Source organism: Lynx rufus, unplaced genomic scaffold, assembly GCF_022079265.1.
Source record: "Lynx rufus isolate CCGP_SWC_20201006 ecotype Redwood Valley unplaced genomic scaffold, mLynRuf1.p SCAF_3, whole genome shotgun sequence".
Classification (NCBI taxonomy): domain Eukaryota; kingdom Metazoa; phylum Chordata; class Mammalia; order Carnivora; family Felidae; genus Lynx; species Lynx rufus.
Window position 1 is genome coordinate 59,857,617 of NW_025814845.1, and position 72,089 is coordinate 59,929,705.

The window sequence follows — 72,089 nt, forward strand, 5'->3', positions numbered from 1 at the left end:
GGAGTTCATGCTGAGTATATGATATCTATTATCACACTAATGCTATATTAAAAATCATCCCCAGGTCCACTGGGTGATTCTTCTGGTTTTAGCTGGGCGGTTCATCTGGTCTTGGCTGGGCTCACTCTGGTGGTTAGCTAGCTGTTAGCTAGTCTAGGATGATCTCAGCTGGGGTTATTGGCTCTTGTCTATGTATTTCATCTTCCAACCAAATTTCCTGGGCATGTTCTCATGGCAATTACATATGCCTAGTACCTAGTCGTGGAAATGACACACTGTCAGTTCTACCACATTTAATTGGCCGAAGTCCAGATTCAAGCAATGAGAAATTATGGTTTCTCCCATGAATAGGTGGAATCTAACACTGATTCCAAAAATAAACACATCTCTTGTATCAATACTCTTTTTACTTTTAGAATAAGGAACAAAGTCTCTTGTCTACCCTTATACCTAGCCATCTGGTTTCTTCTCGCTTAGATATTATCAGTAATTATAGGTAAATATGTATGCACATTTCCTTTTTTACACAAATGGTTGCATATTTCAAAATTCTGCACTTAATTATTTACACTTCATGTAACTTGACGATTATCCCATATTCATAGGTTTGTATATCTGTAGAGTCGATTCCTAAAAGTAGAATTACTTTTAAAATTTACATTTTAAAATTTAATAGTGACAAACCATCTTTCATAAGAAACCTTATTTATGCCTTCTCACAATGAAAGATTTGTAATCACATGTTTTTGCAACGCCTTGCCAAAAAGCCAATCATGAAACCATTTTATATTATAAATATAGGTTTTTACAAGGTATCTCAGTGGATTTTTAAAGTTTGAAATTTTTTAATAAAGTTGCAAGAACAGTAAAGTACTACCATGTCTCCTTCACCAAAATTCTTCAGTTATTAATAATTTAGCCTGTCTGCTCTGTAACCCTCCTCCTATGTAAATAGCCATTGTCACTGTTTGTCTTCTGAAACACTTGACAGCAAGTTGCTAACATGATGCCCCTTCACTCCTAAATACTCCAGTGTGTATTTCTGGAACACAAAGATCCTCTCTTACTTATAAAGCCACAATATAACCATCCTATTCAGGTTATCAATATCAAAGGAAATGGAACATTACTGTGTACAAATGATACTATGCTCTTCTCAGTACATCAGTACTCAGGCACAGGACAGTGACTCACGTTGACACAGTTTATGGTAACCTTGATTACCTGCTTTAGTTGGTGTCTGGTGGATGTACAGGTGGAGAAGCCTGCCATTTCTCCCTTTGTAATTGAGAAGTATTTTTTGAGAAGATCTCTGATGAGAAATGGAATATTGGACTATCTCAAATTTCCACTTACCAGACTTAGCATCCATTGATGGATCCCACTAGAACCAATCAGCATTGTAATGGTTGCCAAATAGTTGGGGTTTCCCCCATTTTTTCTTTTAAAAAAATTTTTTTAAATTTATTTTTGAGAGAGAGAGAGGCAGACTGCAAGCAGGGAAAGGTCAGAGATAGAGGGAGAGGTAGAATCTGTGTCAGTACAGAGTCCAATGCGGGGCTTGAACCCATGAACTGTGAGATCATGACCTGAGCTGAAGTCGGATGCTTAACTGACTGAGCCACCCCGGTGCCCCTCCCCCATTTTTTTCTACATCAGTTGACATTCTGTTGTAAGGAAAAAGAGTTAATTCTTTCTCATATGTTTATCAGTATGTACTTACACAATTTTATTCCATTATAATCCATCACTGTCCTTTATTTTGATGCTCAAATTGTCTCAGATTTGGTCAGTGGGAGCCCCTGAAAGCTGACTCCAAGTCCTTTGAGCATTTCCTTACTTTCTGGCACAAGATATCTCAAGCTCATCTTGAACTTTCCCTGACCTATCCTTGGAATCATCCGTTTCTCTAAGGGGGGTTGGTTTCTTTAAGTCAGAGTTAAATATTTTCTGGAGGGGGCTGAATAGTAAATATCTTAGGCTTTGTGAGGCATGGGGCTCTGTCACAATTAGTTAACTTTGCTGTTATAGTGCAAAAGCAGCCATAGATAATGAATGGGCATGGCTGTGTTCCAATAAAACTTTATTTATAAAACAAGACAGTAAACTAGATTTGGCCTAGAAGCCATAAGTTCCTGGTCGCTCTTTTTAGAGAAGGATGGTGTTTAATTTTTTTAAATTGGGATATAATTGACATTTGACATTGTGTTAGTTTTAGGTGTACAGCATAATTATTTATATATGTGTATATTGTAAAATAATCACCACGATAAGTCGAATTAACATTCATCACCTCACACAGTTATAAATTTTCTTGTGATGAGAACTTTTAAGATTTACTCTCTTAGCAACTTTCTGGTATACAATACAGTACTGTTAACTATAGTTACCATTCTGTACATTACATTTACAGGACTTATTTATCTTATAACTGGAAATTTGTACCTTTTGAAGTACTTAGAAACCAACATCTGGGCATTTAGAATGCTCATTGTTTTCTTTAAAATTATCTTTATTGAGATATAACTCACGTACTGTAAAATTCACACATTTAAAGCACACAATTCAATGATGTAAGTATATTCACAGATTTGTGCAGCCATCACCACCTTCTAAGTTTAGAACATTTTCATTACCTTCAAGAAGAAACCTAGTACCTATTAGCAGTCATGCCACCCCCCCCCCCCACCCCAGGCAATCACTAAACAACACTGTCTCTACAGATTCGCCTTTTCTGAATGTTTCATAGAATGGATTCTCACAAAATCTGGCCTTTTAGGTCTTTTTTCACGTAACATGTTTTCAAGGTTCATCCATATCTTAGCATATCAGTACCTCATTTTTCAAAATTTAAATCAAACTTGGTTAACATACAGTGTCAAAATGATTTCAGGAGAATTTAGTGATTCATGACTTACATACAACATCCCAAAGAGTGCCATACTTAATGCCCATCACCCATTTAGCCCATCCCCCCACCCATAACATCTGCCAGCAACCCCTCAGTTTGTTCTCTGTAGTTAAGAGTCTCTTATGGTTTGTTTCCCTCTCTGTTTTTATCTTATTTTTGCTTCCCTTCCCCTATGTTCATCTGTTTTGTTTCTTAAATTACGCATATGAGTGAAATCATATATTTGTCCTTCTCTGACTTATTTTGCCTAGCATAAATATACTCTAGTTTCATCTACATTGTTGCAAATGTCAAGATTTCATTCTTTTTGATCACAGAGTAATTAGAATGCTTATTGTTATTGGGATATCTCTTAGGTTTGTATAAGAAACAGAACTAGGAAATATATGTGTGCATACATGCACACACACACACCTGTATCTATTTCTTCATGCTAAAAGCACAAGTTCATACTGTTGTCTACAACCCCAACTTCTAAAGGTTCTTTCTAGCCTTCAATTTTTCCATATTTATAAATCCCTTCTCTGGCTGTCATTATTGCTCAGTCTCTCTATACACAACCCAACTCCTGACTAGGCTGGGCACCTTCTAAGGCTTCATGCCAGGTCCCCAGCCCAACTTTCTTGTTTTCATCACCTCTTCAGCCACCTATTTGCCACCTCTAGGGAAAGAAAGGAAAAGAGCTCAGTGTAGTTTTAATTTACATTTATCTTATAAGTGAGGTGATCTTCTCATATGATTAAGGGCCATTGTTTTTTGTGAATTGTCTGTTCATAATTCATATACTTTGCCCAGGTTCTCTACTAGATTACTCTCATTTTATATACTTTGCCAATTTTTCCAGTGGGTCATTGGTCTTTTTCTTATTACTTTATAGGAGTTTTGTCTTGTTTTGTTTTTCATTGAATGCTGGAAACACAATCAGCTCCTAGGAAACAAAGACTGGAAAAAAACACATAAATAAAAACAGAGGGGAGGTAGGATCAAGATGGTAGAGTAGGAAGATGCTGAGCTCACTTTTTCCCCACAGATAAACCAAAATCTAGTATACAATAATATGTCTATATTGTTAATAATGAATGAGTATTGAGAATGAACTGAAGACCAGTTCATACACAATTAAGGAAATAAAGAAAAAGCCACATCCAGACAGGTAGAAGGGTAAAGATGCAGTTTAGTTAGGACCCACATCCCCAGCCCTGGGACACACAAGTGGGAGGGATATCACAACCATAGAGGCCTTTCCTGAGGAATAAGGTATCCAAGCCCAACATCAGGCTCCACAGCCTGGAGGACTTGCACCAGAAAGACCAGCACCCATGCTGACTTTTAAAACTAATGGGGCTTGGGGCACCTGGATGGCTCAGTCAGTTAAGCATCCGACTTTGGCTCAGGTCATGATCTCATGGTTTGTGAGTTCGAACCCTGCATCAGGCTCTGTGCTGACAGCTCAGAGCCTATAGTCTGCCTCAGATTCTGTGCCTCCCTCTCTCTTTCTGTCCCTCCCCTACTTGCACTCTTTCTCAAAAATAAACATTAAAAAAAAAAAAACAGTGGGGCTTATTATGTCCAGGAGAGTTAAGGTCAGCACAAAACCAATACTCTGTTATTTTTTTAAAAATTTATTTATTTTTAGAGAGAGAGAGTGGGGGGGGGCAGAGAGAGAGGGAGAGAGAGAGAATCCCAAATGGGCTCTGTACCATCAGCAGTCGGGAACCAGACACAGGGCTCAAACTTGCAAACTACAAGATTATGACCTGAGTTGAAATCAAGAGCCAGATGCTTAACCAGCTGAACCATCCAGGTGTCCCACCAACACTCTGCTCTTAAAAGGCATGTGCACTTTCTCACTTGCTCCAAGTCCCAGGACAGGGACAGCAGTTTGAAAAATGCCTGAGACTGGGGCACCTGGGTGGCTCAGTCAGTTGATCATCTGACTTCAGCTCAGGTCATGATCTTGAGTTCGTGGGTTCGAGCCCTGTGTCCGTCTCTGTGCTGACAGCTTGGAGCCTGCTTCAGATTCTGTGTATCCCTCTCTTTCTGCCCCTAACCCACTTGCATTCTGTCTCAGTCTCTCTCAAAAATAAATAAACATTAAAAAAAAAGTGCCTGAGTTACACATGAAGGAGATATACTGACTAATTTTAGGGCATGTGCCCGATGGGCAGGTTTCTACTGGAACATTTTGTGGGGACAAAAGCACTTCTGGACAGCACTTAAAAAATTTTTTTTTAATGTTTATATATATATTTTTTGAGAAAGACAGAATGTGAGTGGGGGAGGGTCAGAGAAAGAGAGAGGGACACACAGAAGCCAAAGCAGGCTCCAGGCTCTGAGCTGTCAGCACAGAGCCCGACGTGGGGCTCTAACCCACAAGCTGTGAGATCATGACCTGAGCTGAAGTCTGACGCTTAACTGACTGAGCCACCTACGTGCCCCTGTTGGGTAGCATTTTAAAAACTTCTCTCCTACCTGGGTGGCCCAGAACTGGCAGGTACCATTTCTGACACTCTCCATCTATTGTGCCAGTACTGTTAGTCTGGCTCAAGCATTCCACTAAGACTCAACTCTCCCAACTCACCCACCCTGCCTCAGAACCCCTCCCAAGTAGCTCCCCACCCCACCACACCTGGATAGTACACTCAGCCAGTGCCAGACAGAGCCCCTTCCAAGTTCTTCCACTGGGGGTGGGGTGGGCAGCCACAGTATAATATCTATAATACTCGCAGCCAGACCTTCCAGTCAGTCAGTCAGAGGTCAACCCCACACACACCAGCATGCCTGCAGCACAGAGAAACTGATAGGACATTAAAGTCCTCCTACTATTTGCATAAATGGATAGATCATCCAGACAGAAAAATCAACAAAAAAATGACTTTGACACATTAGACCAAATGGACCTAACAGATATATTTAGAACATCCCACTCAAAAACAACAGAATACACATTGTTTTCAAATGCACATGGAATATTCTCCAGGATGGCTCATGTGTTAGAACACAAAACAAATGTCAATAAATTTAAGAAGACTGAAATCATAGCAAGCATCTTTTCTGACTGTAACAGTATGAAGTTAGAAATCAACAGCAAGAAGAAAAGTGGAAAATACACAAGCACATGGAAGCTAACATGCTATTCAACAACAGATGGATCAATAATGAAATCAAAGAGGAAATCAAAAAGTACCATGAGACAAATGAAAATGGAAACATAACATTCTAAATTCTATGGATGCAGCAAAAACAGTTCTAAAAGGGAAGTTCAAGTGATACAGGACCACTCAAGAAATAAGAAAAAATCTCAATCTAATTTTACACCTAAAGGAACTAGAAAAAGAAGAACAAACAAAGCCCTAAGTTAGTACAAGCAAGGAAATAATAAAGATTGGAGTGGAAATAAATGAAATAGAAACTAAAAAAGAAAAACAATAGAAAAGATCAATGTAATTAAGAGCTGGTTATTTGAAAAGACAAACAAACGTGATAAACTTTTTAGCCAGACTCTTGAAGAAGAAAAAAAGAAAGAGCCCAATAAATAAAATCAGAAATGTAAGAGGAAAAATTACAGCAGATACCACAGAAATACAATGGATTATAAAGGACCAAAAGCAAACCAAGTTCAACAATACATTATAAGGACTATACACCATGATCAAGTGGGATTAATTTCAGGGAAGCAAGGATGGTTCAAAATTCACAAATTAATCAATGTGATGTGCCACATTAACAAAAAGAAGAAGAAAAATCATACAATCATTTTTTTTAAATAGATGCAGAAAAACCATTTGACACAATACAATATTCATTCATGGTAAAAATTCTCAACAAAGTGGAAATACATGAAACATACCACAACATAATAAAGACCATATATGACAAATCCATAGCTAACATCATACTCAGTTAAAAGCTGAAAGCTACATCTCCAATATCAGGAACAAGACAAAGATTCCCATTATTTCCACTTTTATTCAACATAGTACTGGAAGTCCTAAGCACAGAAATCAGACAAGAAAAAGAAATAAAAGGTATCCAAATTTGTGAGGAAAAAGTAAAACTGTCACTATTTGCAGATGACATACTATATTTAGAAACCCTTAGAGACTCCACTCAAAAACTATTAGAACTGATAAATGAATTCAGTAAAGTTACAGGATACAAAATTAATATACAGAGTCTGTTGCATTTCTATACACTAAAATGAAGTAGCAGAAATAAAAATTAAGAAAATAATCTCATTTGCAATTGCATTGAAATGAATAAAGTATCTAGGAATAAATTTAACCAAGGAGTGAAAAACCTGTACGTTAAAACTGTAAGACACTGGTGAAAGAAATTGAAGACACAAATAAACGGAAAAATAGTCCATGCTCATGGATTGGAAGAACTCATATTGTTAAAATGTCCATACTACCCAAAGCAATCTACACATTCAATGTAACCCCTATCAAAATACCTGTGGTATTTGTCACATAACTAGAATAATTCTAAAATTTGTATGGAATCACAAAAGACCCCAAATAGCTAAGGCAGTCTTGATAAGGAAAAATAAACCTGAAGGTATCACAATCCCATATTGCAAGATATATACTATAAATATATATACATATTAATAGAAACAGTATGATACTGGCATACCAGAATAATAGACATACAGATGGATGGAACAGAATAGAAAGCCCAGCATTAAATCCATACTTATGTGGCCAGTTAATCTTTGACAAAGGAGGCGAGAGCATACAATGGGAGAAGATAGTCTCTTTAATAAATAGTGCTGGAATCCCAATCAAAATTGCACCAGCATTCTTCTCGAAACTAGAACAAGCAATCCTAAAATTCATATGGAACCACAAAAGGCCCCGAATAGCCAAAGTAATTTGGAAGAAGAAGACCAAAGCAGGAGGCATCACAATCCCAGACTTTAGCCTCTACTACAAAGCTGTAATCATCAAGACAGTATGGTACTGGCACAAAAACAGACACATAGACCAATGGAATAGAATAGAAACCCCAGAATTAGACCCACAAACATATGGCCGACTAATCTTTTACAAAGCAGGAAAGAACATCCAATGGAAAAAAGACAGTCTCTTTAACAAATGGTGCTGGGAGAACTGGACAGCAACATGCAGAAGGTTGAAACTAGACCACTTTCTCACACCATTCACAAAAATAAACTCAAAATGGATAAAGGACCTGAATGTGAGACAGGAAACCATCAAAACCTTAGAGGAGAAAGCAGGAAAAGACCTCTCTGACCTCAGTCGTAGCAATTTCTTACTTGACATATCCCCAAAGGCAAGGGAATTAAAAGCAAAAATGAACTACTGGGACATTATGAAGATGAAAAGCTTCTGCACAGCAAAGGAAACAACCAACAAAACTAAAAGGCAACCAACGGAATGGGAAAAGATATTTGCAAATGACATATCGGACAAAGGGCTAGTATCCAAAATCTATAAAGAGCTCACCAAACTCCACACCTGAAAAACAAATAACCCAGTGAAGAAATGGGCAGAAAACATGAATAGACACTTCTCTAAAGAAGACATCCGGATGGCCAACAGACACATGAAAAGATGCTCAACGTCACTCCTCATCAGGGAAATACAAATCAAAACCATACTCAGATATCACCTCACGCCAGTCAGAGTGGCCAAAATGAACAAATCAGGAGACACTAGATGCTGGAGAGGATGTGGAGAAACAGGAACCCTCTTGCACTGTTGGTGGGAATGCAAATTGGTGCAGCCAGTCTGGAAAACAGTGTGGAGGTTCCTCAAAAAATTAAAAATAGACCTACCCTATGACCCAGCAATAGCGCTGCTAGGAATTTACCCAAGGGATACAGGAGTACTGATGCATAGGGGCACTTGTACCCCAATGTTTATAGCAGCACTTTCAACAATAGCCAAATTATGGAAAGAGCCTAAATATCCATCAACTGATGAATGGATAAAGAAATTGTGGTTTATATACACAATGGAGTACTACGTGGCGATGAGAAAGAATGAAATATGGCCCTTTGTAGCAACATGGATGGAACTGGAGAGTGTTATGCTAAGTGAAATAAGCCATACAGAGAAAGACAGATACCATATGTTTTCACTCTTATGTGGATCCTGAGAAACTTAATAGAAACCCATGGGGGAGGGGAAGGAAAAAAAAAAGAGGTTAGAGTGGGAGAGAGCCAAAACATAAGAGACTCTTAAAAACTGAAACAAACTGAGGGTTGATGGGGGGTGGGAGGGAGGGGAGGTGGGTGATGGGTATTGAGGAGAGCACCTGTTGGGATGAGCACCGGGTGTTGTATGGAAACCAATTTGACAATAAATTTCATATATTGAAAAAATAAAAAAAAATAGTGCTGGGAAAATCGGATAGCTGTGTATAGTAGAATAAAACTGGAAATTTTTCTTACACCATATACAAAAATACATTCAAAGTAGATTAAAGACTCAAATGTAAGACCAGAAACCATAAACCCCCCGGAATAAAACATAGGAAGTATGGACATCAGTCTGAGCAATATTTTTTGAATCTCTATTCAGGCAAGGGCAACCAAAGCAAAAATTGACAAAATAGACAACATCAAACTAGAAGGCTTTTGCACAGCAAAGGAAACACCAACAAAATGGAAATGGAGCCTACTGAATGGGAGAAGATATTGGCAAACAATATAATTTATTAAGGGTTCATATCCAAAATATATAAAAATCTCATACAACTCAGTATCAAAACACCAAACAATCCAATTAAAAAATGGGCAGAAGATCTGAAAGCCTTTACTCTAAAGGAGATATTCAAATGTCTAACAGATACATGAAAAGATGTTCATCATCACTAATCATCAAGACCCTGAAAAGTTTATGCCATGGCAGAATGGAACAGATAAGAAGATGTCTTCTCCTTATAGATGGGAAGATCAGAGAGAGAGAAAGAGAGAGAGAGGAGCTGAAGTGTCTGCCACATCCTTCCCCAAAACTCATCAATCACAGGGTGGAATCCCCACCCCTCCAGCCAGGTGGAGGAGCTTCCACTTTTGGGGTAAGTGTTCCCTCTACTTTCCAAACTGTACATCTCATAACTTACCTTAGTCATCTCAACCAACTAAACTGCTTTTCAAGGCTTCTTACACTTTTTTTTTGTCCTCTGAATTATTTTTCTGGGAACAAAAACAGTGACTTGTCTAAATTATTTCAGTTTTATAAAAATAAATTGATTTTCAGCCCTGATCAATGATAGGCATAGTGGATGGTGTCCTGTACCATCCAGATATTTCTTCAGGAGTGAAATGTTGTTTCTCCATTGCTGAGTGCTTATCTATAAGTCTTCACATCTTGCCTAAGAGACGCACCTCGCTTGAGAGGACAGCCCCTTCCGAAGACAGTCTACATTCAATGGTTGAGGGCTGATTATCCTCACTGAAGCCTCTGCTTTCTTGACCCAACTCAGAACAATGGTAAGGGATCCTCTCAGCTTCAGAGATTCCTGTAGGATCTGGCAAGGTCTGTTTAAAGTTTATGATATAGTCCAACTTCCCCTTATGCCGCATCCTGCTTTCTATCCATCCTTTCCATATGTGTTCAATTTAAGAGCAGGGGTACCTTGCTGGCTCAGTCAGTAGAACATGTGACTCCTTTGACAGCATTGGCCTTCTTGGATCATTCCTGGCACTAAGATGGGACTCTGAAACTGGATTGTCACCAATCAGCTGGTAATGAGGACCCTGTAGTGAATCAACAATACCCCCTAAAATTCATGCCTACCCAAAACCTCAAGATGTGATCCTATTTGGAAATAGTGTTTTTGTATATGTAATTAGTTCAGCATCAAAATGAGATTATACTTGAGTAGGGTGAGCCCTAAATTCAATAACTGGTGTCTTTATTTTTTTTTTTAATTTTTTTTTCCCACGTTTATTTATTTTTGGGACAGAGAGAGACAGAGCATGAACGGGGGAGGGGCAGAGAGAGAGGGAGACATAGAATCGGAAACAGGCTCCAGGCTCTGAGCCATCAGCCCAGAGCCCGACGCGGGGCTCGAGCTCACGGACCGTGAGATCGTGACCTGGCTGAAGTCGGACGCTTAACCGACTGCGCCACCCAGGCGCCCCAATAACTGGTGTCTTTAAAAGAAGAGGAGACAGATGCACAGAGGAAAAGGCCGTGTGAAGGTGGAGGCAGAGATTGGAGTGATGCTGCCACAATCCAAGGAACTTCAGGAGCTACCAGAAGTTGGAAGAGGCAAGGAAGGATTCTTTTATAGAACCTTCAGAAGGAGTACAGACCTGCTGACACACTTGATTTTCAACTTTTGGCTTCCATAATTGTGAAAGAATAAATTTCTGTAATTTTAGGCCCCTCAGTCTGTGGTAATTTGTTGTGACACCCTAGGAAACTAGTACAGACCCCATCAATGATGGTAGGCAGTGTACTGATAACTCCTGGCACAAGGCTAAATTATTAACGGACTAAAATTGTTAAAATGTTCACTGGTGGTGAACTAGAAGGAAATGAACCAGCAGGTACATTATACCAAGCATTTCTGAAACATGAGAAATACCACATAACTACAGTGGAATGAGATTACTCTTGCTAAGGACAATCGGCACCTTGGAAAAATAAAAGTTAAGAGTGTTTAATCAGTAATTAAAAGCTAAGTGTGAAAGCCAAAGACCTTCTTGATAGCATTTAAAGAGGCTCTTATCTCCTACAGCCAGAGGGCAGAGGACCAGACCCTGGATTCAATCATAAGAATAGCAGAGCTATTGTGACACCTAGGTGTCTCAGTCGGTTAATCTGACTTTGGCTCAGGTCATGATACTACGGTTAATGGGTTTGAGCCCCATGTCAGGCTCTGTGCTGACAGCTCAGAGCCTGGAGCCTGCTTTGGATTCTGTGTCTTCCTCTCTTTCTGCCCCTTCCCTGCTTGTGCTCTGTTTCTCTCTGTCTCCCATAAATAAATAAATGTTAAAAAAAAAAAGAAAAGGAGTAGCAAAGCTGCAAAGAAGGTTTAATTCTCAATGAGGTTTAATTCTCAATAAGGCAAATGTTGCATGTCAACATCTGTTTGGGACAGAATGGGGTCACTTTCAAATCCCAAGATCCCCCAGAACCCAGGCACCAACAGAACTGATCCAGTCTTCCCTATTAAAGATTAGTGGTCTCCTTGTTCATGACAATGTAGACCCCCCACCCCTGCCACCATATGTACACTCAGTCAATAACTAGATTTTAGTCACAACATAACCCAGCTAGGGATGTGCTAGGCTGATTAGGGAGGAAAGGGACTCTACCCCAAGGGAGCTGAGGAGGTTTTGGGGTGGGAAAGATGACATGTGGATTTCATGCAAGCCTCAATGGGAGAATCACAATGCAGACTGCCAGGGTTCTAAAGCAAGGTCATTTGCAGCAGAGAATTATACACTGTTTGCAAAACGGCTTCTGACCTGCTGTTTGGGCCTTGCTGCAGATGAAACATCTGAACATGGTATGCCAAGTGACTTCGAAGCCTTCATAAATTGGGTTAAATCAGAACCCACAAATCTTTAGATTGGGTAGTCTCAGTAATAATTCTTCATTAGATGTAATGTTACAACCAGAGTCAAGCATGAGCAAGGCTGGAGGACAAAACAGCAAAGCATATAGCCCAGACCTCCAGGTCATTTATCACTGTTGCACTTGTGTCTTTCCTCAGGCCGCAGTGGGGTACCTCCTAACTGGATAATGAAATGGAACTTCTGAAGGGTTCCAGCTGACCTAAACTGCTCCATAGAAGGCATGGAGGAGACATTGTCTAGCAAAGAGTGAGTAATGTGCTAATGAGAGAAGCATTATCATCATGAAGCAGTTTAGTGCTGTCTGTCTTCTCTGTGCCAGAGCTGACGGTAGGAACTGACACTGCAGAACTGGAGCCACTGAGAGCAAAGGGAATGATCAGATTCTGAAACTGTAGAGGCAAGTGACAGTGGATAACCATTAGAAGCCAAGTGGACACAACCATTATAATCAGCAGTGAGATCAGAATGGCAGCCAGAGGGTGGCAATCTTGTTGAAAGAGATCTGAACCATGAGGTGACAAGGGTCCATTATATCAATGACATCATGGTAATCTGACTAGATGAGCAAAAAGTGGCTAATATTTTGGAGGCCTGCATAAGGCACATGCATATGGATGAGGGTAAGAGGTAAATTCTGAAAAGTCAAAGGTTTACTGCATCAATAAAAATTTTAGGGTTTTAGTGCTATTGGATATTCCAGCATGTCCACTTCCCTTAGCTTCTATATTCCTTCCTCTACCTAAAAGCAACTTGGGCTTTCCTCACTTCATTGGGAAAGCCAACCACCTTTTCTAGGCTTCTAATTACTATCTCAGCAAAGTGTGCGCTCCATCCCCTGGGGTCCTTGCCAGTGTCTTGAGAGCGTACCCTGAAATCAATGAATTCTTGGTTTCCCAGGCTTATATTATAGCCCCACTCTTGATTAGGCACCCTTGAAATCCAAACCTAAGTGTATTCTCCTGACCCCGGATGGTATGTGCTAGCTACGTCTTGCAACGGATGAATAGTTTTCTCCTCTCTTATCAGGCCTAACACACCCCCAGTTGGGTTATGCTGAGATTTAACTCTAATTACCACCCTACAAGGCAGGAAAGGAAATGGGTTTAGCTCCAGGGGAGAAGCTGTTGTCTTGCGGAGGAGAGACTCCTGCAGCATCTTCCAGCCCAGGGAAAGTTCTAGCTCTTCCTAGGGAAGTTGGGCTACCTCTGCAAACTCAGAGGGTTTTATAGAGCCAAGATCTTCAGGGGTATCCATCCATATATCCAGTTACCATGTTTTCAAGTTCCAGGTTTTACCAGGGCCTTGATCTTTGCTTAACAAAAATACCTTGGCTAAGCATTCCAGTGTCTCTAGAGCTCTGTGATAGTAATAACTTAGGTTTGAGATTGTTGTTTAGTTATGCTTGCCCTTCCACTGCAGAAGCTCAGGCCTCTTTGTAAGTGACCACAGAGGCCCTGTGAATCACATTTACCCAGAAACTGCTTGTTAACAACCCAGTCCCTCCTTTATCTACTGCAGGGCATCAGTGCAACTCTGAAATCATCAACTCTGCTGTCTTTGTAGGTTTTCTCCCTCTGTATTTTCAAAGCCTGCATCATTGCACTTGTAGCATTCCCTTTCAGCAGGGCATTTTTCAAGTTTCCTTTGGTGAAATCTTTATCAATTAATCCAGTATCTTGTGACAGATTCTATTCATGCTCAGTCTACCAAGTATGGGATCCTCTTTACCTATTAGGCAATGGATGAGCACATTCCAAATCCCCCCATTATCATATTTTTCCTCAGATGACTCATGGTATCACATGAGAAGCAGATGCCAAGATAGGATTAAAAATGTAGAAAATATATTAGAGAAAATACCTATGACATGGAGAGGAAGCCAGGTGATGCATGTCTACTGTAGTGCATGTCTAACCTCTGATGGAAAAAAGTAAGGTTGTAGGAAACTTCTTAGACTAAGTGCAATTCTGATAAAAGTCTGGCAAAATCACTAGAGTCCTTGAGCTACTTCACTTCCTTGCTTGTCCTGCTAGAGTGCCCACTGTGAGGAAGACCAAGGGTTATGTGTCCCAGATAGTAAGAACAAGATGATAGTTCCACTATGGATTTGGCTTTGGAGGAATTCCAGTTCCATACCTATGTATATTTTGAGAGCACATTAACTTGGTTGCCAATTCATTAGATGGTGGGGGATTGCTTTTAATCATCATCTGGCATACCTTTAAATCTAGCGGCTTGTTTAGGATTTAATCAGGCGATAAAAAATTTTTGATAAAAATTATGTCCCAAGTTGTTGTTTTATGTTACAAACTTGAGATATTAGAGTGATTTGAGATAAACTAAAGTTGAGCAGTGTTCTTTTGAATGAGCTCTATGAATCAGATGTATTTTATAATTATTGTTTATTTGATTATTAAGCCCTAAGGGTACGTTTAAGATTTTAATTTTCTGGGAAATGTATGCCAAAGCTTGACATTGGGAAGATTGCTATAAAACACAAAGGATATCTAAATGATGGTGCTAACACAACTGACCAGTTCATAAATAATATTTGTATGATTTTATAGGCTGGCCGCCAATAATTATGTTAGTTACCCTTGCTAAGGAAATATCTCATTCCAAGATACTAAAGTTAGGCTTTACTGTAGAAAATTCATAAATATCATCATAAATGTATAGGATTTTAATAAAAACTCAATCAAATTGTATAGACACGTGGAATGATGATACCCTCTGGTGAGGGGCAGGTCATGGTGGTCAAGACTATGAAGGAGACTGATAATGTTCATTCTTGTGTTAGAATTTATTTACTATGTCAATGTAACAAATTTAATAATTATGAATTAAATTGAAGTTACAAATCATAGTATAGTCATCATTCTGAAATCACACAGTATTTGGATACTATGATATATTGACTTTAAGAAGTATTAACATAGATTTACATATGAACATGCTTACATACTATGGGTTCCATTCTGTTAGGACCCTGACCCTTTATAGGATGACAATCTGACCTTAGCCAACATGGAATGACCTAGATTTGGAGAGATATACCAAAGTACCACTAATATCACAAGACCACACTATAGTAATCTACACCACGAATCCTGGAAACTGGGAAAAGACACCTCCACATTAATTCTAGAGTAAGAAATAATAGGCATTTTGGGACTAGGGAGAGTGAGGAGGCTCAGCATAGTTTTGTTCATGGGGTTGATTCCATGTGGAGACAGACAGGAGTGAAAGGGAGCACCCAATCTCCTCTTTGTTCAACCATGTCACTGTAGAACCACCCCTTTCTGAGAAGTTGGGATTCAGGATGGCAGCTTCTAGGGCAAGCCTCCAAACTCAAGGGGGCAGGTCTACATTCCAGTCCTGCTATTTAGTGGCAAGGCTGACATTTTGGAGGTGTAGTTATAAGTCTTGTCTTCCTGAATTTGAGAGGGGGACATCAATGAGGGTCACTACTAGAAAGAGCTGTGTGAGCTTATCAGGATGAGTAACAGAGAGAAGCAGCTTATAATGGCCAGGAAAGAAAGTTGTAGTAGGAAAATCTGAGACAGTCATTCCAGGGTACATGTAAAATTGTACCTTTGCAGATATCTAGAAATCAATGTCCCCTTCCTACCTGATTTGAACAAAACAACCCTGTGAGGTTTAATTTGGCCTTTAAAGGAAGTGTAACAATAGCTACAAGTTAGGGACCTCAGTGGATTACCCTGTAGAAGCTCTAAGTTTAGCAAAGTCAGAAGCTGGCAGATAAAGCTTCATCCAAAAAAATCAATGCTGGCCACTTAGTTCAGAAGCTCCCTACCTGGGTGGCTCAGTCTGTTAAGTGCCCGACTCGGCTTTGGCTCAGGTTATGATCTCATGGTTTGTGAGTTTGAGCCCTGCATCAGGCTTCACACTGACAGTACGGAGCCTGCTTGGGATTCTTTCTCTTTCTCTCTGCCCCTCTTTCACGCATTCTCTCTCTCTCTCTCTCTCTCAAAATAAGTAATAAACTTAAAAAATTTAGAAACACATCGAAGCCACATGGACTGAGATTTCATTCTGGGTAGCCTGGGACTGCCTCTTCTGGGTCTGGGATCTCCACCCCCATCTAGGAAACAATTCCATCAACTCTAGATGAGCTATGTCCTCCCAGTGGAGCCTGAATCTCTGACCTTTGAATATGGTTCTAAGTACCTGATAGGCAAAGTACCAGAAAAGACAGTTACTATACTCTTATCAACTGAGAAAAAATTAGGCTGTTGCTCAAGGGATATAAAGCCTTTCTTTCCTAGCAGCCAACTTTGTCAGAAAATTTTCATGAGGGGCTTTCTAGAACAAAAGCTGAAGGATGTAGTGGCCAATGTCTTCCATGTTCCTAGAACAAAGTGAATAGTGGATTTCATTAACCTGTTTGTTTTTTTTTTTATAGCATCCCTGATGAAAGCTGAAAGCATAACACCAAAACAGAGCACAGCAAATGTGATTGTGTGTGAGTCCAAGAAAATATTGTCCAGAGTGTGAAATGTGGAATAACAAGAATTGTATGTGTTGTATGAACTGAAATCAGTTCTTCTCAAACATGAATTAGTCTTTGGAAAGAGGCAGCAGATGATTTGAAATTAATCTCTATTAAGGGTTTAGAAAATTGTTTTGCTTGTCCAAACTTAACACAATACTTTAAAAAAATTAAATGACTATGTGGACTAAAGTTAATATACAACATTACAGTAATGAAGCAGCTTAACCAAGGCTTTTGATCCAGATGAATTTCCATCTCTCTTTTGTTTGGGGGTAACCTTGAAAGTCCACAAAGGCAAAGCTAGATGTTTTTAATGTCCCAAGTCTACTGAATACCCAGTTATAAGCTGAAGCCTAGTTCCTACACACTTAGATGTTAGGCTACAGGCTCTTTTTACCCATTTTTAAAAACCTACCTCTGGCAATTTCTTTCAACCCCTGGAGGCCTGGTTGGTTTCAGGGCCTATACTTGCACTCTGGTATCTGATATCTGGCCAGAGGAGAATTGTTCTCTTTTGTGATCCTGAAGGAATTCCTAAAGCAAAGCTGGTTATTTCATAGGCCCCAGCAAATTTTGCAGGTAAGAGCTAGCTCCACCCAAGAGGATCTTGTGTGCCATGAGGAATGGAAGGGGATACTATCTACAAGGTCAGCTGGTTTAGAAATTAGACTAGAATGGATAACTCCTTAGCTTTGATAGAAATGTTGAATACATCATTTGGGAAAGTAGGCTCTTTATGCCTGCTGGAGTTCATCTACCAAACAGATGAGTAACTCAACAGGACATTTTTATATTTATAGGGAGCAATCCATCGGAATATAACTCCAGGGGTGCCAGGGTGGCTCAGTCAGTTAAGTGTCCGACTTCAGCTTAGGTCATAATCTCATGGCATGTGAGTTTGAGCCCTTCATTGGGCTCTGTGCTGATAGCTGAGAGCCTGTAGCCTACTTCGGATTCTGTGTGTGTCTCTCTCTCTGACCCTCCCCTACTCATACTCTCTCTCCATCTCTCAAAAATGAACATTTAAAAAATTAAAAAAAAAAACAGAAATCTGTAGGGATAGGAGGATCATACCTCAAGATCACAAAAGCCATATATGAAAGACCCACCACTAATATCATCTTCAATGGGGAAAAACTAAGACCTTTCCCCCTAAGGTCAGGAACAAGACACGGATCTCCACTCTCACCACTGTTATTGAATATAGTGTTGGAAGTCTTAGCCTCAGCAATCAGGCAACACAAAGAGATAAAATGCATCCAAATCGGCCAGGAGGAGGTCAAACTTCACTCTTAGCAGATGACATGATACTCTATATGGAAAACACAAAAGTTTCCACCAAAAAACTGCTAGAACTGATTCATTAATTCAGCAAAATCGGATGTAAAATCAATGCACAAAAATTGGTTGCATTCCTATACACCAATAATGAAGCAACAGAAAGAGAAATCAAGGAATCAATCCCATTTATAGTTGCACCAAAACCCATAAAATACCTAGGAATAAATCTAACCAAGTAGGCAACCTATACACTGAAACTATAGAAAGCTTATGAAAGAAATTGAAGAAGACACACGCAAAAAAGGGAAAGATATTCAATGCTCCTTGATAGGAAGAAAAATATTGTTAAAATGTCAGTACTACCCAAAACAACCTACATATTCAATGTAATCCCTACCAAAATAACACCAGCATTCTTCACAGAGCTAGAACAAACAATCCTAAAATTTGTATGGACCCAGAAAAGACTCCAAATAGCCAAAGCAATCTTGAAAAAGAAACCAAAACAGGCATCACAGTTCGGGACTTCAAGCTGTATTACAAAGCTGTAATCATGAAGACAGTATGGTACTGGCACAAAAACAGACACTCAGATCAATGGAACAGAATAGAGAACCCAGAAATGGACTCATAAATGTATAGCCAACTAATCTTTGACAAAGCAGGAAAGAATATCCAATGGAATAAAGACAGTCTCTTCAGCAAATGGTGATGGGAAAACTGGACAGCGACATGCAGAAAAGTGAACCTGGACTACTCTCTTACACCATACACAAAAATAAACTCAAAATGGATGAAAGAGTTCAATGTAAGACAGGAAGCCATCAAAATCCTTGAGGAGAAAGCAGGCAAAAACCTCTTTGATCTTGGCTGCAGCAACTTCTTAACATGGCTCTGGAGGCAAGGGAAACAAAAGCAAAAATGAACTATTGGGGCCTCATCAAAATAAAAGCTTCTGCCCAGTGAAGGAAACAATAGGCAAAATTAAAAGGCAACCGATGGAATGGGAGAAGATATTTGCAAACGACATATCAGATAAAGGGTTAGTATCAAAAATCCATAAAGAACTTTTTGAACTCAACACCCAAAAAACAAATAATCCAGTGAAAAAATGGGCAAAAGACATGAATAGACACTTCTCCAAAGAAGACATCCAGATGGCCAACAGACACATGAAAAAATGCTCAATATCACTCATCAAGGAAATACAAATCAAAACCACAATGAGATACCACCTTACCCCTGTCAGAATGGCTAACATTAACAACTCAGGCAACAACAGATGCTGGCAAGGATGCAGAGAAAGAGAATGTCTTTTGCATTGCCAGTGGGAATGCAAACTGGTGCAGCCACTCTGGAAAACAGTATGGAGTTTCCTCAAAAAATTAAAAATAGAACTACCCTACAACCCAGCAATTGCACTACTAGGTGTTTACGCAAGGGATACAGGTGTGCTGTTTTGAAGGGACACATGTACCCCTATGTTTATAGCAGCACTATCAACAATAGCCAAATTGTGGAAAAAGCCTAAATGTCCATCAACTGATGAATGGATAAAGAAATTGTGGTTTATATACACAATGGAGTACTACGTGGCAATGAGAAAGAATGAAATATGGCCCTTTGTAGCAACGTGGTTGGAACTGGAGAGTGTTATACTAAGTAAAATAAGCCATACAGAGAAAGACAGATACCATATATTTTCACTCTTATGTGGATCCTGAGAAACTTAACAGAAACCCATGGGGGAGGGGAAGGAAAAAATGAAAAAAAAGAGGTTAGAGTGGGAGAGAGAGCCAAAGCATAAGAGACTCTTAAAAACTTAGAACAAACTGAAGGTTGTTGGGGGGTGGGAGGGAGGGTAGGGTAGGTGATGGGCATTAAAGAGGGCATCTTTTGGGATGAGCACTGGGTGTTGTATGGAAACTAATTTGACAATAAATTTCATATAAAAAAAACAATAGCCAAAGTATGTAAAGAGCCCAAATGTCCATCGATAGAGGAATGGATAAAGAAGATGTGTGTATGTATGTATATATATATATATATATATATATATATATATATATATATATATACACACACACCCACACACAATGGAGTATTACTCGGCAATCAAAAAGAATGAAATCTTTCCATTTACAACTACGTGGATGGAAGTAGAGGGTATTATGCTAAGTGAAATTAGTCAGAGAAAGACAAAAATCATATGACTTCACTCATATGGGGACTTTAAGATACAAAACAGATGAACATAAGGCAAGGGAAGCAAAAATAATATAAAAACAGGGAAGGGGACACAACGTAAGAGACTCTTAAATATGGAGAACAAATAGAGGGTTACTAGAGAGGTTGTGGGAGGGGGATGGGCTAAATGGGTAAGGGGCATTACGGAATCTACTCCTGAAACCATTGTTGCACTATATGCTAACTAACTTGGATGTAAATTTTAAAAATTATATTAAAATTTAAAAAAATAAAAGATATTCCATTTGTTAGGACTATGACATTATCGAGGCTGAGTGGTCTCTGGAGGATTTATTTTTTTCATCTTGAACTGACTCCAACTGACTTGTAAGAACCAATTTTGTGAACCTCTTCTAAACTCTGAATTCAGTGACATTTTGGAAACTGGAATCAGCCATGATGGGAATATTTCACCATAAAAATGGACAATTATCCTAAAAAAAGCAATAGCCAAAGTCTGGAAAGAGCCCAGATGTCCATCGATGGTTGAATGGATAAAGAAGATGTGGTATATACATACAATGGAGTATTACTCAGCAATCAAAAAGAATGAAATTTTGCCATTTGCAACTACATGGATGGAACTAGAGGCTATTATTCTAAGTGAAATTAGAGAAAGACAAATATCCTATGACTTCACTCATATGAGGATTTTAAGATACAAAACAGATGAACATAAGGGAAGGGAAGCAAAGATAATATAAAAACAGGGAGGGGAAGAAACATAAGAGACTCTTAAATATGGAGGACAAACAGGGTTGCTAGAAGGGTTGTGAGAAGGGAGATGGGCTAAATGGGTAAGGGGCATTAAGGAATCTACTCCTGAAATCATTTTTGCACCATATGCTAACTAACTCGGATGTAAATTAAAAAATAAATTATTAATAAAAAATTAGAAATTAGCATTAAAATATGCAGGAAATAAAAAAGAAACCTGCTAAGGGAGTATATCTTGAAATTTCTCATACACAAGAAAAAAACTTTTTGCAACTTTGTGTGAGGACTAATGGTAGCTAGACTTATTATGATAATCACTTCACAATGTATACAATATCAAATCATTATGTTGTACACCTGAAACTAATATATGTCAATTATATTTCAATAAAAGAATCTTTAAGAATGAAAGAAAAAATCTAACTCCAAAAGCTACTGTATAGAAACCCCGCTTAACTTGGTTACTAGGTAACTGCTTAGAAGTCCATGTGAAGACAAGTATGCACCCCAAATTAAGACATAAGTTTTTAAGATCTCTTTTAGATGACTCACTTGACCAGCTAGGTTGAAGACAAAATAATGAAGTCCAGGATCTAGAGTTGATTTCCTTCTGTAGAGAAGATGCATTTATACTGAGGGAGGTGTAGTCTTTAGATGAGTTCACAGGGAAGTGCTAGCAATTAATTCTCTAAGTTCTATGCTGTATAAGATGTGGGGGAAGGACAGGGGGGCAGTCAGGAGTACCTCTCCAATACTGACTAGCAGTGTAGATGGGTATCATACACAATTAAGCCCAAGGGTGAACTGCTGGGGCAGATCAGCTGGGACCAAGTTCAGTGCTTTGACCAGGAGATGGCAGTGTCTAATCACACAGCAGAGCTCACTGAACCCTGAGGCATCTTGGCTAGATGGAGTTATTACTGAATAGCTTCTGAGAGGCCTTTCTAGGAAGAAATTATCAGCAGTGACTGACTCAAGCAGTATTAGAAGGACATCTGGGTCCACAACTGTGGGTAAAGATAGTTCTTGGGAGGAGAATGGCTAAGCTAACTGACCTAGTCAGAGGCTGATTAGCAGAAAGAGAACCCCAAGAAGGGGATGAGATGCTGAAAGTCTAAAGCAGAGCAAAGACAAAACTAGTGAAGAGCAAGAGTTGGACCAACAGGTGTAGATCTCAGAAGAGAGCCAATCCCAGAGGGGCCAGAGGAAAAAGACTAGTTCTATCAGCAGAAGAATTGTGGAGACTGCATTTCAAAGCACTATTGTTCTAGTGCTCATGGCTCTCTTGACCCATTCTCCTTCACTATACAAATAATACTTCCAACATGTACTGAGCTAGCAAAGCAGGCAGCAGGTGAGCAAGACAGATGGTACATGCTCTCTTTGATCTCTGTTTTCTGGTTAAGGCACCTGACATCTTCCACCTATCTTGGGAGCAGTGTTCCTCACAGTGGTTCATGATCCCACTTATGTTGGTCCCTCCTCTTTGGAGGCTGCTCTCTTGCCAAAAGAATGATGGTTCTTGGTTTATATGCACTGCTTTGGAGTCTACTAGAATGCAAGTGATGGTGATAGGGATAAGGCTTTTAGGAGATGAGATACTATGTGCCACAGAAAGAAAATAAACTGTCAGTATTACCATAGCAACTTTGGCTCTAAAATATAAAGCCAGTGAACTTCAGTGATGCCTAGGAGCTAAAATATCTAAGAAAATAACTTAATAGAATTGTGGTTTATACTTATAAAACAGTGGTCTTAAATACTTATTAAATATACTTTTACTTATTAAAAACTAATACTTTATGGCCTTGTGTTTCAATTATTTTGTCCTATGGTCATATTAATATGCTGCTGATGCTAATACTTATTTGATGTAGTTGTTCATACTTATTAAAAAGTTTTTATATAATTTCATAAGGCAATCAGTGTCTTACTTGGGCCTATTCTATTATTGATGACTTCATAGGGAGCATATGAGTAAATAAATTGCCTAAAATAATCTGGTCCTGAATCCCAGGGCTCCTACTTTAGTCCAGTGAACTTTGTTCGTGATAAAATCTAGTTTATGTAAGCAGAAATTGCACCTATATACTCTTTTAGGTCCCATAGTTTCACATATTAAGGTGTACAAGTTTTGAACATTAGTAAATCCTCTGGAGCACTCATGATAAGATACCTGATGGTGATCAGGGAACCAAGGTAAAGAGACCTGCTCTGTCACTTCCATATACAACCTTGATCAGGGGGTGGGGACAGAGAAACTGGTGCTCCCTGTCCCCCATCATCTTGGTTCTGAAACAAGAATCCTTCCAGACATCCAACTGCAGAATATGAATCATATTTTTTAAAGTTTATTTATTCTGAGAAAGACAGTGACAGCATGAGCATGGGAGGGCTAGAGAGAGGAGACAGAGAATCCCAAGAAGGCTCTGCACTGATGGTGCAGAGCCTGACTGACACAGGGCTCAAACCCACAAAACCATGAGATCATGACCTGAGCAGAAATCAAGAGTCTGACACTCAACCAACTGAGCCACCCAGGTGCCCCTGAATATGAATCATTTTAAAAGTCTGTCCAAAATATTGTGATGCCCTTTGTGGGCACTGTTTTCTCCTAAGAAGCAAGGCCAATGTTAGCTTTCTTAGATATTTGTGTTTTAGAGCCAGATGGATAACAGAGAAACAGAAAAACCCCTCGTGGAGAAGCCAGCACCAGGCAGGGAGCCAGACTATGGGACAAAATAATCAGCCCCCAAGGCCATAAGACACTTCAGTTGTCACGGAATAAATGATGAAGAGGGGTCTTTGGTGGTAACCCCAGAAAGCCCTATGGTGGGGCCAAATCTGGGTAAAACATGCTATCAAGAGTCTTAAATTTAGTGGCAACCCTTGTGTGCATGCACCATTGTGCTTTGTTTAAATAGAATGGCTATAATCCAAAGGAATGACTTATTTTGTCTTTGGGTCAAATGGGCCATAACATTCTCCAAATACCTATGGTGTATCCTTTCAGCTACCTATGGTTTCATTCATATCTGTAGGGAATATTTATATCTCATTCCTATTAGCATGTTCTCCAGGTTCTCATTGGACCTCTACTGCTGAGCTTGGCATTTGCTAATCCAAGGCTTTTTGTTTGTGCAGCCTGGAAGAGCTGAGGTGTTAGTCCTGGAGGCAAGTCTAAGAGGTATACAGATCCTTCCACAAAAGTGGAAAGCTGAAGTGCAGACTTAAATACTGCATCTCACCCTAGCTTTTTCACCTACCTCTTATCCTCCCCTATCTCAAGTTTCCCCTTTCCCTCTCCCTGTTTCCTGGGTATGGGCAGTTTATTTAGGAGATGATTCTACGAACTTATCTCAGGCTCTGCTTTTAGGAAAACCCAAACTAAGATACAGGCCCTAGGTTTGGAAGATTTGGGTCACTCAGAATAAAAAAAACCTATAATTCAAACAACTGAGTGAGGGAAAAATACATCATAAGCTATAAAACCACAATAAGGTACCAGTCAATGGTGAAAGAAGAGACCAGAAGTGAAGATAATTCTTGACAGAACATACAGTTCATGTTTTAAGTTTCCTCCATTAGAGAAGAAATAGAAAAATTCAGCTCTAACATGATTTCCACACTTTATGCTATTTGAGCCTTGCTGGGATCCCTCAGTTGGTAGTCTTTTTCTAATCTTTCTTTTTAATCTTGTAGGAGCCAATGAATCTTGTTGCCTATTCTGTCTTTGGTGCTCTCTAGAAGTAGTCTTTCTCATTCTTTAAAAAGGCAACTTTTGCCTCAATTGTAAGGGAGATTTAAGATTATCTGTTGATTCTGATTAAGAGACTGAGAGGGAGACTACTTAAGGAACTGGCACCCTGCGCAGAAGGTTCCAGTTCAAGATGGTGACATAGGAAGCTCCTGAACTCACCTCTTCCCATGGACACACTGAATCTATAGCTGCACAGAGAAGAATTCCCCTTAAAAGAAATCCAGATGTGGGGCGCCTGGGTGGCGCAGTCTGTTAAGCGTCCGACTTCAGCCAGGTCACGATCTCGCGGTCCGTGAGTTCGAGCCCCGCGTCGGGCTCTGGGCTGATGGCTCAGAGCCTGGAGCCTGTTTCCAATTCTGTGTCTCCCTCTCTCTCTGCCCCTCCCCCGTTCATGCTCTGTCTCTCTCTGTCCCAAAAATAAATAAACGTTGAAAAAAAAAAATTTTTTTTAAAAAATAAAAAAAAAAAAAAAAAAAAAAAAGAAATCCAGATGAGGAAAAAAAAAACAAACCAAATGGGTAGGACAGGCTGAGACATACTTTCACCATATACCCTATCCTGGCATGGTGCCATAAAATGGGACAGTAACTCCCAACTCCCAGCTTCTCCCTGAGGAGTGAAGAATTTGGGCCCATCACCTAGTGCCCAAACTTTTAAAATTTCCACCTGAGGGATGGGCCCCCCAAACACCTAGTTCTGAAGGCCAATGGGACTTGTATCCACAAGACCCACCAAACTATAAAAAACAAAGAAATGGTTCTTTAACAGGCTCCTGAGGACTCTTCATGGCTATCCCTCCAGCGTTCAGCACAGAGGCAGAAGTCAAATGCCCATCTCACTGCATAGGGGCACTTGTACCCCAATGTTTATAGCAGCACTCTCAACAATAGCCAAATTATGGAAAGAGCCTAAATGTCCATCAACTGATGAATGGATAAAGAAATTGTGGTTTATATACACAATGGAATACTACGTGGCAATGAGAAAAAATGAAATATGGCCTTTTGTAGCAACGTGGATGGAACTGGAGAGTGTGATGCTAAGTGAAATAAGCCATACAGAGAAAGACAGATACCATATGGTTTCACTCTTATGTGGATCCTGAGAAACTTAACAGAAACCCATGGGGGAGGGGAAGGGAAAAAAAAAAAAAAGAGGTTAGAGTGGGAGAGAGCCAAAGCATAAGAGACTGTTAAAAACTGAGAACAAACTGAGGGTTGATGGGGGGTGGGAGGGAGGGGAGGGTGGGGGATGGGTATTGAGGAGGGCACCTTTTGGGATGAGCACTGGGTGTTGTATGGAAACCAATTTGACAATAAATTTCATATTAAAAAAACCTGAGAACAAACTGAGGGTTGATGGGGGTGGGAAGGAGGGGAGGGTGGGTGATGGGTATTGAGGAGGGCACCTTTTGGAATGAGCACTGGGTGTTGTATGGAAACCAATTTGACAATAAATTTCATATATTGAAAAAAAAACAAACAAACAAATGCCCATCTCACAATCCTTTCACTGAAAAGAGTCCTATTTGCATACCTTAAAAGCTGAAGCCTGAGAATCAGGCTCTTAATTTAGCATGCAACTAGAAGAGACTACTATTCCTCCAAGAGACCAGGGAGGCTCTCTCAGGAGCCAACTCCACATTCTCCCTATCTTGCTACCGGTCACTTGTATCTCCCTGAAAGGAGCTTGTGCACATGTCTGGAAACTGGCTTTTGTGGCTGCTGCACAAAGAATGCACCCCTTGATCCACATAGCTCTGGTAGCCAGCAGGGCTTATATCTACAGGTCTCATAGGACTGGAGCCAATAAAGAATCAGTTTTTTGCTTTTTGTTTTGTTTTGTTTTTTGAGAGAGAGAGAGAGAGAGAGAGAGAGAGAGAGAGAGGAGGGAGGGGCAGAAGGAGAGAGATAATCTTAAGCAGGCTCCACGCCCAGCATGGAACCTGATGTGGGGCTCAATCTTATGACCATGAGATCATGACCTGAGCTGAAATGAAGAGTCAGACACTTAATTGAATGAGCCACCCAGGAGCCTCAAGAATAAGTTACCTCTGAGAAACTTAACAGAAGACCATGGGGGAGGGGAAGGGGAAAAAAAAAAAAGGTTAGAGAGGGAGGGAGCCAAAACATAAGAGACTCTTAAAAACTGAGAACAAACTGACGGTTGATGGCAGGTGGGAGGGAGGGAGGGTGGGTGATGGGTATTGAGGAGGGCACTTGTTGGGAGGAGCACTGGGTGTTGTATGGAAACCAATTTGACAATAAATTTCATATTAAAAAAAAAAAGTGCTGAAAGGAAAAAAAAGCTGCCCACACTTTATCTGATGAAACTGGCCTTCAGAATTGAAGGAGAGACAGTTTTAAAGACAAACAAAAGCTGAAAAATTTTATCACCACTAAACCAGACTTATGAGAAATATTAAAGGACTTCTTTGAATTGAAATGAAAGGGCACTATTAGTAACAGGAAAACATATGAAAGTATAAATCTCACTGGTAAGGTAAATATATAGTTAAATTCAGAATACTCTAATGTTGTAATGGTGGGAGATCTAGCATAGATCTAGCATAAAGATTAAAACACAATAGTAAAAATAACTATAACCACAATAATTTGTTAGTAGATACTCAAGGAAAAAATATGTAAATTATGTCATCAAAAACATAAAATGTGACAGGAAGGAAAGTAAAAATAGAGAGTATGTATTTTACTTTAGTATGCATTTGAACTTAAGTTGTTGTCAGCTTAAAATTGACTGTTATAGATGTAAGATCCTTTATATAAACCTTTGGTAACCATAAGCAAAAACCGATAGTAAATACACAAATGATAAAGAGAAAGGAATCTAAGCATACCACAACGGAAAATCATCAAATTACATAGCAAGAGACAAAAAGAAGACACAAAAGCATTATAAATAACGAGAAACAATAAAATGACAATAATAAGTCCATATCTATCCGTATTTTATTTTATTTTTTTAAATATGAAACTTATTGTCAAATTGGTTTCCATACAACACCCAGTGCTCATCCCAACAAGTGCCCTCCTCAATACCCCTCCCACCCGCCATCAACCCTCAGTTTGTTCTCAGTTTTTAAGAGTCTCTTATGTTTTGGCTCCCTCCCTCTCTAACCTTTTTTTTTTTCCTCCCCCCCCCCCCCATGTTCTTCAGTTAAATTTCTCAGGATCCATATAGGAGTGAAAACATATGGTATCTGTCTTTCTCTGTATGACTTATTTCACTTAGCATAACACTATCCAGTTCCATCCACGTTGCTACAAAAGGCCATATTTCATTCTTTCTTACTGCCACATAGTATCCATAAGTATTTTAAATGTAAATCGAATGAACTTTCCAATCAAAAGACACAAAGTAGCTGAAGGGACAAGAAAGATACAACTATGCTGCCTAACAAAACACTCGCTTCAAATTTAAGAACACACAAAGACTGAAAGTTAAGTAACAGAAAAAGGTATTACATGCTAATGGAAACCCAAAGAAAGCAGGGGTAGCTATATTTATTATGTCAGACAAAATAGATGTTATAAAAAAAGAAGGTCATTATATAATGATAAAGGAGTCAATCTAACAAGAGGATATAAAATTTATAATATTTATGCATACAACATAGGAATACTTACATATATACATACATACATAGAGAGACATTAATGAGCCTAGAGGGAAAAATAGACAGCAATAGTATAATAGCAGGAGACTTCAATGTCCCACTCACAACAATGCATAAGTTACCCAGACGAAAAATCAAGAAGGAAACATTGGATTTAAACATGTTACCTAGATGTCCTTAACAGACCTTTATGGAATATTATATCCAAAGTAGAATATACATTCTTCTGAAGCACACATGGAATATTCTTCAGGATAGATGATATGTTACTCCACAAAACAAGTCTTAATAAATTTAAGAAGACTGAAATCATATCAAGCATATTTTCTGACCATAGTGAGATGAACTAGAAATCAATTACAAAAAGAAAACTGAACAATTCATAAAAATGTGGAAATTAAACTACATGCTACTTAACAACCAATGGTCAAAGAAGAGATAAAAAAATATCTTCAGACAAATGAAAATGGAAATACAACATTTCAAAACTTAAGGTATGCAGTAAAAGCTATTGTAACAGGAACGTTCATAGTGATAAATGACTTGGTTAAGAAACAAGAGAGATCTCTAATGCCCAACCTAACTTTACACCTCAATGACTAGAAAAAGTACAAACTAAGCCTGAAGTTAATAAAAGGAAGGCAATAACAAAGATGAGAGAAGAAATAAATAAAATAGAGATTGAAAAGACAATAGAAAAGATCAATGAAACTAAAGCCATTTGTTTTGAAAAGGTAAGCAGATAGACAAATTTTTACCAAGAAAAAAAAGAGTACTCAAATAAAATTATAAATGAAAGAGGAGATGTTACAACTAATACCACAGAAATACAAAAGATCATAAGAGAATACTACAAACAATTACATGCCAACAAATTGGACAACTTAGAAAAATGGATACATTCCTTGAAACATAAACCTACCAAGGCCAAATCATTAATAAAAAATCTGAACAGACCAATAACTAGTAAAGAGATCAGATCCAACAACAGAAAAGCCCAGGAACAGATGGCTTCACTATAAATTCTATAAAATATTCAAAGAAAACTTAATATCAATTCTTCTCAAACTATTCAAAACATAGATCAAGCTATTCTAAACTATTCCAAAACATAGACCAAACATTTCCAAGCTCATTTTATAAGGTCAGTACTACCCTGATATCAAAACCAGACAAGGGCACTGCTCAAAAAGAAAATTATAAGCCAACATAGATAATAGAAATGCAATAAATGCATAAATGTAGACTCAAACATTTTCACAAAATGTTAGCAAGCCAACTGCAATAGCACATTAAAAGGATCATGCTCCATAATCAAGTGGGATTTATTTCAGGGATGCAAGGATGGTTAAACATCCTCAAATCAATCAACGTGACACACCACATTACAAAGTAAAGGTTAAAAATTATATGGTCATTTCAATCGATGCAGAAAAAGAATTTTTAAAATTCAACCTCCATTCATGTTAAAAATTCTCAAAAAACTGGGGCACCTGAGTGGCTCAGTCGGTTAAGTGTCTGACTTCGGCTCAGGTCATGATCTCAGGGTCCATGAGTTCGAGCCCCACATTGGGCTTTGTGCTGTCAGTTCAGAGCCTGGAGCTTGCTTCGGATTCTGTGTCTCCCTCTGTCTCTGCCCCTCCCCCGCTCATACTCTGTCTCTCAAAAAATGAATAAACATTAAAAAAATTTTAAAAAAATTCTCAAAAAACTGGGTACAAAGGGAATGTGCCTCAAGATAAAACAAATCATCTATGATAAGCCCACAGTTAACATCATACGCAGTAGTAAAAATTTGAGTTTCCTCTAAGATCAAGAACAATGCAAGGATGCCCACTTTTGCCACTTTTATTCAACATAGCATTGGAAATCCTAGGTATAACAATTAGGTAAGAAAAAGATAATAAAAATATAAAATAAAAGACATCCAAAATTGGAAAGAAAGAGGTAAAACTGTCTCTATTTGCAGAAGACATATTTTGTAAGACTCCACCAAGAAAACTGTTGAAATTAATAAAATTTTAGAATAAAAAATTAATATATAAAAATAAGTTGCATTTCTATACACTGACAACAAACTATCAGAGAGAGAAATTAAGAAAACAGTCCCATTTACAATTTCATCAAAAAGAATAAAATACTTAGAATAAATTTCATCAAGGAGGTGAAAGATCTGTTTACTGAATACTTATAAGACAGTGATGAAAGAAACTAAAGACGACACAAATAAATGAAAATATATTCCATACTCGTAGATTAGAAGAATACTGTTAAAATGCCCATACTATCCAAAGCCATTTATAGATTCATTACAACTTTTATCAAAATTCCATTGGCATTTTTCACAGAAATAGAAAAAACAATCCTAAAATTTGTATACAACCATAAAAGACCTTGAATAGCCAAAGCAGTCTTGAGAAGAAGGACAGAACTAGTAGAATCACACTTCCTAACTTAAAATTATATCACAAAATTATAATAATTCAAACAGTGTGGTGTTAGGATAAAAGTAGATATGTAAATCAAAGGAACAAAATAGAGAGCCCTAAAATCCATTTAAAATGGTCAATTAATTTATGACAAAGAAATCAAGAATATAATAGTGCTGGCAAAACTGGACAACCACATGAAAAAGAATGACATTAGACCTCTATCTTACATCATACAGGAAAATCAACTCAAACAGATCAAAGACTTGAACATAAGACCTAAAACTATAAAACTCATAGAAGAAAACATAGGAGGTAAGCTCCTTAACATTGATCTAGGCAATGATTCTTCTTACATATGACACCAAAAGTACAGGCAACAAAAGAAAAAATAAACAAGTAGGACATGAAATGGAAAACGCTCCTGCAGAGCAAAGGGAACCATTGACAAAATGGAAATACAATCTGCAGAATGGGAGAGAATATTTGCAAGTCATATAGCTATTAAGGGATAATATCCAAAATATATAAAGAGCCATAAGATTGAATGGAAAAAACAATATGATTTAAAAATGGACAGAGGAACTGGATAGACATTGTCCAAAGAAGACTTCAAAATAACCAATGGATATGTGAAAAAGTGGTCAACGTTACTATCAGGGAAAAATGCAGGTATCACCTTACATCTATTAGAATGCCTATCATCAAAAAGACAAGAGAAATAAGTGTTGGCAAATATGTAAAGAAAAGGGAACTCTTGTGCAGTTTAGGTGAGAATGTAAATTGATGGAGTCAGGAAAACTGAATGGAGACTGCTAAAAATTATAAATAGAATTACAATATGATTCATCAATTCCACTTCTAGGTATATATGTAAAGAAAATGATATCACTGTATCAAAGAGACATCTTCACTCTCATATTCATTGCAGCATTATTCACAATAACCAAGACATGGAAACAATCTAAGTGTCCATGAAAGGATGAATGGATAAAGGTGATGTGGAACACACACACACGCGCACACACACACACACACACACACACACACACACCGAGGAATATTATTAAGCCATACAAGAGGGAAATTCTGCCTTTTGTAAAAACATAGATGGACCTGAAGGCATTATTCTAGGTGAAATAAGTCAGATAAAGACAAATACTATATGATCTCATATATACATGGAATCCCAAAACACATATAGAAACAGAGAACAGATTGGTGGTTACCAGAGCTGGGGGGGTGGGCACGGATAGGGTAAAAAAATGGGTGAAAGTTGGTCCAAAGTACAAACTTTCAGTTATAAGACAAATTTGCCCTAGGGATGTAACATATAATATGGTGACTACAATTAATAGTACTATACTGCATATTTGAAACTTGCCAAGAAAGTAGATCTTAAAAGTTCTCATCACAAGAAAAAACTTGTAACTATGAGATGGTGGGTGTTAAACTTATCGTGGTAGTCATTTTGCACTACATATATATACACCAAATTATTGTTGTACACCTTAAACAAATATAAGGCTATAAGTCAACTATATCTCTCAACAGAACTGGAAAAAAAAGAAAAGAAAAAAAAAAGAAACTGGCACCCTGGGCTGCCATGGAGATACTCCATTCAGATCTGCTTTTGAGAAAGAATTTACTATGGACCTCTGAGGAGAGCAGTTGCTGACACCTTCTCTCTGCAGTGCCTTTGGGATCCAATCCAGTATCAGAGTAGCTCCCAGCCAATGAGTTAACACAGTGACGGTACTAGGGCCTGTCTGGCCATTGCTGACCAACCAGAAACCTCTCTGGTGGGTAATCTTTGCTCCAGAGCCTCTTTGAGTTATTCAAGATATTGTCAGTTATGTAACTGGGGCCAAAACCTTTTCCTGCCCAATCCTGCATCTTTCCCTTTTATTTTTTATAGGTGCTTCTCTCCCCTTAAGTCTCTTACATTCCTAATTTGATGTCAGCATCTGTTTCCTGGAGGACTCAAACTAATACAATTGGTTGCAAGAGTGGTCTGAGACAGCAAGATAGGGTTCGGGGACTGGGCCATTCATTTACAGGTGGCAAAGAAGACCCTGTCCAGGATATTATATGAGGCATGAATAACCTGTGGATTTGTGTGTGTGTGTATGTGGGGAGAGTGGAGGGACCAACAAAGCCCAAGGTCCAAGTACTACCTGCCACCTGATTTTGTTGCTGTTGTTTTAATTTGTATGGAAAAGTGTTTATTTTACCTTCAGTTTTTAAGAATATTAAAAAATATTAGACTTTTTAAAGAAGTCATTGATTTACAGAAAAAATAAGCAGAAAAACTCTTGTCCACCTTCCTCCAAGGTTCCCTATTATTAACACCTTGCATTAGTGTAGTACATTTGTTACAATTGATGAGTACAATATTTTTAACTAAAGGCAGTAGTTTACATTATGGATCACCTTTTGTGTTGTACACAAATGGCTTTTATACACAATGGCTTCTGTACACAAATGGCTTTTGACAAATGTACAATGACATGTATCTATATTATAGTGTCATACAAAATCAATTCACTGCCCTAAAAATTCAAGCTCCACCTATTCATTCCTGAGTCCCTTGAAACCACTGATACTTTTACTGTCTCCATAGTTTTGCATTTCCAGAGTCATATAGTTGGAATCATACAAGCACCTGCTTTTTAAAAAGTTTTATTGGATCACAGCCATATGCATTCATTTATATATTGTGTATTTTTGGAGTATGGGAGTTGAGTAGTTGCTACAACTACCTAATAATAGACAAAATATTGTCTATTTCTCCTAATTTGCACTACAACAAAGGGGTTGAGTAGTTGCTACAAAGACTGTTTGGTCCACAAAACCAAAAAAATATTTATTATCTGGCCATTTATAGGAAATTTGTTGAGCCCTGGTCTATGGAACAAGGTGGCAGCCCAATCACCAAAATTTTCTACAATTGAGAGAATATTCCAGTGAAGGAGAACTCCTTGGCCAAAGCAATCATTCAATCTCTTCAGAAGTATGAGTGAATGTGGAAGAACATGTAGACAAGGACAATAGAATTGGCTAGCTGGTACTAAATTGCATTGATCCATTACAGAGAGATAATGAAAAGCTGAGGCAGTTAACAAACCTTTGAAGAGTAACTGTGAATTCCAGAGAGCTTCTTTAAGAAGCTTCCAAAAAGCTCTTGTTCCCTGAAGAGCAAAAGAAATAGAAGACCAAACTCCAGATTAATAGTTGCTGTGATGCAAAATTGATTGAATGCACAACCGAGACAAGTCTCTTATACCAAGGTCAGGGCCTGGTTGGACAAACCTGGGATTCTTAGTATGGTATGGAATTATGTTACTTCCCATACTCTGAATTGTTAGACTGCAGACAGGGCAAGCACACCCTTCTTTTCCTATGAAGAGATGGTCACCTCTTGTCCCACCTCCAACACCTCACTATAGTAGCCCCTTCCCTACAAGGCAACAGGGGTTCCACATAACATCTGACCCTGATTTTCTCTGGCATCTAGTCTGCTAGCTGGGGGTAAGCATAACCACTCATGGAGATTACTGGGCCTGATCAGAGAAAGGAACCTTACCTCCAAGGACCTGTAAAGATTAGCCATCATGAGTTGGCAGGGGCCAGGATAGCACCTCTGGATTTGGATTTTGAGTGTACTTGATCAAGGGGACCAGACCATTAGACTAGATAATGGACAGATTATTGACTTGAGTCATTACCTTTGGATATTAGATTTAACATCCTGGCAAAGGCTTCAGGGGTTGGGGCAAATTTACTGCTAGGGAGACTCCCAGAAATCCAGAAATTGCAAGGGCGCATGCTGAGCCAAGTTGAAATAATTTCATTTCAATGACAAAAGAGGAAGGAAGTAAAAGTCTAAGGATATAGACATGCTGGATTAAATGTATCTTATGAATTATGTTCCATAGGGCAGCCCAAAACGCACCCATTCACCAAATCCATTAGGAATGCACTGGCAAGAGGGCACCAGCATTAGTAAGAAGTAGTCATCATAAGAAGTAGACAGTAGGAGGTGCAGTTAAGGGTGTTAGCTTTTTTCTAACGATGGGATGATAGGGTTCCTGAAGCAAAAGAGTCCAGGTGGTAGACTTCAACTACTAAAAGCCAGCATGTTATGATTATTATAATGCCAGGCCAGGCTAGAATGGCAGCCAGCAGGGAATGACCTCCAGAGGTTATAAAGATGTGTAATAGAACACACATCTGAAGAAGTAAACTACATGAGGAAATCAGTTAAGGGTACTGATTAATACTTATGATGAGAAGAATGAACAAATGGCTGAGAAGCCTAGGAGTAGTTATTTTAATAAAAAGTCATCATTTCTTGCTCTGTCACCAGACTGAGCCAAAATTACTCTGCCAGTTGTTATTTGTCAGCCTTTATCATCTTGCCGAGGAATGGCATGATGGACACACAGGCAGAGTGTCCACAGTGGCAGAGATGGAGGCTAGGTTTGGGCCCAACAACGTGGATTCGCATTCAACAAGGCCAATCTAGCTATTGCTGCTTCTGAATGTCCAACATGCGCATAACAGAGACCAACACTGAGCCCTTGACTGTGTGCCCTTTTCAAGGAGACCAACCAGCTATGTGGAGATTAATTACATTGAGACCCTTCCATCCCAGAAAGACTAGTGAATCAAACTCACAGGATTAGAAACTTCTGGTATGGATTTACCTTCTTTGTAAGATGCCCTCAGAACCTTATTCAGTATCACTATCTAGAGGATTACAAAGCTTCTAATCCACACAACACAGCATCTGACCAAAGCCTCTCATTGTGGTCAAGGAGTTATGAGAGTAAGCCATGACCATAGGATTTCCTGGTGATATCACATACTGCACTACCCAGAATCATCTGGTCTCAGATGGTTTTGGAAAGGCTTGCTGAAGGCAAAGCTGAAGCTTGCATTCATATAGGGTACAAACTTACAGAATGCATTGTGTGTACTATTGAGAAATTTCTAGATGGCAGAGTGACTCCAGTAGGGAGCACCTTTGGACCAGGAACCAGGTTGAGAAGCTGGAATGGCTTTACTCACCATCATTCCCAATATCTCACTAGGGGAACATTGTATTTCTCATTCCCACAAAGATGGGCTCTATAGTATTAGAAGTCCTGGTCTTCAAAGAAGAAACATTCTTGCCTGGTGACACAAAGGATCCCAATGAACTATAAACTATTAACTATGGTCGCCACCAGGGGATGAAATTTCTCCTTGGAATTACTCTCCAGTTACCCACGGCAGTAGCTGGCTTGATAACATGCACATTAGCGGCTACTTTGTTTCCCCACTCTTCTATCAGGGTTCCTTCTAACTCTCAAATCAACTATTTGCATTCATACCTCTTGGTCTGCTTTTGAGGGAACCCAAACTAAGGCACAGGTCTAGGGAACATAAGAGATACTAATTCTTGCTCCTAATATTCTGTTTGACTAAAATCATTTTAAACCTAAACAAATCTAATAAATCTATACTATATGAACCCTGAAACAAGAATCCCCTAGTCACTGTTATTTACAAATGTTCTTCTTTGGAATACTAATGTGCAATAGTCAAAATAAGATGTCATTCAGGTGGTGCTTGATGATCTTACCTGCCCATAGATCATTCCACTGATGGTACAGAGGAACATAGGAGATTCAAACTCAAGGCAATTGAAGTTTACAGAGGCCATTAACAAGATGGGATCCATAGCCAAGAATCTTTCTGCCCATAAGATGGGGAAAGTAGTAGCTAGCTTGGAGCAAGGTTTATTCTTTACCACTTTTTGTGCATTGCATGGCCAAGGTGGGGAGAGACAAGCTCCTCTGCAACCCTCTGAAGCAGGGACTGAGTGGTGATAAAATTTTAATGAAGCCAGATAAATTAAGGGAAATACTGTGAAAATATTGAGGCTCTGGGACACCATTCAGACAGGAATAAGGTTGACAGTGTTAGAATGGAAGACAGCAAGGAAGCAGTCATACTCACAGGATGCTGCTGTAACCAAGTTTGTTACGGGAGTGGGTTAGTTATTCATTTTATGGACCACTACTCTCCAGTTTCCCATTTCAGTAAATGAGCTTATACTCTGCCGAACCAGCATCTCTTAAATCTATCTTTGTATTACAGAAGGGATAAGTCTCCCCTGAGGAAGTTGAAAAACAGAAAAAGCAGGATTTGAACCATGTCTTCAGGGATGATTACCTTTGCCTGGAATGATATTCTGTCATTCTCCTATAGGACAGAGGTCGTGGAGATCACTGTCTAAGACCATTCTTGCCCAGAGCTGCAGGCCTGTGTCTGGGGGACATTTGGAGGAATAGGGAAGCTAGTGCTCAATTCTCCTCTGCTGTGTAATGGTGCCTCCCTTTACTAAATCCAAAAAATGAATTCTGAGCTCTCTGGTACCTTGCACAAAGGAGGAATTGAGAGAACTCCATGGTAGACCAAGTTGCTCTCTTTCCAGGCAGGATATGGGTGTATATAAGGAGAACCTCAAGCCACCTAGTTACTTTCTGGTGCCCTGCATCTAACTGGTTCAGGATACTTAAATTTTCAGGAATAGGAGATGCAGGATCATATTAATGCAGCTGGTAAAGAATGTTGTTGGAGGATTTTATGGTTTGCATATCACTCTCAAAACTGACTGCCCACCGTAATTTATTCTTGTGGATGGAGGCAAATTAACATTCTCCGCATCCAGTGTGCTTTAAACTATGCAGAATAAGTTTTGCCTGTGGCTAGATCTAAGCAACTTCCTTTATCTTTAAATACATGCTCAAATCTCTTGAAAGACAGTATTGTATAGAGGCGGGTAAAAGCAAGAGCTCTGCATTTAGACTGCACGAATTCAAATCCTAGCATCAACCTTTCCTATTGTGTGACCTTATGCAAATGACTTAAATTCTCAGTAATTTATTTGCCTGTAAGTAGAAATAATAATAACTTTCTATTTCTGTGTGACATTGTAAAGATTCAATGAGCTAATGCCTGTGCTTGGCCCTCTCTATATAAAAGGCACTATTCTAAGATTATAAAAATGACTCATGATTTTACTGTCTTACTGTCAAAGAAAAGCCCATTTAAAGAAAAACTGCCCCTCCACTGAGAAGAAGACACATATGTCCAAGGCTTAGGGCCCAGCTGGAGTCTAGGCCAACGATCCCAGATCTCAGGTTGGGGCAGGATCACCTGCTTACAAGTCATGGGGAGTGAGAATCCACAGAGACTGTACCTACATGGTGCAGGCCTTCAACTCCTTTGTCCCATGAAACAACACAAATGCCTTTGGCTTTGACCCTGAAATTTTCTTCCCTGATGAATGAAGAAGGAGGCAGTTGGAACTCACTGCCTGGAGCAGGCCCTGGTGTTAGCATGGAAGTTCCAACCAGAACTCTGTAGGCTGTGTGAGGGAAAAGAGAGGAGCAGAAGGAACTAGTTGTTTCCACTAGCAGAGCTTTATGGACACAAAAATCTGTGAGTATAATACTCTGTGAGTATAATAGCACCAAGTGGGAAGTCATAGGATGTCTGGGAAGTTGTCCATTGAAATGATTTTGGGTATGGTGGGAAGCCAATCTTCCAGGCCACATCCTGAGTGTTGACAAACTCTCTTCTCTCATGGACCTTCCCTATTAGTGCTTGACAACCCCCTCATATATGATGAACACCTTTTTCATGTTCTACTTTAGGGGTCCCAAACTCAGACCTCCCTGGGGGCCTAGGAGTTAACATAAATGAGTGATGTCTCAGTAAGACTGAGGAGTTTGGGGGGCAGGAATGACATGGTGAAAACATATCCTGTGTAAGGAAGCAACTGCTATTCCCTTTTATTGCATTGTTGCCAGGTGGGACTTCTCAAAAGAAGTCAGAGTTTCTGTAAAAACTTCAGATAAAAAATAATAATCCTGCATGGGACAAACCAGCACATCTGTAGACCAGACCTGTCCCACTGACCATTATTGTGGACCTCTGTTCTGTTGTCTATAAAGTACATTCACATTCTTCTCCAATTTTCCCCAAAAGCCCTGGAGGTCTTTTCATTTTCCAGAGGAGGAAATGACTCTGAAGCGTGGTCTCATCATCATCACTCAGTTGTGGATGATACAGCTAGATCTCAGACCTGCTTTCCTCTGTAAATGAGTCCTTGTACTTTCAATCACACAATGTTCTTCTTCCTCCCCATTTTTTAAAGTTTATTTATTTATTTTAAGAGAGAGAGAGAGACAAGGGCAGAGGGAGAGGAAGGGAGATAGATGCCCAAGGAGGCTTTGCACCGTCAGTGCGGGGCCCAATGTGGGGCTCCAACTCATGAACTGTGAGATCATGACCTGAGCTGACATTAAGAGTTGATGTTCAACTGACTGAGTCACTCAGGCACCCACCCTTCTTCCCTTCTAATGGGAGTATGAAGTACTTGAGCTAAAAATAATATACTGAAAATTTGACAATGATTTTACAAAAGACCTGTTTTTTTAGGAGCAGTCAGTGCTACTCCAGTTAGAAATGGCTGAAAGAAATACTAGTGAAGAGAAGCTTTAAGGGCTTCCATGTGGAGGGAGTGGAGAATTTCTAGGAAAAGGAGGTTCTTAGGGATGTGGTGGGGGATTTAAAACATTTTAAACATTAAACATTTTTAAAAATTGTTTTCACTAAATGTGCAATAATTGAATAAATCCTGCAATTAAGACAAAGGTGGCCAGATTCTGGTATTGGTTTACAAATGGGCCACCCAAAGCAGGATTCGAACATGAGAGTAAGAACCATCCTTCATTTTTCTGCTTTGGGCAGTTACTCCCTGTGTCAGTTCAGGTCCTCCAAGAATCAGATACCAGGATGGATTAGATATTCAAGATGTGGGGAGATGCCTATGTAAGGGAGAAAGGAGCAGGAGAAGGCAGAGGGAGACTTCTGACCACAGTGCAGATCTGACATTTGTGAAAGGAGAATGGGAAGGAAGGGCTGATTAGGAAGAGACTCACCCTTCATGCAGTGCAATTCTGAGAAAGATGTGACTAGGCATCTGGGAATCCGTGAGACAAAGTTGCCTGTTAGATGAAACCTGCATCTGGCAGGACTGCTTTAGCTAGAACTAATGTGGTCAATCATCAGCTGGGAGAGCCCCAGTCCCACCAGCCTCTGACTAAATGCCACAGTGGGGCCAGAAGGCAGAAGCTGGGGTTGCCAGTCAACTATGCTCCCTGCAGCTGGTTTCTTAGTGGAACATCTGAGTGGGACATCTCCATATCCACCACCCTCTCCTTGCTTAGATACAACACAGAAGACCTCACAACAGAGCTAGAGCTTACTCTAGGTGAGTGAAGGGTTTTGGTAGAAACTAACGGATTCTTTTCTTTCCTGCCTGAGTTCTTAAACAATATAGACACAAGATGAAAATCAGTAAATGGTAGATAAAATACTGTCTTTCCTACTGATAAATATCTGCAGGCCAGTGGCCTTCTCAAAACCAAGCCCCAGGATTAAACACTTAGCCAGTCCCTCCACACTGACCTCTAGAGGACTCTACATCATTATCTGTCTCTGGAAAACTTACAGCATGTAGGAATGGGGAGAAAGCATGTTTCCTTTGTGCAGCCTCACTCCCAAAAGGAAAGAGGAACGAGCTGCACTACACATACCCAGTTTACCCTTTCAGGGAGGAGGAAAGGATTGATGAGAGGAAAGCCAAGAGTTATCTAAAAGGAAACACTAGAAATGAGGAAGAATCATTTTTCTTTTTTTTAACTAAATTTTTTAAATATAATTTATTGTCAAGTTGGCTAACATACAGTGTATACAGTGTGCTCTTAGTTTTGGGTGTAGATCCCCATGATTCATTGCTTACATACAACACCCTTTTCCTCTTTCCTTCTGGTTCTAGCTTGAGTCCTCTCCATACAGTTGAAGACTTGAGTGCAAGAGGTTCATTTGTGGTCTCAGTAGGAAAAACTGAAGGAGCTGGGAGAGCAACATGGGAAAGAAGTTTACTCTTTCTAGAAACAGATTCTAGGCAGAGTTTGGGGTACAGATGTTTTTTAGGAATCAACACCTGTGAAAGGAGGGAGGAGGAATCGGGATTGGGTATCCTGTACTATGATGCAGACTGGAAAATCCTCAACCAGGCTGGCAGGGGGCTCTGGAGCAAATATTGCTCATCAGCATCATCCTACAAGGGACACAGATAGCCAAACCGTTGAATCTTAATCTTACATAGTCACCAGATGTGGGCTGTCCAAAAACCTGACCTCAGGTGAGATCACTGTAAAATTAAGGTAGACCCTGAAGGAGCTGACATCTGGAGCTTCTGGGCACATTCTCTGAGTGGGGATAGTACATCTTCTGTCTACTATAGGAAGAAAGCCAATACAGAATGTTGAGCAGGATACTTCTGTGGGAAAGTAAGTCTCAGTTTTCTTGGGGAATCTCTGAGAATCCACTGAGAATATGCCTCAAGACTGTCCCATTAAGGGATGGGGAGGCTGAAGTATTTATCCAGTAATCTCTACCTGCCATTGGTTGGGGGGTACTCCTAGCAGCATTTGATGCCAAGCACCACCAGGCAAATGCCTTTAGCGCCAAAGAAAATCCTTAGGCAGAGAAGCTCAGATAGATGCTTGAGGTGGAAGGTTGTCCATTGCAGCTGCAGACCAGTTCAGAAATGACCAGGGATGTGTAGAGTGGGATCAATAGCATCTGCCACACCTCTGAATTTGCCTAGGAATGTCATCTGTTTAAAGGTAAAGTAAGTAGCAATTCTGAGTTTCTGCTGCACTTTTAGATTGTGACCAGCAGGTAAATAATTCTGTGATTGGTCTAGTTCTAGCAAATGTGAGCTTCAGTCTTCTCTCTGGGAGCAGAGAATGAATAGAGTATGGATGATGACTGTAGGGCTATAAGCAATGTGAGACATTAACCCATAGAGGCAGGAACTGGTGTAATTCAGGTTGCATTTAGAATAATCTTTGACTCTCAGTAGGGATATAGAGCCTACTTTGTAAATAGCTGGCAATGTTTGGCAGTGGGAGGTGTTTGAGCCTCTTTCTAGTCATCCAGTATTTCAATATTAACCATTCTGCACCACACACAGTGGGGAAATCTTGAAAAGTACAAGGGCACTTGCAGTGCCCTAGTTTACTGGGGGTTGTCCTGCTGAAGCCCAACTCCAACCTCCCCACGTCTGGTATGATCTACAGAAATCTACACAAATGAATCCCTAAAAACAGATTTCTAGAAGCGGAGCTACTTGTATGGTCTGCCACTCCTAAGTCTAAGACTCTAGAATTTCTACCCTCGTTTAATATGAATCTAGTAACTGCTGTCCTAAAGCTGATGCCAGAAAGACTGTTGTTTTCCCTAGTGTTTACAAGGGAGCTAGTCCCCTCTTGGGTGCAATCAGGATGCCATGGGTCCAGTGAAGAGGGAGACTTAAAGAGTTGGCTGGGAGAAAGCAGATTGCTAGAAGTACTTCTGTGTTTTGTCCAGAAAGCAATGGCGTCTGGACTATTCTCCAGTGTTCCTCTGTCCTGAAGGGTTAATGTACAAACCATCTGTTCTCTCCCTCAGATAGCCTGTGCTGTGTAGGAAGCTGACTCTTCCTCCTCCTTCATGAAAAGAACATGGCTCAATTTGTAATTACTTCTTCCTTTTTGGACTATATACTTCCAGTAGTCTGTGTGATATAATTTGGCTAGGAGTCAAGATAATTACAATTTGCCACTATTTTTGTCCTTAAGAGATTGTAATTACATAACAAAATGAATCTAGTGAAGACAGTAGTGTCTTGTCACTATGCCTAGGAGTATGACAAATAAAAACATCAGTACATGACTCCCCAGCTTATTTACCTCCCCAACTTGTGAACAGAATTCTGCTGATGTCCAGTGAGCTCTAACATCCCACCTACCTCAACCTGTCCAAAAGTACCTGGATCCATCAGAAAGCCCTGTGGAATTTAACTCTAAACTCTGGAATCAATCCATTCCTACCTCTTCATTACCACCTTTTTTATTTTCATCTCTTTGTAAATGGGCTCTGTGCATCCATTATTGTTCCTTTCATATAATTTTATTCAAAGCAGCCAGCATAATTTTTTTAGACATTTAGATTTATTCATGCTATCCCTCTATTTAAAACATATCTTGACTTCCCATTGCCCTTAGAATTAAATGCAAGCTTTTTAGGTATTACGAAACCCCACGCCATCCAGCTCCTACCTACTTCTCCACTTTGTCTCATTTTATTTCCCCTCCTTCACTGAATTGTAGCCACAATGAACTTAGACTTAAATGGGATTCTCCTGAAAGCAGACTCTAAGACAAGGATTTCTATGTTTTAGTTTATAGACTAATATGAATGTTCTGCCAACTGCTAAATATATCCATTTCAATTATGCACTCAGGGGCCAGGGAGCTGACAAGATAGTTTTATGGACTAACTGGACCAACCATGAAATAGATGTGACATTTTGAGTCCCCTGATGTCACTGTACTAAAACCCTGCATTCAGTGACTTTCAAAGTATCTGGGTATTCCTTTTTGACCAGTGTATAGTTACTTTGATAAATAGCCATAGGAAACTTTGGGGAAGAATTGGAAGAATCATTACTATATCTACTTGCTGTGGTGTTTCAAGTTCTTTGCTCCAGGATACTTGGCCTTTTCTTCAGTGATTCAACTTGTGTCTGAGAAATGACTGGGGTCTGGAACACTGATAAGGAATTGTGATTTTTCATTGTGACAACTGACACCAGATTTCTTTTTGTCTGCTTTTGGTATTTTCTTTGAGGCAGGTAGTGTTTATATATGTCAAGTAATATTCATGTTGGCTGCCTATCCATTTTTCCAAAAGAACATTATTGCCATTTGTCCTTGCAGGTAAGAGCTTCAAGTTGCCATTTTTGAGCCATTCTGTTCTTTATAGCAATTATTTCCACATTGCATCTCATGACTAAATAATATCATTTGGCCTCTGATATTTCCAGAAGCCATTTATCTCTATTGACCCTATGGAGCCCAATTCTAGAGTAACTTTCCCTACCATCAGCTGTCACCTACAGAGGATGTTTACCACTGTTTGTGTCTCTATGATGCCAGAGGACCCCTCACTGAGATGCCTTATTTTTGTAAGATGCCTTATTTTCCCCCTCATGGAACATGGTCATTAATCTGATGGGTTTTCTGATCTTCTATGATAGTTCTTTACTAGCATGCTCATCTAAGACTTTTGACTCCTTCCTGGAGGTAGTCTGGTGTCTCTACTTCAATTACTTTGGCCATCACTATTTTCAAGCTTCCATAAGCCATTGAAGCAGTGAATTCAGATTTAGAGTTTAGGAAAGGATATGTAGAACTGGTCCTGAGTCATTGGGGAGTATCCTCCACATATTACTATCAACAAGTTTTCTCTTATCCACTCATACTTCAGTCTTCCTGTCTTTTCCCTGGAGAGTCCAATTCCAGCATCCCCCAGGTTCACTCCCAGCCACATTCTCTCCATTCCTGTCAGTACATATTAACCAGGTTCCAAAACTGTTTGGGTGATTTTTTTTTCTATGAAAGCATGGACGGTACTTCCTTAATTGGGTCATGGTGGCTCTTGATCCTCACTATTGGTCTAGAAGCCATGAGGAAAGATGAGGTCATATATTTAGAAGGGAAAACAACATCTTGCAAGGCATTGGCCTCAGGTGAGACCTTTGCATGTTTCCAAGTAGTAGGAGGTGGCATTAGCAAGGAGTTGTGGGGCATTTATGTAATGTACAGAGTGTTCAAGGGAATGTGGACATTTAGACCTCTTAAGTGTGTTCCTTCATGTGTTTCTAACACAGGCCTTTATTCATAGGGCCAAACTTTAACATAGATTTACTGAGAATGAGAATTCAGCCTTATTTATAATTCTGCTATTATAAAACCAAGTACTGAGATTGATTTTCAGCATAGTCTGCCCTTAAGCTGCAGGAAATTAGCTATTTCAATGCTGCTGGGAAGCTCTCAAGCTTTTATATTGTGACTGAATTGGTAGTTAGCTGACCTGAACCTGTCATTTTCTTCCTTAAGAGCATCATTGGCTCTTAGTAACCAACCAGCTCCATGGTTCCTAAACTTATAATTGTCCTTATATCTCTGTAAATTGCATAAGCTGGTGCATTCCCTTCTACTTCTATCCCAGCCCAACTCACCACAGATGAGAGCCTTAGTAATGCTAAGCACACTCATCCCATTTAAGACAAGGAATGAGGTTAAAAATCAAAGGCAAAACTATCTAAATCTGTACTTTACTTTTAATTTTATAGGTTTAGAAACTGAGGCACAAAGTGATCAAAGTAACCCTCCAGGTAGTTAGTAGCAGAGCTTAGCCTAAAGTAAGTCCCTTGACTTACTCTAGCAGTCCTTCTGGCAGTCCAAGTAGAATATAAATTTCCCATTTTTGTCATACAGATCATTTCTTGAAAGTATTTCTAAGTGGTATTCATGTTGCTCTTGGTGCTCCACTCAGATCTCTTCTACCAGCTGGTGCACTCATGCCCCAGATGTTCTGAATGTTATCCAGTAACAACTCATGCTGCTCCTTCTCCAGAGATGTAGCTCTTGGCCAGAGGAGGAGGAGGAGGAGGAGGAGGAGGAGGAGGAGGAGGAGGAAGAGGAAGAAGAAAACAACCTGTGGGAGGTTGCACTACACCTCACCTCTTTCCTCTCACCTGCTCACCTGGGCCAGACCTTGGCCAATAAGTGGATCAAGGCATAAGAGGCCAGGCCCCTTACTTTGAGGTACAACTACTTTTATTGTACAATTTATGTTTCAGAATTATCATGTAATCAGACTAAAGTGAGTACATTTTTGTTTAGCCTTTTCATCTGTTCTATCCTGCCTCCCTCATTCTCTTTTTCCTAAGAATATTCACCCAATTAATCACTTAAGAATATCCATCTTAGATTTCTAGAGAACTCCAAATAAGACAGCTGGTAAAAGAAGAAGTCTCTAAGGATGGATTCTGAAGTTAGATTTCTCACCAGCTGTGTGGCCATGATTATGTAAAGTAATGATAGCCCCTGGCATGCTGGAACTATGTGATTGCTAAAACTAACTGAAATGAAGTACAGGTAGAAGATAAAGGTCTCGTTGGTACAGTGCCTTGGACACTTGAGAAGTATGGTAGAGGGAACAAGAAATATCCATTCCACAATTCTTATAGTTACTAAAGTGCTGGTGATGTATTAAAGAGAGAAAATTACACTTAGGTATATTAACCAATGATTTAAATCAAGGTTTAGGAGTCAGATGTCTTCTTTGACAATATTTTTAAAGACCCACATCTGGTATAGTGGTGGGAAATATGGTGGAGTAGGAAGATCCTGAGCTCACCTCCTCCCATGAATGTACCAAGGCTGTAACTCCATGTAGAACAACTGTCCCTAGATAATGACGTGAAGGCTAGCAGATTTCCATAGCTAAAGATTTAAAGAAAAATACACACTGAGAAGTGTAGGAAGGGCAGAACGTCCTCTCATCAGGACGCAAACCCTCAGTGTGAAAACCCACAAGTGGGAGGGATAACACATTTACAGAGGTCTTCCCTGAAAAAGGAAGGTTTCAAACCCGATATGAGATAATCCATGCTCTGGGAAGACAAGCCTCCATAATGTCTGTTTTTCAAAATTAACAGAGCTTAATTCTGGGAGGGCCTGAGGGCTATAGGAAATAAAGACTCCACTCTTAAAGGGCCTACCTGTAATCTCACACTCTCTGAAATTTAGAAGAGGCAGCAATTTAAAAAGGATCTGGGGCTTTCTGCCTGTGGACACCACTGAGTAAGCATCATTAAAGCCTCCCTTCCCACCACGTCTAAGTCAGAGTCTCCCAAAGAGCCTGAACAGTTGTGGAAGCTTTTCATCGGAGGTTTGAGCTTTGAAACAACTGATGAAAGTCTGAGGAGCCATTTTGAACAATGGGGAACGCTTAAGGACTGTGTGGTAATGAGAGATTTGAACACCAAGCACTCCAGAGGCTTTGGATTTGTCACCTATGCCACTGTGGAAGAGGTGGATGTAGCCATGAATGCCAGGCCACACAAGGTGGATGGAAGAGTTGTAGAACCAAAGAGTGCTGTCTCCAGAGAAGATTCTCAAAGACCTGGTGCCCACTTAACCATGAAAAAGATTTTTGTCGGTGGCATTAAAGAAGGCACTGAAGAATGTCATCTAAGAGATTTTTTTGAATAGTATGGGAAAATTGAAGTGATTGAAATCATGACTGACCGAGGCAGTGGCAAAAAGAGAGGCTTTGCTTTTGTAACATTTGACAACCACGACTCTGTAGACAAGATTGTCATTCAAAAATACCATACTGTGAATGGCCCCAACTGTGAAGTAAGGAAAGCTTTATCTAAGCAAGAGATGGCTAGTGCTTCCTCCAGCCAGAGGTCAAACTTTGGTAGTGGTCGTGGGGGTGGTTTTGGTGGGAATGACAACTTTGGCTGTGGAGGAAACTTCAGTGCCACTGTTGGTGGCAGTCAAGGTGGTGGTGGATATGGTGGCAGTGGGGATGGCTATGATGGATTTGATAACAATGGAAGCAACTTCGGAGGTGGTGGAAGCTATAATGATTTTGGCAATTACGAATATCAATCTTCAAATTTTGGACCCATGAAAAGAGGAAATTTTGGAGGCAGAAGCTCTGGCCCCTATGGTGGCAGATGCCAATATTTTGCCAAACCATGAAACTAAGGTGGCTATGGCAGTTCCAGCAGCAGCAGTAGCTATGGCAGTGGCAGAAGTTTTTAATTACTGCCAGGAAACAAAGCTTAGCAGGAAAGGAGAGCCAGAGAAGTGACAGGAAAGCTATAGATTACAACATATTTGTGAACTCAGCCAAGCACAGTGGTGGCAGGGCCTAGCTGCTACAAAGAAGACATGTTTTAGACAATACTCACGTGTATGGGCAAAAACCTTGAGGACTGTATTTGTGACTAATTGTATAACAGGTTATTTTCATTTCTGTTCTGTGGAAACTGTAAAGCATTCCAACAAAGGGTTTTAATGTAGTTTTTTTTTTTTTTTTTTTTTTTGCACCCATGCTGTTGACTGCTAAATGTAATAGTCTGATCATGATGCTGGATAAATGTGTCTTTAAAAAAAAAATGCACCTGGGCCATAGATGAAAGAGATTTATTGATTAATTTTAGGGTGTGTGCCAGAGGGGCAGGGATCTGGAGGAACTTTCTCTGGGAATGTAAGCACAGGTGGGCTTGCCTTCTTTCAGCCTAGGTCATTCAGTTCTGACATTATCTACCTTGCTAACACTGCTTGCCCTGACCCAGCATTCCCATGTAGATTTGTTCCACCCAATCTGCTGACCCCTACAGGCACCCCTCCAAAGAGGCTACCACCTGCCACATCTGGTGGGCAACCTCAGCTGGGACTGGTGCCCCTCAAGTGACTCTTGTCCTGGAAAGGGAAGGCCAGCCTAGCCTACCAGCACACCCACAGCAGCTACTGGGCTTCACAGCCAGCCACACCTGGGGTTAACCCCACTGAGCATTATGCCAGCAGCAGTTGCAACTGGGCCTCTCAGCTTGCCATTCTGGGGCTCATACTTACCCACCAGTGCACCTGTAGTAGTTGCAGCTGGCCATTCATCCAGCCAGCCCAAAGGCCTGTCCCACCCACCATCACACCTACAGCAGTTGCAGCTCAATCACAACAGGAGGCCACAAACAGCTCACACAAGGCAAACCCCTAGGGCACCTAGTTCTGGTAATAAGGAATATTGCATTTCTGGGCCCACAGAATGCCATCTACATAAGATCATAACCTCTAAGACCAAGAGATGGAGCTGGCCTACCTAATATTTAGAAAAAAACAGGCAGTCAGACAACATAAGGAGACAGAGGAATTCCAAACAAAAGAATATGAGAAAAACTCAAAAAAAAAAAAGAATGAAATGAAACAGAGATAAGCAATCTACCTGCTAAAGAGTTCAAAGTAATGGTCATAAAGATGTTCATCAAATTTTGGAAAGAGTAAATGAAGTGAGAACTTCAACAACGAGATAGAAAATATAAAAAGAACCCAAAAGAGTTAAAGAATACAAGGACTACCATGAAAAATACACTAGAGGGAATCAACAGAAGATTAGAGGATGTAAAAAGATGGATCAATGATCTGAAAGAAGGGCAGTGGAAAACATCCACTGATAAGCAAAAAGAAAAAAATGAGGAGAGGTTAAGGGCCTCTAAGACATAAGTGATACTAACATTTGCATTATAAGGGTCCCAGAAGGTGAAGAGAGAAAGAGCAGAAAACTTATTTGAACAAATAGCTGAAAACTTTCCAAACTTGGGGAAGGAAACATACATCCTAGTCCAGAAAGTGAGAGATCCACAAACAAGATGAACCCAAAGGGATCTACACAAAGACACATAATTAAAATGTCAAAAATTAAAGATAATCTTAAAAGCAGCAAGAGAAAAGACACTAGTTACCTACAAGATACACCCATAAAACTATCAGCTGATTTTTCAGCATTTTTCATGTCAGATCAAAAGAGAGTGGCATAATATATTTAAAGTGCCGAAAGGAAAAAAACAAACCTACAGCTGAGAATACTGTACCCAGAAATGTTATTCTGAATGAAGGAGAGATTAATTCCCTCGACAAACAAAAATTAAAGGAATTCATCACCACTAAACTGGCATTACAAGAAATGTTTAAGGGACTTCTTCAAGCAGAAAAGGTCATAACTACAGGTAAAGCAAACCTAAAGGTAGTAAATTAATCACTTATGCCTAGTATAAAGGTTAAAAAAACAAGTAGTAAAATCAACTGTATCAACAATAAATATTAAGGGACAAAAAAATAAAAAGATGTAAAATATGACATTAAATACATAAAATGTGGGTGCAGGGGAGTAAAATGTAGTGCTTTTAAAATGTGTTTGAACTTAAGAAACCCTTAACTTAAAGTAGATTGGTGTATACTTAGGGGATATATATAAACCTCATGGTAACCACAAACCAAAAACCTGTTACAGATGCACAAAAAATGACAAAGGAATCCAAACATAACAATAAAGAAAATTGTCAAATCTCAAGGGAAGAAAGCAAAAGAAGGAGGGCACAGAGAAGTGCAAAAAACAGCTAGAAAACAAACAAAATGGCAATAAGTACATAACTACCAATAATTACTGTAAATGTAAAAAGACTACATTCCAATAAAAAGGCATAGGTGATTGAATGGATAAAAAAATAAGACCCATTTATATGATGCCTACAAAACACTCACTTCAGATTTAAAGACACACTGAAAGTGAAAGGATGGAAAAAGATATCCTATGCAAATGGAAACAAACATAAAGCTGGAGTAGCAATACTTATATCAGACAAAATAGACTTAGAAAAGACTGTAATGAGAGACAAAGAAGGGCATATATAATGATAAAAGGGCCAATTCCACAAGGAGATATAACAATTGAAAATATATATGCACCAAACATAGGAGGACCTAAATATATAAAGCATATATTAATAAATATAAAGGAAGAAATTTACAGTAATACAATAGTTGGGACTTTAACACCCTATTTACATCAATGAATAGATCAATAAAGAAACAGTGACTTTGAACACACTAGACTAGGTGGTCTTAACAGATATGTATAGAACATTATATCCAAAAATAACAAAATATTCAAGTACAAATTGAACATTCTCCAGGTTATATCACATGTCATAATAAACTTAAGAAGATTGAAATCATATCAAGAAACTCTTTTGACCACAACAGTATAAAACCAGAAATCAATCACAACAAGAAAAGTGGAAAAAACACAAACAAATGGAAGATAAATAACATGCTACTAAACAATGGGTCAATGAAGAAATCAAAGAGGAAATTTAAAAATACCTTGAGACAAATGAAAATGGAAACACAATGATCCAAAATTTGGGGGATGCAGCAAAAACTTTTATTATTATTATTATTTAAGAATGAGAGAGACAGCACAATCAAGAGAAGGACAGAGAGGGAGACAGAATCTCAGGCAGGCTCCATGCTGTTAGCACAGAGCCAGACATGGGCTTGAACTCACAAGCCAGGAGATCATGACCTGAACCAAAATCCAGAGTCAGACACTTAACTGACTGAGCCACCTAGGTGCCCCTCTTTCTAAGAGGAAAGTGTATAATGATACAGGCTTACCTCAAGAAGTAGGTAAATCTCAGTCTAACCTTACAACCAAAGGAACTACAAAAACAAGAACAAACAAAGCCCAAAGAATGAAGTAAGGAAACAATAAAGATCAGAGTGGAAATAAGTGAAATAGAGACAGACAGACAGAAAGACAGAAGAAAGAAAAAAAAAAGATCTATACACTAAGAGCTGTTGTTTGAAAAGATAAATAAAATTGATAAACTTTTAACCAGACTCATTGAAAAAAAAAAAAAAAGAGTGAGGATTTAAAAGAATAAAACCAGCAATTAAAGAAGGGAAGTTACAACCAACACCACAGAAATACAAAGGTTTACAGGAGACAACTACAAATATACATATATACATATATATACATATATATATATATATATATACACACACACACACACACACACACATATATATATGCCAACAAATTGGACAACCTAGAAAAAATAATAAATTCCTAAGAATATACAGCTTCTGGGCAATGCACCCCAATATATATGGTAGCACTATCAACAATAGCCAAAATATGGAAAGAGCGCAAATGTCCATCGATGGATGAATAAAGAAGATGTAGTATATATATACAATGGAGTATTACTTGGCAATCAAAAAGAATGAAATCTTGCCATTTGTAATTACCCAATAGAGGGTATTATGCCAAGTGAAATTAGTCAGAGAAAGACAAATATCATATGACTTCACTCATATGAGGACTCTAAGACACAGAACAGATGAACACAAGGGAAGGAAAGCAAAAAAATATATAAAAACAAGGAGGGAGACAAAACATGAGACTCTTAAATATGGAGAACAAACAGAGGATTACTGGAGGGGATGTGGGAGTGGGGATGGGCTAAATGGGTAAGGGGCATTAAGGAATCTACTCCTGAAATCATTGTTGCATTATGCCAACTAACTTGGATGTAAATTAAAGAATAAATTAAAAAAAAATAAACATTAAATGTTTTTAAAAAAAGAGAGAAAAAAAGAAACTCCTGAATTTTGTGCACAGAATAATTGGAGGGTTGGGAAAGGCCAAAATGTCAAAGAGAGACATGATTGAGCAAAGTGTTATGTTATATTGATGAAATATTATGCAGGTATTAAAATGATAACCATGGAAACTAAAATTTAAAAAAAGAATATACAGCTTCTAAGACTAAATCAGGAAGAAATATAAAATGTGAAAAGACTGATTAGTAGTAATAAAATTGAATAAATAATTTAAAACACTCCTAATAAACCAAATTCCAGGACTGGATAGCTTCACAGATGAATCCTACCAAACATTTAAAGAAAAGTTAATACCTATCATTTTCAGCTGTACCAAAAAATTGAAGAGTAAGGAAAGCTTCCAAATTTATTTTACAAGGTCAGCATGACCTTGATATCAAAACCAGATAAAGACACTGCAAAAAAAAATAATGCAAGCCAATATCACTGATGAACAGAGATGCAAAACTCCTCAGCAAAATATTAGCATATTGAACTCAACAATATATAAAATGGATTATTTACCATGATCAAATGGGATTTATTCCAGGGATGCAGTAATAGTTCAATATGTACAAATCTATCAATGTGATTATACTATTTTAACAAAAATAATCATTATATAATCATCTCATCAGGTGCAGAAAAAGCTTTTGACACAATACAACCTTCACTCATAATAGAAACTCTCAGCAAAGTGGGTATAGATGGACCATACCTTAACATAATAAAGGCCATATATGACAAACTCACAACTAACATCATACTCAATGGTAAAAAGCTAAAAGCTTTACCTCTAAGATCAGAAACAAGAAAAGGATACCCATTCTCAACACTCTTATTCAACAACATACTGGAAGTTCTAGTCACATCAATCAGACAAGAAATAGATATAAAGTAGCCAAATTTGTAAGGAAATTGTAAAACTGTCATGATTTGCAGATTACATGATACTATATAGGAGACCCTAAAGATTCCAGCAAAAAACTATTAGAAATGATAAATGAATTCAGTAAAGTTGCAGGATACAAAATATACAGAAATATGTTGCATTTCTATAGACTAATAACAAAGTACCACAAAGAGAAACTAAGAAAACAATCCCATCTACAACTGCATCAAAAAGAAGAAAACACCTAAGAATAAATTTAACCAAAGAGGTGAAAGACCAGTACTCTGAAATAAGACATTAATGAAAGAAATTGAAGATGATACAAATGAATGGAATGATATATCACCCTCATGGATTGGAAAAATTAATATTGTTAAAATTACCATCCTACACAAGGCAATTTACATATTCAATCCGGTCTCTACCAAAATACCAATAGCATTTTTCACAGAGCTAGAACAAATAATCCTAAAATTTGTATGGAACCACAAAAGACCTTGAATAGCCAAAGCAATCTTGAGAAAGAAGAACCAAGCTGGAGGTATCACGATTCCAGGTTTCAAACTTTACTACAAAGCTATAGTAATCAAAACAGTCTGATATTAGAACAAAAATAGACACAGATCAATCAAACAGAATAGAGAGCCCAGAATTAAACCCACACTTATATTATCAACTAATCTATGAAAAAGGAGGTAAGAATATATAATGGAGAAAAGAGTCTCTTCAACAAATGGTGTTGGGAAAACTGGACAGTTGACTGAAATAGAATGAAACTAGACAGCTTTTTTTATACCACATACAAAAATAAACTCAATATGGATTAAATACCTGAACATAAGACCTGAAACCATAAAACTCCTAAAAGAAAATATAATCCTGGACATGAGTCTTGGCAATAATTTTTGGATATCTCTTTTCAGGCAAGGGTAACAAAAGAAAAATGAACAATTAAGACCACATCATAGCTTTTGCATATTGAAGGAAACCATTTACAAAATGAAAGGCAACCTACTGAATGAGAGAAGATATTTGCAAATGATAGGACCAAGGCATATAAGAACTCATACAACTTAACACCAAAAAACCCTCAACAATATGATTGATAGATTTATTGATATTTTCAACATTTATTTATTTTTGAGAGAGCGAGAGACAAAGTGTGAGCAGGGGAAGGGGAAGAGAGAGAGGGAGACACAGAATCTGAAGCAAGCTCCAGGCTCTGAGCTGTCAGCACAGAGCCCAATGCGGGATTTGAACTCAAACTGTGAGATCATGACCTGAGCTGAAGTTGGATGCTTAACTGACTGAGCCACCCAGGTGCCCCACAACAATATGATTTAAAGTGAGCAGAGAACCTGGGACACCTGGGTGTCTCAGTCAGTTGAACGTCTGACTCTTGATATCAGTTTAGTTCATGACCTTCCAGTTGTAGGATTGAGCCCTGTGGCATGGAGCCTGCTTGCGATTCTCTCACTCTATCTCTGCCCCTCAACCACTTGCGTTTTCTATCTCTTTCAAAATAAATAAACATTAAAATAAATGAACAGAGCAATCCCTATAAAAATAACGTCAGCATTTTTCACAAAGCTAAAACAAACAATTCTAAAATTTGTATGGAACCAGAAAAGACTCTGAATAGCCAAAGTAATGTTGAAAAAGAAAACCAAAACTGGAGGCATTATAATTCTGGACTTTAGCCTGTATTACAAAGCTATAATCATCAAGACAGTGTAGTACTGGCACAAAAACAAACACATAGATCAATGGAACAGAAGAGAGAACCCAGAAATGGACCCACAGACATATGGCCAACTAATCCTTGACAAAGCAGGAAAGAATATCCAATGGAAAAAAGATAATCTCTTCAGCAAATGGTGTTGGAAAAAACTGGACCACTTTCTTATACTATACATAGAAACAAACTCAAAATGGATAAGACCTACATGTAAGACAGGAAGTTATCAAATTCGTAGGGGAGAAAACAGGCAAGGACTTCTTTGACCTCAGCCTCAGCAACTTCTTACTTGACATGTCTCTGGAAGTGAGGAAAACAAAAGCAAAAATAAACTATTAGGACTTTTTCAAGCTACAAATCTTCTGCACAACAAAGGAAACAATCAACAAAGCTAAAAGGCAAATGATGGAATGGGAGAAAATATTTGCAAATGACATATCAGGTAAAGGGTTAGTATCCAAAATCTATGAAGAACTTATCAAACTCAACACTCAAGAAACAAATAATCCAGTGAAGAAATGGGCAAAAGACATGAATAGACACATTTCCAAAGAAAACATCCAGATGGCTGACACATGAAAAAATTGCTCAACATCACTCATCATCAGGAAAATACAAATCAAAACCACAATGAAATTCCACATCATACCTGTCAGAATGGCTAAAATGAACAACTCAGGCAACAACAGATGTTGGTGAGGATGCGGAGAAAGAGGAACACTTTTGCACTGCTGTTGGGAATGCAAACTGCTGTAGCCTCTCTGGAAAACAGTATGGAGGTTCCCCCAAAAATTAAAATAGAACTACCCTATGACCAAGCAATTGCACTTTTAGGTATCAGCCAAAGGATACAAAAATGCTGATTTGAAAGGGCACATGCACCCCAATGTTTATAGCAGCACTATAGACAATAGCCAAAGTATGGAAAGAGCCCAAATGTCCATTGACTGATGAATGGATAAAGAAGATGTGGTGTGTGTGTGTACATATATGTGTGTATATATATGTGTGTGTGCGTGTGTATATATATACGTATATATACATATATATGTGTGTGTATATATGTATATATTTGTGTGTGTGTATATATATACGCATATATATGTATATATATATGTGTGTATATATATACGCATATATATGTGTGTATATATACATATATATGTGTATATATGTATTATATATATGTGTGTATATATATGTATATATACGTATGTATATATATACACACATATATACGTATATACGTGTATATATGTATTATATATATGTGTGTACGTATATACGTGTATATATGTATTATATATGTGTGTACGTATATACGTGTATATATGTATTATATATATGTGTGTACGTATATACGTGTATATATGTATTATATATGTGTGTACGTATATACGTGTATATATGTATTATATATATGTGTGTATATGTATGTATATATATGTATGTATACATACATATACACACATATATATAATACATATATACACATATATATGTATATATACACACATATATATGCGTATATATATACACACATATATATATACATATATATGCGTATATATATACACACACACAAATATATACATATATACACACACATATATATGTATATATACGTATATATATACACACGCACACACACATATATGTACATATATATGTACGTATATATGTACATATATATGCACGTATATATGTGTGTATATATATACATATATATGGGTGCATATATATGTATATATATACATATACACATATGTGTGTGTGTATATACATATATATATACACACATACATACACACATACACACAATGGACTATTACTCAGTGATCAAAAAGAATAAAATCTTGACATTTGCAACAATGTGGATGGAACTAGAGTGTATTATGCTAAGCAAAATAAGTCAGAGAAAGGCAAATATCATATGATTTTACTCATGTGGAATTTAAGAAACAAAACATATAAACAGGGGAAGGGAAATAAAAATAAGATAAAAACAGAGAGGGAAACAAACCATAAGAGACTCTTAACTACAGAGAACAAACTGAGGGTTGCTGGTGGGGTGTTGGATAGGGGGATGGGCTAAGTGGGTAATGGGCATTAAGAAGGGCACTTGTTGGGATGAGCACTAGGTGTTTTATATAAGTGATAAATTACTAAATTCTATTCCTGCAATCATTATTACACTATATGTTAACTAACTTGGATTTAAATTAATGAATGAATGAATAAATAAATAAATAATAAAAATTAAAAATTAAAATTAAAAAAATGAGCAGAGAACCTGAATAGACATTTTTCCAAAGAAGACATACAGATGGCAATCGGACACATGAAAAGATACTCAACATCACTAATCATCAGGTAAATGCAATCCACAACTACAGTGAGATATCATCTCACATATGTCAGAATGGCTAGTATTAAAAAGACAAGAGGGGCGCCTGGGTGGCTCAGTCGGTTAAGCGTCCGACTTCAACTCAGGTCACGATCTCGCGGTCCGTGAGTTCGAGCCCCGCGTTGGGCTCTGGGCTGATGGCTCAGAGCCTGGAGCCTGCTTCGGATTCTGTGTCTCCCTCTCTCTCTGCCCCTCCCCCATTCATGCTCTGTTTCTCTCTGACTCAAAAATAAATAAATGTTAAAAAATTTTAAAAATAAAATAAAAAAGACAAGAAAAAGAAGAATTAACAACTGTTGCCAAGGATCTGGTATAAAGGAAACCCTTGTACACTATTGGTGGGAATTTAAATTGGTGAAGCCACTGTGGAAAACAGTGTGGAGTTCCTCAAAAAATTAATAGAACTACCAACAATCCAGCAATTCCACTTCTGGGTATTTACCTAAAGAAAATAAAAAAAAAAAAAAACTAACTTGAAAAAATAGATTCACCCTTATGTTTATTGAAGCATTATTTACAATAGCTAAAATATGGAAGCAACCTAAGTGTCCATTGGTATATGAATGAATAAAGAATTGTGGTATGTAGGGGCACCTGGGTGGCTCAGTTGGTTGAGTGTCTAACTTTGGCTCAGGTCATGATCTTGTGGCTCTTGAGTTTAAGCTCTGTGTCTGGCTCTGTGCTGGGAGCTCAGAGGCTAGAGCCTGCTTCAGATTCTGTCTCCATCTCTCTCTGCCCCTCCCCTCCCTGCACTCTCTCTCTCTCTTTCTCAAATATAAATAAATATTAAAAATTATAAAAAAGAATCACAGCATATATATGTACAATAGAATATTATTCAACCATAAAAAAGTATGAAATCTTGCCAATTGCAACAACATGTATGGACATAGAAGATATTATTCTAGTGAAATAAGTCAGAGTAAGAGAAATACTGTATGATTCCACTTCTAGGTAGTATCTAAAAAAAAAAAAAACAAACTATATAAAACATAAGGAGACTCATAAATGCAGAGAGCAACCCAGTGGTTTCCAGAGAGGAGGGGGTAAGAGAGAGGGGCCAAATGGGTGAACGGAATTAAGAGGTACAAATTTCCAGTTACAAAATAAAAAATACACAGGGATGTAATACATTGCATAGGGAGTATAGTCAATAATATCATTTTTCATGGTGACAGATGGCGGTTACCCTTACCATGGTAAGCATTTTGTCATGTCAAATCACTATGCTGAACACCTGAAACTAATATAATATTTTAGGTCAATTACACTTCAATTTTAAAAAGTGAAAATAAAAGACCCATATCTTCTGCAAATGAAAGGCAGAAACAGCGGAACAGGGTCAGGGCTAGGGTGAAGGAAATGAAGCAGCTAGGGCACCAAATTTTAGGAGACACTTTAACTTGTGGTTCTGTTAGTACAAGGTCAATGCTTGTAAGATCCTGAGAACAAGCACCTCCTTAAGTTTTGTACCCTAGCTGTTTCATTTGCCTCACTCTAGTGTTGAACCTACACCTGAAGACCAGGTAAAGGAGTTAACTTTAACAGAGGCATAACTTCAGAGAAGACTGGATTTCCAGTCTGGTCAAAAATCCCACACCAAAGTTCTGGCCCTATTGGAAGGAGTAATCCCTTGAGATTTGGAATAGTGATATCTGGGGAGATGGACTTAAGAAACTTGAAATCTCCTGATCTTCTGAGCTCTCTGAGTTTGCAGAAGTTGTTTGCACTTTTTGTTGGAAGAGCTCCCTCTCTTCCTTGAAGACTATGCAGAAGCTTCAAATGAGACTCATGCCTGTTAAGACATGCGCCTTCCTCAGCATCTGTACCTCAATCTCCTATCCAGTAGCCTGTAATTAGTGTCAAAACTTAGCAGAACCTTCCTAAGTGCTACATCTGCTAAAGTAGGTGAGATATGTCAAAGGGGTTGCAGGACCTGGCTAACCAGCAGTCAGGGACCAGGAAAGCATGCCTGGGAATGGACCCTGAGGGTGCTGAGCCTGCTGGGGGAGAAATAGGAGTCCAGATAATAGGGAGTTTGTCATAAAGAGGGCACATTCCTTTGAGACAGGAGTTAAGTCCCTGGGAAGGACCCTGAGTGACAGTTCTGGGGTGGCTTTTAGAAGCTTAGTAATAGTGATGGTCCACATAAAATGAAATAGAGATGCCAGAACTGCCCAGACAGACTATTGAGGAGGGAATCATGCTAAAATGGATGTACTGTGTTAAGACTTGACCACAGTCTACTCTATGAGAGCTAATTATGGTCCTCGGACACTGTTTAACAAGGTGTTAAAGAAAGCTCTGGTGAGAGGGCACTAGCATTGATGAAAAGCTATCCTCTTTGAGCTGGAACTGCTAGTAAGGGAAGCTGTTGTGGAACTGGGCTCCCTGGAAGCAATGGGGATGATGGTATCCCAGAAGAGCAGACGCTAAAGGGTTACATTTAACCCTCTGAACAAGGTGGGCATAATGATGATAATGGGCAAAAAGGTTGGATGATCACCAGGGAGGCCTGACCCACAGTCATTTATGGAAGGGGTTCATATAAAATGTCATTCCTAGAACAGCCTACAAGTATAATTCATAATACAGATAACATAAAGTGATCAAGAATGCAAAACATGAGCAAAAAGTATGATATCAGTTGCCCCAGTGGGAAATTATGATCTCTTGCTATCCTTTTCATGATTTAATATTCTGGGACCACTTATACCCTGGTTTAGTAGTTAAGTTTGTTACCCCAAATAATACTTTTTCTTCCAAGTAGGACAGTGGTTTCATCCCTTGTGTCAGGGATATACACTTGCTCCCAGAAGAACGCTTTCATGTTTGGATGTGTCCACATACCTACCACCATATTTACATAAATCCACTAAAGTCTTTTTCTGGTTGCCTGGGTATTACCAATCAACTTTTCTTCACAGACTTTCCAAATCTGTGAAACTAATTCTAATCTCCCACTAGTTTGGAAGCATATTTATTTCCTTGCTGTTCTCCCATAAGTTTTGGGGCAGATAGACAATACTCAGAGTGATATGCAGTAGAAACAAAGGTTCTGTTAATGTAATTTTCAATGTTTAGTGATTTAAACAAGATTTCTTTTAGAAATATTTGATCTGACTCATTGCATCTCCTTTTTGATGCTTATCACATTTTTTTTGATGAGGATATACCCCCTTGGTTGGCAAAGAGGTGGCAATGATTGAGGCAGAAGTTCAACTGTACAACTTGCATTTCACGGACCATCAACTGGGCATGCTTGTATAATCCAAAATTTAAGGTCATTTCCTTTATTTTTCTTACCAGAAAGTGAATTAGGTTTCCTGCTAACGGGTACCTCCAAGAGTCCCATTCCTGCTGGCAGACAGAAGGCATCCAGGGCCTGATTCAGCACATTTGTAAGAACTTTGAACCAAATTAAGAGTCTCCTTTTGAAATGGGGGCCAGAGGGGACTTCCAAATGCCTTCCTTGAAGTTGCTCAGTGTCCTCAGCTAATTATACCGTCCTCCCAAATATGTAAAAGAGGAACTAGGTTCATGCAAAAAGAGTGGGATTCCCCTTTTGGCTCACAGTGGATTTTAAGACCTTTATTCTAAACATAATATTCATTCTTCTCCAATTCTGCTGCTTTAATCCTTCCTGCCTCTTTCCTCTTTTAAAATAAGGCATGATTGCATGGGCCCATCCCTGTCCAGTGATTAGATCATTCACTAACCATCTTGGTGTGTACAGTGTCTATCGTCCATGTCCCCACTGCTTCAGGTGCTACAAGGGAGCTAAGATGGCAGGGGATGAGACAAGAGCATCCTGAGGAGTTTTTCTATGTGGCCCTATAGCACTTGTTTGAACTGAATACTCTCAGAGAGGACCATATTTCTGGCTAGTAGACTAGTCAGAGAATTGCAGAATGTTCTGTTGGCCTGAACTGTTCAATAGTTCAAGCTCTGTCTTCCCAAACTGTCGCATCATTTAAGCAAAGACCCTGTATTCTTGACTATAAATTTAATGTAAGAAATGAGGGTGGCTTTATCCTGAGGGGGCTCAAGGGGCTTGCTTGATGAAACCCAATTATCTCCTAGCAGAGCTGAAACTTGCAAGCAGATTTCCTGCAAGTTTCTTTCTTGCAGATTGCAAGCCTGTTTGTGTTTGGATGTTCCTGTAGTGGCCCTGCTGACCTCTAGATCAAACAGATGTACACCCAAACAAAAAGTCCCTGAGTACTTATTTCTAGGACATCACCCTCCCAAAACAGCCTTCCGAGCATAGCGGGTTCAGGCACATTGAGTAAGGGCTTTTCTACTCCTTTTCTCCACCCCCAAAGTCCAGTCTTTGGGCAGAATTCTCTATACCCAAAGTAACAGGCTGCTCTGTGAGGTCTTTAGACTTTTGACCAAGGTTTTGTGCTTCCATAAATCCTGCAAAGAGGCCTGCCTGATGATTAAGGAATATGCTTCTTATATAGGAAAGTTTCAGAGCTGATATCTATCCTGAATGAGACTGGCCCTGAACTTTTAGTACTCACCATCCATTTACATTTTCCCAGCACCCAAGGCATTTAGTTGCTGTAGGAGTGACTATTAGCTAAGGGAAAAGACTTCCCCTCTCATCCATTATATGAACATTTCTCCTCCAATCTCTGGGCCAATACTGACAATTTGCATTGAGTTCATCTGTTTCCCACCAACTATTATGCTAATTAAATTGATCCTCACAACCATGTGAAATTATAAGTCAAAAAGATCTTAATATCTCTGCCATAAGTTTCTTTATTAAAAAACATAAGTGTTGGGGGATGGGCTAAATGGGTGATGGACATTAAGGAGGGCACTTGTTGGGATGAGCACTGGGTGTTATATGTAAGTGATGAATCACTAAATTCTACTCCTGAAACCATTACTACACTATATGTTAACTACCTTGGACTTAAATAAAATTAAAAATAAAATAAAATTTTTGCAAAGAAAAAAAGTGCTTGCTCAACATAACAAGTTGTGCAGCTAGAATTCCAAGTCTGGCATATTATATTTCAAATTCAGGGTTCTTTCAACTGTTTTATGCTATCTTACCAGATCTAGAGGACCACTTCCAAGGTGTTTTTTTTTTTGTTTTTAATTTAAAATTAAAAGATTTTTTCCCTATGGTATTTATTAAAAATACCTTCAGGATACAGGAGTGCTGATGCATAGGGGCACTTGTACCCCAATGTTTATAGCAGCACTCTCAACAATAGCCAAATTATGGAAAGAGCCTAAATGTCCATCAACTGACGAATGGATAAAGAAATTGTGGTTTATATACACGATGGAATACTACGTGGCAATGAGAAAGAATGAAATATAGCCTTTTGTAGCAACGTGGATGGAATTGGAGTGTTATGCTAAGTGAAATAAGTCATACAGAGAAAGACAGAAATATGTTTTCACTCTTAAGTGGATCCTGAGAAACTTAACAGAAGTCCATGGGGGAAGGGAAGAAAAAAAAAAAAAAACAGGTTAGAGAGGGAGAGAGCCAAAGCATAAGAGACTCTTAAAAACTGAGAACAGGGGCGCCTGGGTGGCACAGTCGGTTAAGCGTCCGACTTCAGCCAGGTCACGATCTCGCGGTCCGTGAGTTCGAGCCCCGCGTCAGGCTCTGGGCTGATGGCTCAGAGCCTGGAGCCTGTTTCCGATTCTGTGTCTCCCTTTCTCTCTGCCCCTCCCCCGTTCATGCTCTGTCTCTCTCTGTCCCAAAAATAAATAAACGTTGAAAAAAAAATTAAACAAACAAACAAACAAAAAACAACTGAGAACAAACTGAGGGTTGATGGGGGGTGGGAGAGAAGGGAGGGTGGGTGATGGGTATTGAGGAGGGCACCTGTTGGGATGAGCACTGGGTGTTGTATGGAAACCAATTTGACAATAAATTTCATATTAAAAAAATAAAAATTTAAAAAATTTAAAAAATACCTTCAAAATTATGGAGTCAACTCGTGACCACTTCCAAAACACCATTTTCTGCCTTTAGCATATTTTGTGATCCTTTAGGTAAGATACACATATTCTTTTTCTGTGGTAACAGGACTTCCCAGTTATAGATCTTTGTTGGTGGTGGAAACCGTATCATCTCTGCTCTTGATGTTTGTGTGGTTCTTTCCTTCTTTCCAATCTCTCCTTTGCCTCTTTCACCCAAACATCTCTTCTATATAACATAGATGGCAAACTCTTGGGAGTTGGACTTGGCTTTCTATGTTCTATTTCTCCTTCTTTTTAAAAAAAAAATGTTTTATTTTATTTTTTAGAGAGACAGAGACAGAGTGCGAACAGGGGAGGGCAGAGAGAGAGGAAGGCACAGAATCGGAAGCAGGCTCCAAACATTGAGCGCCTCTGCACAGAGCCCGGTGCGGGGCCTGAACCCACGAACTGTGAGATCATGACCTGAGCCGAAGTTGGATGGTTAACCAACTGAGCCACCCAGGTGCCCCTTCCATTTCTCCTTCTAGGTTCACTCACTTGTACAAATTGAATGAAATCTAATGTGAGGATAGGATTAAAGTTGCACCTGGAGACCAGAACCATACCAAGTGAGTCATACCAGACCAAATATCTCTGGCTTCACACTATAATAGATACCTGGGATATCTTCATAGCACATAATAATCCCCTTTTTTCCTGAAACTGTCTCTTTTTCCATTTTAGGGGTGAGCTCCTGGAAGCCATACTAATGTTACATAATTGTATCTCCGCAGCATTAGTTGAGGCTGTGTAAACCCCATTTGATCCAAAAAGCATCAATCAGATGCTCTCCAAGGACATGGAATTAAGTCAGCATGTTAGTGAGTGGATGGAAATGTAACTTGTAAGCCTAAGAAGTGTGGAATGGCTGTATTCCATCAATAGTCTTGGGGAGCAGAGAAAAATTATCTGAATACATAGAAACAGAGATGGGACAGTTCTGGCAGTTTACCAGACTTAGATTCTTGTCATTTTCTGAGGCCCAGCTGACTTTTTACCCTTAGAGTCTGTTCAATATCCCCCACCTTTCAAAAAAAGTAGTCAAAATTGGTTTACTTACATTAGAAAGTCATAACTTACAAAGCTGGTTACATTTAACCATTAGCTTCCTCTTTATCTTGATTTCTCATTCTCTTGAATTTCTGCCAGGATCTGGAGTAGAAACCTTACAGGAAATTGATTTTTGCCCATGTGTTTATCCCAGTTTCCTTCCTGCCTCTTCTTTTACCCTGCAAGCCACATCTTCTTTTTGACATTATTTTTTCAGCCACCTGCAGTGCCAACTGTAACTCCCATTTTTTGGTATAAACTTTCCTATATATTTCACAGCAAAATAGACTACCTCTATAGTTTCTTCCTCTAACTGAAATCTGGAAATAACTAATTTCTTGGTCACTTACTTGAGAAGAATCTGCCCATTATCCTAGAAGACCTTCAAATTTGTCATGGAACTCACTGGCAATGTGCTAGTTCTACCCCATCCACAGACAGGATCTTCAGCCATTCTTATAGACTTCTTCAGGTTCTTGTTATGTCTGTAATTATTGCTATCATCTTATGAAACCTCCCACAAATTTTCAAATGTATACATATTCATTGAGGATTTGGGAACCTGGATATGGTCATACGCTTTGACTTGACTCCTATAATCTTAAGTATATTCGTCATCCATGTCAATGTTCCATCCTCTATTTTAGTCTGTTTTTGACCATTCCCAAGGCCTTTAATACCACTTTGTGGAAAATATTGTTGGTTGTGTGCCCAGTGGGCACTCAGTTCCCTTATTGCTTCTTTTCTCAATTAAGTGAATATATCAGATACTCAGTTATCCAGTATCCTTGGCAACTAGCTATTGGTGGCTAAGGGACCCAGTTACGACCAAGGAGACATAAGAAAAATTTTGGGAAATGCTTTGTTAACTGATGAAAGAAGAAACGCCAATGGAGGGACCTTGAACATACTTTTCTGCTTTTGGACTTTGTCATGTGAAGATGACTGAAGTCATCTCATAGCTCTGACAAATAGCTCTGACTGACACTGGAGGATGGTAGAAAATACCAAAAACTCTGTAGTTCTCCATGACATTTTGTTTGTTTGTTTTAATGTTTATTATTTATTTTTGAGAGAGAAACAGAGTCAGGGGGTGGGGAGAGGCAGAGAGAGAGGGAGACACAGAATCTGAATCAGTCTCCAGACTCTGAGCTGTCAGCACAGAGTCCCATGCCGGGCTTGAACCCATGAACTGCAAGATCATGACCTGAGCTGAAGTTGGATGCTTAACCAACTGATCTACCAAGGTGCCCTTCAATGACATTCTTAAGCTACCAAAGTCTGCAACCAGCTACTTCAGGATTTTGTGTTACTTGGGAAAAGTACACTGCAAATATTTGTCACTTTTAGATCAGTATCTCTACTTGTGGCTGAAAGCAACTTGACACACTACTAGGACACCAAGAAGATTATTAGGAAATAAAGGAAAAGTAAGAGTCCTTGTCCTTGAGAAGTTTACTCTAGTGAGGAGGTAGTCATGCAAACTAAAAGTACATTGTATTTGATAGACTAGTGGTGAACTAGACTGTTCAATTCTAAAAGGACAGAGTGTGTGTCTGTTTTGTTGTTGTTGTTGTTGTATCCATAAAGCTTACTGTGGCACCAAGAATATGGCAGATGCTTAATAAAACTGAAGAAAAGTTGGAAGAAAATGAAAAGTCAACTCGGTGTGCCTGTGTGTATAAGCATGCAAGAACTTTAGAAGGACCTTCAACTTTATAACTTATTTTGGGTAAGGGAAGATATACAATTGTGTTGAAATAAGAAAATCAATATTCTAGATTAAACCTCTTTAAGGAAGGTATGTGTATGAGTGATTGAGTGTGTGTATGTGTATGGAAGAGAAAGAGAAAGAGAGGGAGAGAGGCAGAGAGAGAAAGAAAGGGAGAGAGGGGACAGAGGGAGGGAGACAGACCAACCCTCTGACCATTTTCTCCCGAATGAAACTGGTTTTTCAGGTGTGATACAATTTTCCAGTTGGTAATTAGGCTTTATCATAAACTCATTACAATTTTAAATGTTAACAAACATGAATGTTTCTAATATAAAAGTTTGAATTGAATGAAAGTATCACATTTTAGTGACAATTTCTATAAAATATTAAGCTAAATAAAATTAATACCACATATTCTTAGAGTCCCACATCTTAGGCAGATTTATATAGCAATGATTTCAGCATTTGATATACTTTATTGTTGTATACTTTTAGTGCTATTTGACTTCACTTATACTAATGTGTTGGATAAAAAGTTTAAAAAAAGGAGAAAATAAGAATTAGTCATTCATATAAAATATTGAAGCACCATTCTTTTTGCCTAATTGTATGGGGAAAATATTTGTGTAGGGATAATATATAACTGTTTAAAATTATATTATATAGCCAGGGGCACCTGGGTGGCTGAGTGGGTTGGGTATCTAACTCTTGATTTCAGCTCAGGTCATGATCCCAAGGTCATGGGACTGAGCCCCGTGTCAGGCTCCATGCCGAGTCTGGAGTCTGCTTAAGATTCTCTCTCTCTCTGCCCCCCTTTTCCCTGCTCACATGTGCTCCCTCGCTAAAAAATAAAATCTTAAAAAAAATTATAGCCATAAGTGGAACTGGAGTCTCAAATTCCAGTCTGAGTAATCATTCTCCTCGTTGCTTCTAAACGCCAAAATTTTCACTATAGATACATATAGGATATATGCTCTTTCAGCTCAGTGTGCCATGGAGCTCAAGTGTGGCACATTTATGAAAAGAAAATAGCATCAAGAACACTAAAGTCTTACAGTAGAGGAGGTTAGAAATACAAATGTCAAAGTGCTAAGCTCCCAAAGTAACAATTTCTTTAATTTTATAAGAAAAACAATTATATACAAGCATAGCGATGTATAGCAACTCTACATATATGCCTCTTTACCAACTATTTGCAAATTGCAAAGCACCATAAAACAGTGGTTAACTAGGATGCACTAAGGGTTTATGACACAGGCACCAGAAGTCTCTGCTACTGGATTTTGTTTTTGTTCCAGTTTATGCTGGGCTCTGAAGTTATCTATTACCTTGTTGGTCTCAGGATTCCCTTACATTCATACAAATTATTGAGGACTCCAAATAACTTTTTTTTATGTGGATTGTATCTACTGGTATTTCCTGTATTGAAATTGAAACTGTATCTGTTGATTAAGTGCAAACATTTGTGAAAGAAGGGCAGACAAGGTTATACTTTCTTCCATTCAAATTTATCAAACTCCCAAAGGGCTTCCCTAATTGAGGCTTCTATTCTTAGTTTGTAGGAGGAAACCAATAGCGACTATATCTCAAAGAGAAGGACCCTATTACATACTGAAAAAGAACACTAGGATTGTTTTCTCTCAAGCTACCACAATTAGGATTTGAAAAGTAGTACTTTTGGCTTCAACCAAGGTCTAAGTACCCAAAGGACTTGAACTATCCCTTCCCTAATACCATGCACTGGGTATTTTCTCCATTCCCATCTTGAAGAAATCCAGTGTTAAAAAGTTGATGACCAAAATAAATTAATAAATAACTTGTATTTAGTTCAAACTTAAGGTGAACACAGAAAGTATAAATGCCCTAGAAAACAGAATCTGAGGCAAAGCTTACATACAAACATGTGGTTAGAGTGTGCAATCCTAGGGCAGTAAGAAAGAAAGGGAAGTGAAGCAGGGAAATAGTAAAAGAAACACAAGGCGATACATTACCAAGCAAACTATAACTTCATAAAAACACACAGGGTTTTGCTTGGACACAAGGGACATCTCTGAAAAGTCCATATGAAGGGTGCTAATGGGTCTTGGAAACCTCTGGTAGGTGATCAGGAGAAAGGATGTTGAATTTGTTAGCTCCCTTTCACCTTCTATATTTTTTAAATTAAATTTTTATTTAAAAACAAGTTAGTTAACAGTGTAATATTAATTTCAGGTGTAGAATTTAGTGATTCAACACTTACATGTAACACCCAGTGCTCACCACAAGTGCCCTCATTAATACCCATCACCTATTTAACAGATCTCCCCACTCACTTTCCCTCTGGTAAGCATCAGTTTGCTCTATAGTTAAGAGTCTTGTTTCTTGGTTTCTCTCTCTCTCTCTCTCTCTCTCTCTCTCTCTCTCTCTCCAGTAAAAATTTTCCTATGGAACAATAACACCCACATCCACATGTGGGTTATGTTACTTGGCCACACCAGGAACTTGCTGCATAACCCAGATATTCCATGGGGCCTGCTTAAATCAAACCTTGCAGTGGAGCTGCTATAGCTGTGGCTATGATAGCTCCATGGAAGAGGATGTGTCCAGGAGAGGATGAGACAAGTGGTGGTATTTGGAGTTGAGGCTATCATGGCAGTGGCCATTGAACAAGGTTGAGAGTGAAGCTGAGCAAATCTGGAAAGATGCATAAACTGAGTCTGGCACACACACAAAGGAGATTTCATGTACATATCTGGAATTAGATTAGTTATTAGAATCACACAGGAACAGGCAGACCAGGATGAAGTGGTAACCTAACCAATATAATCATCTTTGCATCTCTCTTCAAAACTGCTGTACTTAATCCATTAGAAGACAACCTTGCTTATAAATGGTCTGAAGCCTGTTTGTTGCCAAATAAGAGAAAAGCTTGTCATCAGTTTCCTCTAGTTTATTTTTTTTTTGAGTCCTGTGATAACTGGTACTATTTGGAACATTGTTGGGTTAAAAAAATTAAAATGTTGGGTTAAAAAAAAGTGGTTAAGAGATAATTCACTCCTTAGTTGGTGGTCCCTAGGGTACCTTTAGTTTGATAGATGATTCTTAATAGTGTTACATTGTGTAACTTAGAAATGGAGTTCAAAAATCCCCAAATGTCATAACACATCAGAATTTCAAGGCTTTTTCCATCTAGAGTCCAAAATATGGCACATAAAGCAGTGAGCTTTTTATGGATCTGGGATCCCAGGTAGCTGTGTGTTATCCTCACTGTAAATAGATAAAACTTGGGGGGAAAAGTTTGTTCTTTAAAATTCAGTGACATGAAAATTAGAAGTTTTTAAAAAATGTCAATCATCTGCCATTCCATTTCACTTTAGTGCATATCATCTTTAAAGATCTGGATTCTAAATATAGTTTAGCCCCACCATCTGTCACCCTACAGTTTTGAATAGCAAAGAAGAGAGATGTATGATCAAATGCCCATTCCCATGAGGATATTTTTATCAGAGCTTTTAGTGTGTGTCATTTATCTCATTCTATACAGCCACTGCCTCCACATTTCCTGTCCACGCACTGCTTAATCCAATCATGCCCCCCCCCATGCTTCAAGAAGACATTTTATCAGATCAATTGTTCACCATGCATAAAAGCACATCATCTGGCATGTGTAAATGCCTAAATAGCACTCTTCAGCATTTTATTGGCACAAAGCCTGCTACTCATGCACAGAGATGGCCAACAGGCCCTGAATCTACAAGAGGAAGAGAAACTATCCGAGCACATGAACATTCAACAGCTCCAAGTCTGGAGGCTTACACTAGCAAGGATTATCTCTGATGATTTTTGAGGTCCCAAGGAAAGACAGCCTGTCCCCACTATGCCAACCCCACTTCTGCAGCATACTATTCCCTGAGTAGGTAGCCTTGGTGACTGATTCCTAAAATCAGAGATGTCTTGTTTGAGGTAAGGGGTTGTCCTTTTCTTTTTTTTTTTTAAATTTTTTTTTCAACGTTTATTTATTTTTGGGACAGAGAGAGACAGAGCATGAATGGGGAGGGGCAGAGAGAGAGGGAGACACAGAATCAGAAACAGGCTCCAGGCTCTGAGCCATCAGTCCAGAGTCCGACGCAGGGCTCGAACTCACGGACCGCGAGATCGTGACCTGGCTGAAGTCGGACACTTAACCGACTGTGCCACCCAGGCGCCCCAGGGGTTGTCCTTTTCAAAGTGGAGGCTACTACGATTGCCTAGTGGGTTTATTAAGAATGGAACCTTTCATTCTCTTGTCAAAGTGCAAGTAGATGAAAAACCTAAATGCTCCTGGGAGAGACAGGGAAAGAGAAAATTGAGAGCAAGGAAAGTCAGCCCTGCTAGAGTGGGAAGTAGGATAAGGTTGCTCAGAGTTGTCACCCCTGTTTGGAGTTAGAAGGAGAGACTCCTGACCACCTTGCTCAGAATTATCCTGGGATGATTTATAAGACCGAGCATAGAAGGTAATACAGAACTACTCCAATTTTACCACTTCTTTCCCCCCACGAAATCCCTTTAATGCTTTCCACCAACTACAAAAGTCTCACTTCAAATACACACACAGTTTATGGTAAGCAACTATATGATGTTATAAGTAATAAGATAAATAATTAAAACCTCCAGCCATTTATTCTTGCTTAATAACTTTAACAATAATTTTGAACAGGATTACGCCCTCCTCTATTTGAGGATCATTCTTAGATAGGAGAGAGATGGTAAAAAATACCTAGCCTGCCTTTAGTTGCTCATGAACCACAGCCTATCTCATCCATGTCTATAGGATCTTGTCCAAGCTCAGTAGTATCCCTACAAGGCCTTTGGGGTCTGAGCTCAGCAATTTCTCCAACATCACTTCTAGTCATACCTCCATTCGTATTATTTGCTCCTGCTACACCAAAGGACCTTCTCTTTTCCCTAATATGCATTTCCTCTGACTAAAAACCTACTCCTTTTCCAGTCCCTTAATTTAGGAATATTTGACGTATTTTTACACTAATAAAGTGTTATTGGTTTTAGAAAACAATACTTTCCTGATAAGATCGTCTCTATAACCCCAACCTCACTTCTAGATACCCCTTCTTTTGGGTTCTGCTCATATGTTTACTTCCCCTATTAGTTCCTTGAGGTCTGAAACGGTCTTATTTTTTTCTGTATCCCCAATGTCTACCACACAGATAGATGTTCTTATTTGCTAATTAAGGAGATATAAACAACTTACATTGCATAAACATTTGTTTCTATAAGTTGTTCAGATTTCATTATCAAATACCTATTAAGCAACAAAATTTAAATGGCAGAGAGAAAACAATTGCATGCTCAGATTACTCCCACTTTTATTTTCTCCATTGTCTTTTCTTGGAATGACCATCTAGGTAATTGATTCCAGCCAAGTGAGTTGTTTGGCTGTCCATGCTGCTTTAAATCAGAGGTCCACTCAGCTTTCTCTGTGCTTTGTAACTTAACAGCAATCTTATTGGTAACAAGAAATGGATTGTGACTTGATATGATTATAGTGAGCTATGTTTACTTCGTGTGTATACATTGGGCTGCTCAACTTGCTTAGACTCTGTTGCATGTCTGACAAGTTTTACATTATTTTCGCTTAGTGTCAAGTGAAGAATTACTTCTATATGAATGGAAAGGGAAAATATTTTAATTAAAAATAACTTTACCCAGGAGAAAGGATTCTAAGAACATAGCAGAGTAGGAAGCATCAGGAATCTGTTTCCCTACCTAGACAACAATTGCACTGACAGAATCTGTTTGATGTAACTATTTTTGGAACTCTGGAGTCTGTTGAAAGTTTGCAACTTCCAGGGGAAGACTTGAAAAGTAAATTGTGATTAATTATGTTCAATTTCAGCTCTTAGTACAGTAGCAGCTGCCCACCCCCCAACGTCAGCCACATGGTAGACAGCTATGTAGGAGCCAAGATAAGCAAAGGAGATTTTGTCTAGTACACAGCTTGTAGGAGCTAGGATAAGCAAAGGGGATCTTGTCTTTCAAATATTAGGAAGCTGTG

The 72,089-nt window shown here is 38.8% G+C and overlaps 1 long non-coding RNA gene and 1 pseudogene across 1 annotated transcript; both read left to right on the plus strand.

Annotated features, from left to right (window-relative positions):
* Positions 1–9,233: 9,233 nt before the first annotated feature.
* Positions 9,234–17,873, plus strand: LOC124521299 (uncharacterized). The gene is made up of 3 exons (XR_006964445.1): positions 9,234–9,958; positions 12,611–12,719; positions 16,900–17,873. It is a non-coding gene; the product is annotated as an uncharacterized LOC124521299 (long non-coding RNA).
* Positions 17,874–40,132: 22,259 nt separating this feature from the next.
* LOC124521091 (heterogeneous nuclear ribonucleoprotein A1-like) lies at positions 40,133–48,969 on the plus strand (annotated as a pseudogene).
* Positions 48,970–72,089: the final 23,120 nt, after the last annotated feature.